This window comes from Enoplosus armatus, chromosome 4 (assembly GCF_043641665.1).
Source record: "Enoplosus armatus isolate fEnoArm2 chromosome 4, fEnoArm2.hap1, whole genome shotgun sequence".
Lineage (NCBI taxonomy): Eukaryota > Metazoa > Chordata > Actinopteri > Centrarchiformes > Enoplosidae > Enoplosus > Enoplosus armatus.
In genome coordinates, this window is record NC_092183.1 from 21,751,654 (window position 1) to 21,823,742 (window position 72,089).

At 42.0% G+C, this 72,089-nt stretch overlaps 1 protein-coding gene and 1 pseudogene across 1 annotated transcript; both read left to right on the plus strand.

The window, feature by feature from the left end:
- Positions 1-3,691: 3,691 nt before the first annotated feature.
- LOC139283832 (folylpolyglutamate synthase, mitochondrial-like) lies at positions 3,692-12,769 on the plus strand (annotated as a pseudogene).
- Positions 12,770-21,783: 9,014 nt separating this feature from the next.
- On the plus strand, positions 21,784-46,337 carry LOC139284328 (protein crumbs homolog 1-like). Its single transcript, XM_070904560.1, has 13 exons — positions 21,784-21,853; positions 27,310-28,005; positions 29,535-29,730; positions 31,128-31,267; positions 33,089-33,274; positions 33,354-33,467; positions 37,417-38,370; positions 39,148-39,689; positions 40,832-40,997; positions 42,513-43,374; positions 44,485-44,601; positions 44,779-44,905; positions 46,116-46,337. Exons 1-13 carry the CDS (start codon positions 21,784-21,786, stop codon positions 46,335-46,337), a joined length of 4,392 nt encoding a protein of 1,463 aa, XP_070760661.1.
- Positions 46,338-72,089: the final 25,752 nt, after the last annotated feature.

Genomic DNA, 72,089 nt, shown 5'->3' on the forward strand with positions numbered 1-72,089 from the left:
TGTTTAGGCGGTGCTTTAGATTTTCTGTAGCATCAAGAGACCCATAGCGGTATAGCTGGGACTTAATGTACGTCAGGTCAGCAAGCAGTCCCACAGGTCTGTCAGGTAGCCTTTGCATTTGTGTGTTCCTATCCTGCTTTCAGTGAGTCAGATGTGATGAAAACTGACATGTGCTGGCGTTTATCACGAGCAAGTCTAAAAGGAATTGACAGGGTCTGAATAAACTGGATGATGAAAAAAAAAAAGACTAATTTAACTAATCAACAACAACATAATGAAATGAAATCTGTCGGGTATACTTGCCCAGACAAACAACATACTGATATTTTTAGAGCCTTAGCAGTAAGTGAGGTCAGGTTATGGGGTCATTCAAATTAAAATATTTGCTCCATTGAGACCATGGGTCTGCTCATGTGATACATGATCTGATATACAGTATGTGATACAGACCCTTGTGTGGAAGTGGAAATTCTTATTGGATGATGGCACTATAGAGGGACAGGAGTCAGGAGAGACTAATTGAAAGAAGTTAAAGGCCCCATATTATGCTCATTTCAGCTCCATATTTTTATTCTGGGACTCCACTAGAGTAGCTTTGCATGATTCACAGTTCAATAAAATCCTTATTTATCTTCTGCTGGCCCTTTCTGCAGCCCCTCAGTTCCCCCTCTGTCTGAAACAAGCCGTTTTAGACAAACTGAACAACCTCCAAACACTTGAAGAGTAGTCCTGAGCAGAGCGCTCCAATAACTTAGACAGACTGAGCGGGTGGATGAGCGTCCCTGCACTTGGTGGGCATGCCGTGCCTGGAGCAGATGACCTGTTGGGGGCGTGGCTGAGAGCGGTGACTGTATAGTTGTGACATCACAACGTTAAAGAAGTCCTGACGGCTTGTTTAAAGGCACAGTTTCTGAATACAGGCTGTGTGCGTTTCTCTATGGACTGAGCGTTTTGATACTTTTACAGTAGTTATACAGCACCTAGACCTGCTTTATAATCAAACAAAATATAGACGTCTCACTTTCTACAATATGGGACCTTTAACTCGTTTGATGTTGTGTATACAACAGGAAACGTTGAAGTGCAACTTGCTCCTGGCGGTGTCCAGCCTGATATCAGACAGAATTGTCAATACTCCTTTTCCATCTTCAGTCTGACATTGCCTCCACAATTTCCATGGTGGAGGTTCGATTTTCCCTAACCAATCACTAACCAATGTTAGTCCTGCCTGTGGCGCTGATTGGCTAATCGTTAGTTCCCCTTTGTGCTCATTGGATCAATTGCTTTGACCACATGCCAGACCAGAAGCAGTCAACCTCCTGGAGTGGGCGGATTCAAAGGTCATCTCATCCAGAATGCAGCAGCCTGGCTTGGTCTTCAACCTACCCATGTTTTCCTGCACTACACCGATCCTCCACACCCTGCACTGGTTAACAGTGGCTGCTGGAATCCGATTCAAGACACTGGTACTTGCCTACCGTGCTGCGAATGGCTCAGGCCCATCCTACTTCCAGGACATGGTCAAACCATGATGCGAGGCCGTGACAAAATCTGATTGAATGAATTGAAAACTGTGAATGTCCGTAGTCAACTGATTGAGTTGGATGCCAGAAAAGGAGGAAAAAACACCAATATCAATAACTTGAGTAAGCATGAGGATAGTCTTCCAAATGTCATGGCAATCTGCCCAGTAGCTGTTCAGATATCTTACTCTGGACCAAACTCTTGGACTGATTTCTACACCAAAGTGTTTGTCAGTAACAGTAAATGCATGAACTTTACCAGAACAGCTGTGTTTGAATTGTAAGGTTAATTGCAAGCTGCAATCAGTGGTGGTTTGTGGTATACTGTACTGTGACATAGGCAGTGGCCAAGAGTGCCAATGCATTGGGAACACACGGAATAAGGTAAAGCAAGCGTTTGGTGGTTATGAAGGTCTTGAAATACATTTCATGATAGATTAGAAGTACAGTTTAGGCTCATTCAGAGCCTAACTCTCATTTGTTCAGGGCATCAAAACATCCATTACCTACAATAAAAGGCAACAAAAAGACTTTTCAGAGCAACAAATTGATTTGGCCCTCAAATTGCTTGAGGTGTTACAGTAAAACAATGAATGAAGTAACTACATCAATAAATCTGCCAACCATAAGTTAATCACCAATCTGTGTGTATGCACTGTAACTCTGGTTAAGTAGCTTTAGGTCTGAGTCCTTTTCTAGGACATGTTAACATTATACCCTTACACATTTACAACTGCTATGGATTTGGCTTTTCCAGGTAGTAGGAGTTACTACTTGAGCATTATTTAGCGAAACCATCCACTCCTAGTTGCCACGCATGTGCAGTTTAATGATCGAATAATCTATCTGTCTAGACCGGTAGATATACAGAGAGATAGATGTCGAAACATATGGAGAGAATGTTTGATGCAAAATTTCACCAGGCTCCAATTAGTCAAGGCTAAACTTGGGAAGAGTGCAGTTAAATATGACCATGTTCTCTGTTTTTGACATTGTACACTTACAAATCCCCTAAAGTTCTACTTTGCCTCAAATGTCACTAAGACTAATAATAAAACATGTTAAGTCTATTGATAGGCAGACACAGCTTCATGCGTGAGATAAGCGAAAATCTTCGCAGCTCTTTGACCATCAACTCCACATCTTACTCTCCCGTCTGGTGATGTTACAGGCCGTCAGTACTTTGAAAAACTGAAGTGTGTAGTTTCATTTTTGAGTGTACAGCACTCACAAATCAAAAAATAACATGATAAAAAAATGTGACAAAATATGATTTTTGAAAATGCTGAGGTGGCCAATGAGGCCAATTTGTTTGTTTTTAAAAAATTTTCATTGTTACATTATTCTAAGAATTAAGAACATGATGATCAAATATCACCATTTTTTTGATTAATCATGAAATGCTTAAACTAAAATCAAGCTGCTCTGTTCATGTAACATACAGCTCAGTTCAGGTGGGTGGCCACCTTCTCCTAAAATCTATACAGCTAAACAAACAGACAAAGGGACTTGAATATTATCATGTGTCCAGGCAGCTTAACCTCATCTTTTGACAACCGAGCTGATCCAAGACCACACCGGAGGCTCATCTCTGATGGATTGTGAAGTAGGAAGTCAGAGCACTTCACCTTGAAATCCAGGAAATCCATTTGACCAATTTATTGCTACCGATGAGGTTCACTTGCTCGGCTCATATCAGGAAGTATCTTGCATTCAGGGTCATTGCTTTAAACTGCTTCATTGTGATTTGTTTAAAGGAAAAGACTACATTGAAAAGTATCATCTTTTCTTTTTTTCTTTCTTTTTAGTTAATTAAAATTGAATGTGGAAACTAATTGACTTGTTAAGATAGATATTTTGACAGTGCTGGTCCACTGTCTCCATATATGTGTCTTTCCTCTGGCAGCATGTTTTTAATGAGGCTGTAAACGGGCAGAAATGTTGTGCAAACAGCCGCCTCGTGCTGAAGAAAAAAAAAAAAAAAAAGAAGGGACAGGAACCTGATCGCACTAGTTTGATACCTCTCACGCTCAGCTCGACTCAAAGCCACCAAGAGAGTTTATTAGTTGTGTTCATTTTATTGGCTTCTGCTGCATGTAAATTCACATTTCAGTAGTTTTTCGTGGAGGAGTGATTGGCTGTTTATTCACTGATAAGGCTTTACTACCATGGTGCTGGGTCAAACTGCCGCCGTGAGCAGGGCCAAAACTTTTCAAGTGAGTATTATTAAACATGTGAGGTTACCATGAGTATTTTAATGTACATTCATGCTTCATTAATGATGTAAATAAATAGGTTACTTTTTCTAACATGCTTTCATTTTTGCTGAATTGTAGCTCCTAAAAATGTCACCGTGTGTGTGTGTGTGTGTGTGTGTGTGTGTGTGTGTGTGTGTGTCTGTGCATGTTCTCAGGGAGCTGTGTGTGTCTTGAACAGCCTGCAGAACTATGCTGCAGTGTTGGAGCGGCTGCGTGGACGTCAGGAGAACCCAGGCCAGCAGCTCCACGCCATGCAGGGATTCCTCCATCGCACTGGCATTACTGTACGTACGAAACATTACAATTATTACAATTATTCAATCCAAGTGTGGCTGAATAATTCCCATTCTTCTGTTTGTGTTTGATGTGAGAGGAGCCCTGAGCAATTAGAGACAGACACAGGCACACCCATTCTGTTTTCTTTCATTAAGGTTTCCAATCTTACTAGTCGAGGTAAAACTCAGTGTGCAGAGAACAAAGACCCAAATAAAAAGATCATCTTCTGTCTTAATTAACCCATAACCCCGCCAAATGACATGAGTAGCTTACTTAAATAGCCACGGGTGATGGCCATAGCTTGAACCTTGCCTGACTTTCCAAGTAGTATGGCCAGATTGCATCTTTCCAGTTAGTTACATGAGTGCTATGCTTTATAAAAGTGGTGGAAGAAGTATTTGGATCCCTTAAGCAAAAGTACTAATACCATAATGTAAACATACTCCATTACAAGGAAAAGCCATGCAATCCTAATCTTACTTAAGTAAAAGTGCATAAATAAGTATTAACAGCAAAATGTGCAAAATTTGAGTATCAAAAGTGCTCACTGTTACCTTCTAAAGTGCTATACTATATTACTTGATTATTATTATTATTATTATTATTAATGCATTAACGTGCACATAGCATTTATATGTTAAAGCTGGTTGAGGTGGGGCTAATTTTAACTACTTGTTATAGTTTAATCTATAACAATGCATCATATTATATCAGTTCGGTTGATCTTGCGTTTTGTGTCAGATGGTATTCTGCAAAGCAGCTAATAACTGTAGTTGTATATAATTAAGCAACATTATGTTGCAAATAATGTAATGTAATGGAGTAAAAAGTACAATATCTCCCTGTGAAATGTCGTGAAATATAAAGTAATATAACATGAAGCACCTCAAAACTGCACTCAAAGTATGCACAGTGACTCATGTTAATTTTTCTGTTGCATTTCCCACTGGGCTGCAGTGTAAAAGAGACCCTCGGGTGTCCATCAGAATGCCTATGGTATCTGGTCCCAGGCAGAAAACACCATAAAGACTTACATTTGTAATGCTGTTTTATAGGACTACATCACTCACCTGCATTGATCTTAATGTATAGTTTACTGCCACCTCGGTAAGTTCCCTCATGGTTATTTGTGCATTTCTTCAGGTGGGTGAACTGGACAAACTCAACATCATCCATGTCACTGGGACCAAAGGAAAGGTATGAAAACAGCAAAAACCAGTATTTTACTGCACTCAAATTTGTCAATGAAACGCCGCTATGACTGATGAAATGCTACTTTCCTTTTTTTTTTCTTCCAGGGATCAACATGTGCTTTTACTGAAAGAATACTCAGGAGTCACGGCTTTCGGACTGGATTTTACAGGTACAACAAAAGAACTGAGTGGGGTTTTGTTTGATGCATTAACAAATGGAGAATGAAATGTTATAGGAACATTATAGTTGTATTGGAGCTTTCATTATAATGAAGAGGTTAGTGTTCGCACAGAGACACACAGATACCCTGCAGAAGCCATAAAATATTATACAAATACTGTATTATAGCGATAGCATACAAAATCTCATTGAACCGTGGTATGTTTTAAAAAGATTTGATTCTGCAGATAAAAACAACCGTTATGATTACATCATAATCCCCCCCCCACACACACAAACAGAATTTGGCATTCAAATGGTAATGTTCTTCAGTTTGTAGTCTGGACTTTGTCATACTGGTTTGCTCTCCAACTAATTAATGGTTAACCAACACTGCTGTTACAAGCCTGCCTCTCTGAGAGATAGTAAGAGTTTATCTCTAGTTTGTTTTGGGCAGGAACAGTAGTGTCCACAGTCTTTAAACTTCTTCAAAGACTCCACATGTGAGAGCTGTTGACTGTGGAAAAATTACACTTATGTAGAACTGAATCATGGCTCAAAGCAGAAAAAAAAGCCCAAATAGGTAGAGAATGTTATTGCTGTGTTCATAGGTGCACATACAATGCTGTACTTTTCTGTCATAGTAGCTGGTCGAGATGTTGCTGTAGCTGAAATTACAGGTATAGAACAATCAGGGTAACCATATCATGGTTGTTGGTGAAATGATGTGAAAACAATGCTGGCCAATAATAGCCCTGTTGTTGTTACTCAAAGGCTTGGGCCACTTGTAGTAGAAAATTGTAACAACGAAAAATGTACAATAATTAGAATATGATGGACGGCACATCAGTTTATGAAATAACAACACTTTTTCCAGCAATCTAAATGAATGACTTTATGAATGAATTTAAATTTTGTTCTGTTAAAGACAGAAGAGTAGCCCTTTTCCACAGCAGACATTTTGACATGTCCTAGCAGGAGGAGCACAGCTGTATTTAATAAGTAGTAGTCAACATGTTTAACTGTATTATCTTAATGCAAACAGAATAAATCGATGTACATTCATTGATTTGCAAATAAGTTAATTAAAGAACGTACCTGCCTGTGTTTAATCCATAGTGATTTTCATGTTTTAATTTCACTTTAATGAAACAACGCTTTTGGTGCTTAACCATTCCAAAATCCGGTGGATGAACTCAAGACTGTTTTTGGAGTTTCTGAGAAGTTCACTATGTTAGATTTTTAGGGCCTGGATGGTAACCCTAGATTTGTGAAACTCTTGCACGCAGTTTGGTTAGGCATCAAAACTGCTTGGTTAGGTTTAGGAAAAGATCATGGTTTGGGTTAAAATAATAAGTCAACGTTGGCTTAGGGTTGGGGTTAGGGTCACGAGAGTTTTGCGTATCTAGGGTTACCAACTAGATACAACCTTATTTTAGCAGTGAAAATAACCTCAGTCTTTCTGCCCTCAGCTCTCCACACTTGGTTCATGTCAGAGAAAGAATACGCATCAATGGATGGCCAATCAGCAAGCAGCTTTTCACTAAGTACTTTTGGGAAGCTTATGAGCGGTTAGAGGACACAAAGGTAGGCTCATGATTTCAGTCCATGTGACTTCAATGAAGGTTCAATGATCTGGTTTTAATGCCAAATAAAAACCTACTAAACATGAGCAAATGCATCAATTCTCATGACTCTCAGGTGTGTTGGTGCAGATACAACGGCGCTGCTGTCATTGATATTGTACTTCTGTAAATTGAGGGACTCGCCAGAGGTAGATTGATAAGAGAATGTTTAAAACTGAAAGAGCAGAGGAACGCCTGCACCAAATTTTATGGCATTTTCATGGTTGAGACACTTCGGTCTCAATTTCAGTGTGGTCCAACACACTCAACAAACCTTAAGCACAGGGTTGGCAGATGTGAAAATGCTCACAGGGAACGTTTTTTGTCACAGCCACGTGGGTCAGCCTGAAAGGTGTCATTTCGACAGTATTTGAAGTATTTAGACATTTTGGAATGAAGATCGGTCACATTCAAAAATAGCAAATATTCCTACCAGATCCAGAAACATTATTATTAGTGGCAGCCTTGTAGAAAAAAGTCAGTCAAGCCCTGTTGTTGATCAGGACTGCAGTAGACTTCACTCCTGACAAAGTCCATAAATCAAGCTTTTATTGTTTCTTGATTTACAACATGTAATCTGTAACAGTGTTATCCATTATGTGCCCTGCAAAAACATGATAGGTCAGGTATCTTATAGGCCACACTTAGCTGCCATATTTAGGATCTTTTAAATTAAGCTATTTTTGTACCTGTAGATCATTTTGCTATTTCAAGGTCAGTGAGGAGTCTTTTAAGGGGACATTTTCCAAAACAATTACATTTTAACTGATTTTTGACTTGAATTTACAGGATGTCCATGGAGGCACCATGCCCTTCTTTTTCCAGTTCCTGACTCTGCTGGTCTTCCACGTCTTCTTGAAGGAGCAGGTGAGCTGCACACACACACACACACACACACATGTAGACATAGGTCACTTCTGGGGACACATTGACTTACAGTAATTTCCTGGAGGCTTACCCTAACCGTAACCTTAACCTTAACCCAATTGGACAAACCCCCCCCCCCCCCCCCCCACCCCCCCCCACACACACACACACAATAAGCCTTAATCTGTTCTCAATAACATTTCTGTAAACTCAGGTGGATTTGGCAGTGATTGAAGTTGGGATTGGAGGGCAGTACGACTGCACAAACATAATCAGGTAATGTTTTCAGCAATGTGATGACTATGGCAAATATGGGTTAATCATCTGGCTTAATAAAAGCAAACGAAATGTTTTCTGTTCACGCTGCAGTAGCTGAACAGTATGTGTGGTCCACAGGAAGCCATGGGTGTGTGGGATCACATCTCTTGGTTTTGATCACTGCAGTTTGCTTGGAGACACCATTGAGGAGATCGCTTGGCAGAAGGCTGGGATATTCAAGGTCAAACAAAGCCCCAACACAAGTGTTACAAACAAATGAGACAAAATGACCACGCTATATGAGCTTTATTTACAGTAATCAGGTATTCTCGTTGAGATCAAGAGCTCTTTTGCAAGTGAGACCTGAGGCCTGGACTACGAAGCAGTATTTGAGGTTAGCGAGGTAACTTCAGGGTTAACCCTGGGTTTTCAGGGTTACTAAGGTGGTTCACTTCTTACCGGGGTACATCGCCATGGTAACTTATGCTGCAACTTAACCTGCTCCGGAGCAGGCTGTGTTCGAGATAACGGATCAACTTGTATAAAAGCACTACTGACCAATCAAATGTCTTGGAAAACGGCATCAAGATCCCGTGTCGTGAGAGGGTCTGGGGCAGAGAGCTTTCCCTGACGGAGATATAGATTCTGGTCAGAGGGAATGACTTATGTGTGCATTTCATTGTGCTTTTGTATACTGGTATCATCCTGTAGCAGAGACTGACTGAAGCACTAAAGCCTTGTACTTGTTGTAATTAAAACCCTAACCCTCTGAGTGCAGCAGAGGGAAAGAACAACAAACTAAAAGTGCATATACATACAAAAAACATAACCAGACTTAACAAAAGCACATAGATCAGAGCATCAGAGACAATAACATACATCACTAAATTGATTTGCAGCTAAAAGTAATTCTGTAATTCATTCTATTTATAAGGCGCAAATTAGTGTTTTATTACACAAAACAGGAAGGTGGCACTTTTCTTCCACAATTTTCATTCTCCTCAACAAGGCACTCTGGCCTGTTTGTAAATTTTTAAACCAATCACAATGGTCTTGGGCAAGGGGAGGAGAATTCCCCCTGAAATAATCAGCCAATGGCAGGCTTATCCCAACAGCCTACATCCGGTGACTCCAACTAGTGGTTCAGTGTTCTGATGACTGCCTCTGTCCTCAGCCAGGTGTCCCAGCATTCACCGTCAGACAGCAGCCCAGCACCCTGAGAGTCCTGCAGCGCAGAGCCGAAGAGATCAGGGTGAGGAGACTGTCAAGCCTTCAGCCTCTACTTAGCCCCAGCAAATCTAAACATGTGACTGAAACATGACAATAATGTTACACTTCTGTGACACGGATCCAAACAAAATGTTAAAAAAAATGATATGGATAAAAGGGACAATCAAAACCCACAGTGGATCTCTGTAGGCTAGGAAAGAACATTTCTGAAGGTATTCAAGTACAATACAATAAAATCCCAAAAAAATATGACCACTAAAGCCGTAATGACCTTTTGGCTGTTGTTGTTGTGTAGCTGTAGGCTGACACTGAGTGTGATTCTCATTTTCAAAGCTGAGATACTTCAGTTGTAACATCTCCAGCAGTCAGAAGGCAGCTCGGTCAGAAAAAAACATCTCCACTGTTTGAATCACGCTGTGGCCTTCAGCTGGAGGGAGGATTTGTTATTCTTATAGACTTTTCTGTGTAATAAAGGCCTCATTAATCTCTGTCCTCTGCAGTGTCCTCTGTGGGTCTGTCCTGAGCTGGATTGGTATGAAGCTGTGGTCGGCCCTGTGAGCCTCGGACTGGCGGGAAGACACCAGCGCTTGAATGCGTCACTTGCCCTTCAGCTCAGCTACAGCTGGCTGCAGCGCCACAAGGCAGAGGAGAGAGGGGGTAGGTGTGTTTCCTAAATGCACCGTGGAAAACGTTTTTGTCCAAATATGATTCGGAAACGTTTGCATCTTTCAAATGGAGAGCAAAGACTACAAAGTCATTAAAAATCTCTTACCATATCAAACAATATGAAAATACACAACCTGGACATACATAGCAATAGGATTTAGGATATTTAGTTGGTGCCCTTAAGCAAATCATTCTTTCTTTAATGGTACAATACTGAAAATGTAAATATCATGTTTGAAAGAACCGCACACCTGACACCTTCAATGTCAATTGGAACCAGCATAATACAAGGAGAGCAAAAACCACAAGTAGCGAAACATCAGGATGTTTACATTGAAATGAAGCAATGCGTCCACGCAAAAAGTTACACATATCAAAATAAGAGGTAACGCAGGAAAGAGCAAACATTAATGTTAAGTATCCTTGGAGTAAATGTGTGCAAATAAGTATAGAATATGATCAGAAATGACAAACAATCTATAAAAAAAGAAAAACAAGAATAAACAAATGCATCCTTGTCAAAATGGCACACATAAATCTCATATGCATTTGTTGCTATTGTCTTTGAGGGGAAATAGAAAGAACCCCACACCGAAAGTTAAAGAAGACGGTGAACTCCATGATCTAAACACGCCAAGAAGCTGCAACATTATAGAAGAGGTCGGAAGTTAAATACTACAATTTGGCGGCTTTTATTCTGAAGAAGGCAACATGTTGCTTCATAAGAATTATTAGTGAGTGCCAACACCCCACACCTCACTGCAATAGGTTAGGGTTTCCTCTCAGTTCTTCATACATTGCCTGAGTATTGTTAAAGATAAGGCGGGCTGTGATGAAACCTTAACAGATGTGGCTCCTTGCAGATGGCCTCAGATTAGCTGGAGCGGCCGACTGCAGACCGGGCTCCCAGGCAGTCACTTTCCAGCCCAGCACGGCCATGCTGAAAGGTGCGTTTCTAAAAACAAGTTCATCCTCTGCTAAAATATGCGGCTTTGACTGTTCTGACCCAGAAAACATTGACATGGCAGAGTGGATCAATCTAAGGGCTGTCTGTAGATGTCCACAGTGGTTTTGTAACTTAAATATCCCTCTGGTGTTATTTCCAAACTGTTTTCAAAGTTGTATGAGTAAGTTAATTCCCTTCTCCACGTCATCATAATCTATGAGATGCCTGCAGATATGTTATTTTATTCCAATTGTTTGTCTCCGTGTGCAACCTAATTGTTTCAGTTTGCATGCTCCACATTTCCTCCTCACAAAATGTAAAGCCCGCCTGAAAACCTACTTTTAAACGCGTGCAATAAGGGTGTCTTCTTCTCCCATCCTAATACCTCCAGGTCTACAGGAGACAGAGTGGTTAGGACGAAGCCAGACGCTCAGGCAAGGTTCTGTCACATATTACCTGGACGGAGCCCATACCTCCGCCAGCATGGAGGCCTGCGTCTGCTGGTTCAGACAGGAGACGCAGCAGAGAGACCGGACTCGGTATGAGAACACGGCAGTTGAAACTCAAATTGGACATACGTTAGGGTTTAAACTCCAATATATAGTTCAGACACTGACCCCAAAATCCAAACTCAGGGCTGAACAGGTTCTAAACAAGACAGTCTGCTTGTGTTATGACGAGGGCTGAAGTCCAACTATTTCTTCAGTGGAAAGTAGTTCCAATGAAAACTGCTCGTGGAGAGGTCCGCGGATACAAGTGGGACAGTGATTGTTGCTGTTAAACCCCACTTTGTGGAGGCGGAAATCTCAAAACCAAACATGTCTGTGCGGCTGACGCCAGTTTTTAGTCATTTTGGGACCCTTTAAAGAGAGAATGCATTAGATCTCCTTCTGTCTTACAGAGGCCCTGCAGTCAGAATCTTGCTCTTCAACACAACAGGAGAGAGGGACTCTGCTGCTTTACTCAGACTGCTGGTGGTGAGTGTGACACAAACTACAGTGCTCCTATGTAAGCAAACTAAAAAGCACCTCTGCGTGTCTATGTGCCATCAAACCACGTGACTCTGTGTGACTTGCAGCCCTGCCAGTTTGACTACGCGCTGTTCTGCCCCAACATTACCGAAACACCCGCAAGCAGTGCAGGTGAGACGAGACGACAACGCTGATGTATTGTCATTAAACTGTATTTTAATGTATTAATGTGTTGTGTATTATTAATGATGAATGTATTATTAAGAAAGTAAGTGATTTAGCTATCTAATACACAGTGACGTACGCTGAGGGATCTGGTGCACTTTGGTAGGATCAGTGTTTGAGCTGATGGATGCTGAGGGCGCCAGAGGTCCTGTCAGATGTAAAAGTAGTCCATCCATTTACAAAGAGGAAAGTCTTCTCACATGCTCTCTTGCCTTTTCCTGTGCCACTGTCCTCTGCAGATCACCACAGCACCGGTGTGTGCGCGCAGCACCCGCTGGCTCGGTGCAGAGAAAACCAGAGCAGCTGGCAGAGCCTGAATGCAGCAGAGGCAATGAGCCCCCGCCGTCGCCCTCTGGTGAGCAGCTCTGTGAGCTGCAGCCTGGTGTTCCCCTGCATCCTCAGCGCCCTCCGGTGGATCGGCCGGAGAGAGGAGCTGGAGTCGGCCCCTCCTCAGTCCACTGAGCTCCCCGACAGGCTCAGAGAGGGAGGTCACATCTCCGTGCTGGTGACTGGCAGTCTGTACCTGGTGGGAGGAGTGCTGAAACATCTGGAACCTTCACTCGACTCGTAGAGGATCAGAAATCATCATCACCACTGACCACTGTAATCAGTTTATAGGAACATGTTCTCTATGAGCTTATAGTGACTTTCTCCATGTAGCATCACTGCTGTACCTGCTGTATCTAATCTTTTCTGCTCAATAGTTATTTGAAGTGGCCTTACAACAATATTCCTATAATATTCCTATCTGGAAACATTATCTGTTATGCTCAACAGTCCGTATAGTAAATGTTAAGTATTTCATGTTTTATTTATCCTCTGTGGTATTACTGTAGCGTAATGTATCTTGATCTTTTATTGCATCCACATATTTTTTGTGGGCTTATACTAATGTACTGTTTCTACATTTACAGTGGCAGTACTTCCTACTTGATATTGTTGGAGAGTTTCATGGTGTCACTATGACATCGAGTAACAAATATTATTACTTTGACTATATAGCCAAACGTATACGGACCCACCCTTCTGGTTTCAGGCTGTCCACCAGATGTTGGAACCCTGGCTGCAGGGATTTGCTCCCATTCAGCCACGACAAGCATTAGCGAGGTCCAACAATGACGTTAAGTGATAAGGTCCGGCTCACAGTCGGGGTTCCAGTTCATCCCAGAGGCGGCTTTTGTGCACGGGGGCATTGTCTTGTTGAAGCAGGAATAGGACAAACACAATTTTCATTTGAATTTAAAGGGCTCACACCATGAAAAGCACAAGAGTACACAAAAGTATGCGTACATGGTGTGTCTACATACTTTTAGCCATATAGTGTGTAATCATACCAAATAATGTAAGATGAATATAACATAAGATGTAACAACAAAACACCTATTGGGACAACATTCCTTTCGGGGAAAAATGTACTGTGATGTGAAATTTTATACAGATATCTTGTACAGTGTGTCCCACATATGTTGACTTGATTGACAGCTCACGGTCCATAGGTGTCCCCTATGCAGACTTCTGAAGTTTCCAGCTTCGTCTTTCACTCTTTCTTTTCATCTGCTTAATATAAGATCACTCACTAAATACAGCATAATATCAGCCCATGAAATTACTGCTGCAATCTATGACATTATGCACAACATTCACGACAACATATGTATTTATCTTAGAGTGTTTAGGGGTCTCAATAGTGTGTTTATAGTGAATTTAATATTTTTCCTAATAGTATTCCTGTCACATCACTACTTTATCAGATTTAGCTCATTTTCTTTCATTTTAAACAGGATTCAAACAGGTTTATTTATGAGTTTACAAGCATTTCATTTATCTTTCATTTTGGGTTCTCCATTTGGAAAGAAAATGGTTGATGACAAAGACTTAAAATTGGAATTAAATTTTAAAAAGCAAAATTGCACTATGTTTGATTAGCTACAACCAACCAACCATATCTGGGCCTTTTTCGATAAGTGCAAAGTACAAGCGTGACAGTGAAAAATGGAAGCAGTGTGTACTTTTAATACGGTACAGATTTCTTTTGCGCCTTGACTGTTAAATTGTGTTCGGCGAACTTTTTTCATGGAAAATGGAAATCCAGAGTTTTTGCCAATAAAATGTTCTCTTGCTCTGTTTTTTTTCTAAATCAGGAACAACTTCATTCTCTTATTTGGGTTTATAGTAACATTTTATTAGTCTTTTATGGTTATTATTACCAAATTAAAAGTAATTCATAATTTGAAGTTGTTGAAGTTTTACCCAGGTTAGCTAGGGCCGCTGTGGATGTGGAAAATTAGGATTTTAACAGCCAGGATGGGATGATAAGAGTTTCCTGTAGTCATTACGTTTTATATGCAAATTAACAATTCATATATATATGAATATTTTTCCCTAAACATGAAATGTTCTCAGTTAAATGTGCAGGGCGAGACATGGTGAAAAAAAAGGGTTAATAACAATATAACGATTAGGAATTATTTGTTTAAGATACTTTGCTTCATGTTTGGTAGATGTATTAAGGTGACAGATCCAGAAGAACCATTTGTATGAAATTTGACTGACTATGTCTTTTTTTATATTTATGCTCTTTAATAATTTTAATTGTTCTGTACGTAAATGGACTCTTTCATTGTAATCAGAAATGACACTGAAGACATTGCACTGTTCTGATTAGTGCTCCGCATGACAAGTAAACTGACCTTCATGTGTAAAAGCTGAATGCTCCTTTAAATTGAGTTAAACCCTACTATTTCTAAATGTATGTGATTTCTCACTGTTATGTTGCGTATTAAACATATAGCATTCTCTTATAACAGGTATACAACAACTGCCACAAACTGCAGAGTCCTATAATACAGTGAACTTGCCGCACCAGAGCAATAAAAACATGTCTGTCTGGTCCGTCCTCTCTCCCCTGCTGCGAATTCCTTGTAGTAATGTCAGAGCTAAGCTGACAGACAGACACAATCTCAAAAGCTAAATGGAATGCAGTGTTTTACTATTATATTTGCCTTCAAATATTACAGGAGGAAGTTTGCTTTGATCCCTCTCAGCTTTGTTCCAATCCCTTTCATTACTTGAACATTTGAGCGGGCATACTTCAGACCGGGTTTGGGTGATGAAGGGTTAACGGAGGATGTTTTGGAAGGTCGTGGGGCCACTTGGGGGTGGGGGGGGAGCACTGCTGCGAGCCTCTGTCTTTCTGGCTTATTAGCCCCTCATCAAGATTACTGCAGACTGGAGGCCAGAGGACAGGACAACAGATTGAGGCCTGACAATCTCTTTATACCATACAGAGAAAATATCATTAGAGAAGAGGTCAGCTGTTTCTGGACGTTCTCATGTTGAACTGGGAGATTTAGCTGTACATCCCCCTAGTTTATTGGAAAGTATATAGTACAGTATGTTGCAGACTCCAGTCGTGCATGGATGACATCTTAATAGAAGCCAGGAGACAACAAAGACCCTCACACAGACAGGTAGTGAAGAAAGGCCCCAGTTGGCGTGTAAATCCCTTTATTGTGCTAATCAGGTATTAGCAACAGTCGGCGCAATTAGTGAAGTCACAACAGAGTTTTGGCAAGCCACTGTCAGGCAACAACATTTCTCCCTCAAATGAGAAACCTCAGGGATTCCGTCATGTATCTAGTGCTGATGCTCTTTAAGATGCTTGAGCAGGTCAGAATCCTCTTACTGGGACTCTCCACTATCCACACTAATTCCGACGTGGAGGGGGTGAACTACAGTGTTGTATTTTTCACAGCCTCTTATCATGACTTCAGCTGTCAGACTGCTTATAGTGAAACTCGTTTTCATTTAACCTGTATTTGCACAGGGAGGCTTTGGCGAGTTACATGCCCCTTTCAAGCAACCTTCACAATGTTACCTGCTGTCACAGCTGTGCACTACCAAGTACGTTTAGAAGGAAAACAGGTGCCTGATGTAGAAATAAGCCACATAAATTCAGTTCTTTGCTCACTTCAGTACCCCCTTTTTAATTGCAGGAAGGAATTGTGAAACTTTAATAGATGTTATGCTGATTTGGACAACTACTGCTCACATTTCCATTGAGTTTTGTACAGATGTTCATGGTCCCCAGAGTAAGTCCTAATGACTTCCGTGAACCTCTGACCTTTCCTCATCAAACTTAATATAAAGAAACATGGACTGCAGCACATTTAATGGAGCACATTCATGCTCTTCAAAAGATGGACCCTTTCCATTGTTGGAGTCTAGTGCCACAGGACAAAAAGTTAAGTCTGTAAATAAGATATTATTCTTCAAGGGTCAGCAATTAGATTCAACCATGGACCATGAATCATGGGTCTAAGACTTGATAAAGCTCCTCCAGAGCCACAGAGGACATTGTAAAACTGTGTTCCCAGGCTGAGTAGTACTAACCATGACTAGTAAATGAATGTTCATGTGTAGAATCGGTGGCGTGGCTCTTTAATCTCAAGACTTTTGTCTACTACCACCCTCTTTTAACCTGGTGGCTTTAAGAATGGCAAAACGGATTTGTCAGTGTGTTTGTTGTTTAGTTTGTATCACTTTAGCACTGTCAGATGTAATGAATGCTGCAACCTCTAGGGGCTGGTATCAGGCCTTTATAGAGTTTAAGTCTTAGTGCTACAATATCACCGGTGAGCACGCATGCACCTCAATTTTTCATACCAGTTTTGGGCTCTGCAACTTTTTGAAGTGCATCAAAAGAAACGTTTACATTTAGTTGAATACAAAGCTGAGCAGTTGTGGACATGTGACCATGGATGTGAGTGACAGTGGATTGGTTGTTAAATTGTTGAGTTTGAATGCCTCCCCATCTGAGCTCCAGCAGCATTCTTTGTTGGCAGAGTTTTAAAAAAAGAGGGAGTGAGGGGGTGAAGGTAAGGGTCACAAGGCAATTGGAGCTCTTTTGAGATGCCATTGTTGCGGAGGGCCAGACAGGAATGGATGTGAAGATGTGCAGGGGAGGGAAATGTGTGTTTGTGTGTGTGGGGGGAGAGATATAGACAGAAAGCGAGAAAGAGGGAGTGAGGATGAGATAGAGTACCCACTGCTACCCATCTCCAGTCTGGAACTTTATAAGGAACCCCATAAATTATAAATGGCCCTGTCCCTCCTCTCTCAGGGGAAGATGGGAAATGTTAGCTGGGATGCCTCTTGAAGAAAACACAGAATGAGAGGCATCATACTTTCTTTAAAAATCAATGTTACCTTTTGAACAACTAACCTTTCATTCCAGGTGCTTCAATCCTGCATGTGTCTGACATTGCTTCAAAAGCTTTGTTGAGTGTTATTCTGACTGTAGCGGCTGTGGTCCGGAGTGTTAATAGATGCTCCTCAGTGGGCAATGATTGACTGTTATAAACCTCTATTACCATTCAATAGCAGAATTAGCATTGGCTGCCCATTAGCACACAGCTGCCGCTCTTCCCACAGCTTGTAAAATACCACCAACAGTGTTCCGTCTTTAACTGCTCTGTGCAAGTGGACACTGGACGTTTGCAGACACAAGAGCAAGTGCGTTGTTCACCTCTGAGACACAAATTTTAACAGAATGGATTAATTAATTTTTTTAAATATGTATACGTATATGTCTTACAAAAAACGCATATCTGTGCACTAATCCCTGTGGGGGGTTATTTTAGTCAAGTTTAGGTTGAAGTTTTGCTCGGGTTTGTCCTTATTTCAAAGGGTCAGGTCACAAATTCTAAACAAATTACAATAAAAAAAGGTTTTCAGATATTTAAAAAGATAAGGCTGGTATTATTCTATGTTTTTCTTATTTCAACAAATCACATGAAAAGACCAAAGCCAACAATGTGCTAGTCTGTCTCTCACTACTTTCTGACTTCCCTGCTCTGTCTGTGGCTCTCAGCCCCAGGCTGCATTACCATACAGTGCAGGTGTAAAGGAGGTGCGAGTGTGGGCATCCTGTTAGTAGATCTAATTTTCCGGGCGTGAAGTTTATAACTGCTTGTGACTGTATTGTGCATTGTAAGCCTGTTTTTTTAGTATCCAGCAGATCCCTCAGAGCACTGCTCCGTATGGTACCATAAACTGCAAATACTGTGGGACAGATTGACTCGTTAATCCGGACAGTATTCGTTCATACAGATGATGACCCCCTGTCATGGTTTGTCTGCGCCCTGGATGAAGCTGGATTTATCTGTCCAACTGCTCTGAAACAAATACAACAAGGCTGGAACAGTCATCTAAGTGGTGGTCAAGTCATGAGAACACGCACACCTAAATTCATCTTCACGTCACCTGTAGATCATTAGATTACACTAATTTAAACCGTGTTGTACATGAACAAGATGTATTCCTCTTCAGTGGCAGTGAACACAACACGAGCCTGCTGATAACAGCTGTATTCAGAGCATTGAGATATTTAGGGCTGACAAACAGTAACGTTAACCGAACCGAAGTAGAGCCGCTAGCCCAGCTAACACAGGTACCCACACAGCAGCTAGGTTTCCATCCAAATGTAACTAAAATCTATTTAGTAGGGGCCTTATTACAACCACTTAATTAAATGCACAGTTGCAAGATAAAAATTCTAATTTATTGCTTCAGAGAAAACTTCATTTGATGAGTTGTGTTGACATAATAATGTTGGTAATTACATCAACTTAATATTGTGTGTAATTTAAACTCAAACTTCTGTGTTAATTGATTTAAAACAAAGTTCAAGTTGTAGTAACTTCATGAAATTGGCTTGATAACATCATTTTTCAGAAGAGAATTTCAAGTCCCCAACCCACTTAACTACGACTACGACTACAACTACATTGTAGTTGTAGTCATATTTAGCATGACTAACGCTAGTCATATTTAGCATTGTAATTTGGCCATCCTACCCTTTAGGTTAGCATAGCTTAGCTTAGCATAGGTTGTTTCAAAACTTGTCATAATTATGGTAATTAGTACATAACAATTAAAAATTTAGTTTAAATAATGTGGAAAAACTTGTTGGAACAACTTAATTTTAAAAACGTGTGCTTAGGCTACCAATTATTAAGTAAGTGTTAATTAATAATACCTCTGCTTGTCAATGAAAAGCTAATTCCCCTAACTCAATGTAGTCCATTGGTTGAACATGATTGATGCAAACTGTTGCGTTTTTTTGTTTGTTGTTGAGCCAAAGCATTTATTTTTAGAGTGTACACTTATTCCAGTGTCATGTAAGACTGATGAATGGTGGGAGCCACAAATCAAAGTGAGATCAAATGAAGTGATTAGTCTTTCAAATTCAGCGCAGTATATATCGAATAAATGTGTACCTCACTTTTCCAGGACAGAAAGACGGACCTACAGACAACAGAGAGGCTGTCAGCGTTGTCAGGCCGGCTCTTTGTGTGGCCGACCCGGCTGAGACTCCGTGTCAGCCCGCCGTCTATTTTCTCCATTGTGTGGCCGCTTTAATGAAAGCAGCAGCCAGTCACTGAGGAATGTGGAGCTGTGACTCACAACTTTACACATTTGCATGCTGCTTGTCGAAGGCGCTGAAGTGAGGAGGCCTGTCTCTCCTCGACGCCTCCCCTCCCTCCCCGAGTGTTTAATTAAACTTTTTTGTTGTTGTGAACGCAGCAGGTTGGAGTTAAGCCTGACGCTGGGCTCAGGCCCTGGGGTTGCAGTTGGGGGTTGGGGGTGGGGGTGGGAGTGGAAGCGGGGGTGAGCAAGGCATTCGTCGAGCTGCCACAGAGGCCTCTGCCAAGATAGGTGCTGGATAAGCTCCCTCCACCTCTGCTCCCAAAAGTGGGGGTGGAAGTTGAGGGGACTGGGGAGCAGCAATCCATTCATCCAAAGCCTACACCCATAATAATCCTGAGCTGGACTCCAGGCTTGGCTCAAAACAAACTTGTCAGTGGGTGACAGTAATGAGTTTATGTTTTATACTGGAGCTGCAAATTTCATTCTTCACATAAATGTAATGAAACCTTTAAGTTGACAACAAGATTTATTAGGTCGTATAAAAGTTCATATTATTTCCAGTCTGTTTTGTCACTGATTAAAGGGATGGTTCACCCAAAGAAGAAAAGCATTAGTGTTCACAGAACAGACCAACCCCCCCCAAAAAAATATATTTTAGGAGACAGGGTGGATCCTAGACACACAAAACCATCATATCTTAAAGCGGCCGTTCAAGGTGCAAAAATCTTAAAAAGTACATTTAGAAATGTTATCATTGTCTTGGAGGGTTGGACACCACCTTAATTAATAATTTTTTTTTATTTAAATTTTTTTTTTTTTTAGCTTTTGTCAAAAGGTTATGGTGAAAGTGAAGTTCTAAGTTAAAACAGCAGTTCATGGTTTAAAAAAACATTATATTAAATAAGGTTAGGTGGTAAGTGATAAACACATCATTCACACACACACATCACTATCATTACCAATTCAAAAAAATGTTATTAGGAGTGGATGACCTTAATTAAAATATATCTATGGCTGTAGAGTGTTAAGATTTAAGTCATTTATATAAATCTATTGAAATACAGATGGAGTCACACAGTCAGACAAAATAGCATTTTTTTTCCTATAGACCATGGCACAGGTAGTAAAGAAGCTACAGGACCATTAATTAAGTAACAAAGAAAGAGTGCGTATTGACTGTGAGATGCGCCTCTGACATTTTTGGCCTGAAGGAAGTCTAAGTCTTGTAAATGTCAGTCAATCTGATTTGTATTTCATTCATAATTTGGTGACCTATAGCTGATAATTTAGCACATTCACCAAATAACATCTCAAATGTTATTTCTCCATTTGAAATCGACCCTAAAACACGAATGTTTGGACTTTTTTTGTGGAAATATTGTGCACTTATTCCTTCAGCAGCCATCTAGAGTATCAATTCTTGTGGCAAAATGCCTAGAACTGAAACAATTAGTTGCTTAAGCGGTTAGATGATTGATAATAAACGTTTTGACAATTATCGCTCATTATTTGAAAATTTCAAGCATTAATTAAAAGTATTAAGACATCGCCAATTTTAGTGTTTTCTGACATTTTACAGAGCAAGCTATTCATCTGGTAATCAGAAAAATAATTAGCAGTTTGATCCATAATGAAAAGCTGTACATGTCCATGTGTGAGATGTTGAATCCCAGCACCACTGTGACTGACTGGAGTCACTCTGGATTGAATGTGCGTGAACTGAGAAATTCCTGAAAAACATGTAAATATGGAAATAATGGCAGTGAACAGGGAGTCCAGTTCTAAACTGGTTCAGAGGGAGAGACAGCGACAGATAAGTGAACCGGCGGTCCAATCCAGCACTCCAGCTCATGTTTTCCTCCCCTCACTCTCTGCTGGGGTGATTACTCTGCTTTACTCCTGCCCAGCTTGGTCCCCAGAGAGACTCACACACACACACACACACACACACCACACACTCACTCCAAAACAAACGCTCACACACACTCAGAGTCCCAGAGTCCGGCAGTGGTCAGGCATGGAGGTGCTGGTGTTCACTCTCAGCAGCTAACTTGGAGCAGCCTGGATGGAGCGCTGCAGTGTGTTGGATGGGGAACCTGCGGACTGACAGCATCATTACTAAACTGACTGGGAACCTCGGCAGCCTGTTTCACAATGGAGTTTGGAAGAGTTTGGTCCAGATATCAGAGGACGGTGCTGATCACCATGATGATGTTCAAACTGGGTAAGGCTTCAACATGTGCAGTTTACTAGTGCTGTAGAAATACAACACACATTACCTTAATATGTGCATTTATTCCACACATCAGAACTTTAAGGCAGCAAAAACAAACAACCTCACAATTCCATCCACAACTGTGGCTGTGACCCTTGCTTACGTGTGAGAAGTGTGTGTGCGCAGCCCTGCGTGTTTACTGTATGCATGACCATTTAGGTGTGTTTAGAGCAACTTACAGGACCGTCCCGTAGAAGTAAATGATGAGTTTGGTGGCCCTTTATCTTACAAATGAACAATGAAATACATATTCTACCTGTAATTAGTACCAAGTTCTCTCAAGGGAACATCCTGGGAAATTATGGACCTATAAAGTATAGAGTCGCCTGTAAGTTTTTCCTATCTCACATTTGAGTTTTTTTCCTCGCTTATTTATTCAACATTGAATCAATCTTTTAACAGTGGCTTAAGCATCATCTATGGTTTTGTAATCATGGCAGTGTCAGGAACCAAGTGATGTAATCAATGAAACATTTATTTGGATGGTGATTGCTAAAGATTTCTGTGTTAGTCCGTTCTCCAGACATGCCACTACACTAAATTTGACTTCAGTCTTCACAACTCCCTGATTCATAACAGATAATGAACTAATTCAACAGGATCTAAGTAGCTGGTTTCCTCATGACTCCCTCATGTGTGATGAATCTGCAGTCCTGGGGTGTGTCTGAGTGTGTGTGTGTGTGTGTGTGGGTGTGTGTTGAGGGGGGGGGGTTGTCTTGGTCGACCCCAGAACCTTATGAAACCCTGTTGACCCATTTTTCCCGCGACCTTCATTTGTGTGAAGCGTCTGAAGCTCGTTTAAACGGTTGCGGCCCGGCAGCGAGGGATTGGCTGGGTGGCGGCATTGTTAAAGATCACCATGGTAACGAGCTAAGCGTCCGGCTGCGCTGCTGCACAGCTTTTTTTTTGTCTCAGCTTTGAATGGAGGGAGCGAGGGGTATTAAGGAGCATGGCAAGAGACCTGGCACTCTGAGCTCTTAAGGATTTAAAGAAAAAGACAGCAGCGGAGAAAAAACGGGGAGCAGGCACATGAAGTGATGATGAAGATGAGGATGACAGGGACTGGAAGATGCAGGGTTTGCCTAGGTAGACGACTATATCCAAGACTTCCTTTTAAAGAAAAGCACACAAAAGAACATCCTTCGCATTTACCAACCAATTTACTGAGAGGAAACAGCCTGAAATACAGACTGTTAGCTTTAATGAAATCAAGCCAGAACAACAGCAATTATAGGAAAGAGGGAAAAAAAACATCACAAGAACCATCCTCTGCTGGCCTGCCATCTCCAGATGATACACACAGAGGTGACAAGTGCATCCTAAGCTTTCAGTTTAAAAGTGCGACTTAGCGACAGAGACGGTGACCTAGAAAGATGAAAAATATGGGGGTAAAAGAGTCCACTAAAGCTAAACCTAGTACTTCTGTATACCCCTCTGTAAGGAAGAAAGTTTCAAAACCCTCAGAAATGACTCATTCATTCCAGAAATACTCACATTGATTTGTAGTTCATTGTAACTATAATGACCTAGTCCTAGGATTCTAATCTGTCAAATAAAAGTTTAAAAAGCCTTTATCCCCCCCCCCCCCCAAACGAAACAAAAACTATTTGAATGTGTTAGAAATGACACAGCCTTTGCAGCAGCACATGCGGGAGACATAAAGGTGTGCGTCTCTGACTCAGTGTGTAACTGTGACTGATTCAGAGAGCATCTTTTTTGTTTTTCGTTTTTTTTTTTTATAAAGCAAAGCAGCCACCTGCTGTGGAGCCTTTGGAGCACAAAGCTGAACCCAGGCAGAGCTGCCAGTCTCTTGTGGTGATTCACTAAAATTCCTCTGAGCTCAACTTGTGCGTTAGTCGGGGTCTTCCCTCTCTCCGTGAGTCATAGCATTGCTGCTTCCTCTGCCCTGCAGCAAGACTCTCCGTTGACTTTGTGTTTGCCGTTGTCGTGACTCGGGGTAAACACTTTCTCTTGCTCTCCCCTCTGCCTTTTGCAGAGGCCCTTAAAAACTCTAAAAAAGGCTAAATTGTTTTAGCAAACTTATATTCTTTCAGCGTAACATATTCTCACTGTCATTAACTATATTACTTCCACACAGATTTTTTTTTTTTAAAAAGGCTCAGTAATTTCCTAAAACAGCTGGTCACTGTAGTTTTTATCAAGCGTTACTGAAACGGTGTGTGTGGGATTGAGGCAAAATAAACTACAGCGTGTCCATAATAATAATCCATATAAAGTAAAGATACATTTTGAGGTCTATTTGCGAGCCTGATTAGACTTCATCAAAGAGGGACGAAGCGGCATGATTACATGTGAATCGACTCCCTGCTTCTCATCAGAGGGAGTACTGATTTGATGTTAAACTAATCCCCCTCTGAAGAGAGGTGAGGTCTCTGGAGAGCATCTGTGGTTTGATCCCGACATCCTTCTACCTGCTAACAGTCGGCTGCTCTGCTCAGTGTTATTGTTGGGAGGAGATGATGGTACCAGTCGCTGCTAGGGGTCAACCCTGTCTGGCCATAACCATGATCTATGAAGAGCTCAGTAATGTGTGAGTGTGTGTGTGGGGGGAGGGGGGGTGTAGGTAGGAGGAGCTGTTATCATCTCCCTGGAATGTGTGAGGGGGTGATTGGGTTTGAATGAAGGGGTGAAGAGTGAGGAGACCCTCACTGTCTCTGTCAACCCTCCTCTACAGGATTCACAAGATTACAGGTAGTGCAGGTTAAAGTGCAAGGTTCTGACTGAGTTCAGCTTTACAGGATAGTCCTGGTTTCGGGGAGGTTTTGGAAAGTTACAGACCCCCCCCTAATCCGACGTTGGATAGCTATTCAACCATCCGACAAGCAGTTCTGACTCAGTATACTGGCCCCTTAACACAGTACTCACAGAGCTGCTAGCATGACTGTAGACCCTTCGTCTTGTTTGGTTAGGGTGACCATATTTTTAAACCCCCAAACTGGAACCCTCAAGTGTACTTAAGTGTGGATAGTGTTTAGCTCTGACCATATTTGTTTTTTTCAGCTGGTACTGGCATAAGTGCCATGTGAAATTGATCTAGTGATGTGCAGTAGAGCAGTAAGTGTTGGGGGTGGGGGGGGGGTTTACTGTTTTGGATCTGAAAGTAAAATTGAATGGCTAGATTGTTCGTGTAGTTCTGAGAAGTCAGGGCGTTGCGAATGTGAAAGTGCAGTGCTGTGGTGAGTCCAAGGGGGAAGGTTGCCAAGGATCTTATAAGCTCTTTTGTGTAGTCTTGCTATTGGTTCAATGGTTTCCTTCAAACCAAAGAGAGCTGTTTCTCAATTAAAGTAATCATAAAACGTAAACTGTGACTGTTGAAGGAGGAGACAAACTAATCGTGGGATCGAGATAGTAGGTGGAATACCAAAAAGTAACTTAAAAGCCTTTTTAGAATTAGCAATTCAGCATTTAAAGACAGAATTGGGAAACACTGATTGGCTAGTCAAATCAACTTTCATCAGTTGAATGCAAATTGAATTAATTCATTAATTTCTATTTTCTCTTGTTAAATTTATAAATTGATCTTAATTGAACTGAAAAAGTCTATAATTATTCCAGCAGCACACTTGAGACTCTACAGCTTGGGAGCTACACTTTGCCAACCTGCAAAGTACTTCTTTACAAAACACATCAAACAAGAGTTCAGACATTTTTCAAAGTCTGAACTCTTCAGGAAACATTTCCAGCCACCATAAATTCACTGACTCAAGTCTGTTTGCTCGTCATTGCACCTCATTCTAACAGTGTAAACATCAGCTTAGGTTGTAAAAAATATCCTGGGACTTGTTACCAGCATTCAAATTAAGAAAGAGGAAGCACAGAAAACTCAGCTCCTCTCAGGATTTATCAAGGCGGTGGGAGGAGAAGTGAGAGACTGATGTGAGGAGGAAGGCTCGGTGTTAAGAGCAGATAAAGGAAGTGAGAGCAGATGCATGTGAGAGGAACTGGGGGGTGTTAAAGTGGATGCAGTGGGAAAGATATGAAAGCACTGTTATTGGGATGTTGGAGTTGATGACTTGTTAGCAGAGGAGCACATTTTATCCAAAGTACCCTACAGTACCATGATTCCATTCCAAGACGGATTAATAAAATACTTCTTAATTGTTCTTCTGTCTTCATTTGTATTAGGTTGTTGTTTTGTGCTCATTGTCCACTTGCTCTCAATCAAGACGTGTCTTAAGTGACTGAATCTTTGAAAATTAAGGGAAGTCGAAAATGCTTTCATCCTGTAATTGCCACTCATGGCCACAGACACCGGCCTTTACTAAAAGTGACATAGTCTTGCATTAAATCTGTTCATTTCCGAAAAACAAACAAGACTATAAGACTTCATCACACCTCATTTTACCTGACTAACAACATACTGATGGGCATTTGCAGTGGTGAGGCTAAACTTAAAACCACATAATGGCACCACACTGCAGGCTATTGAAACTCCAAATTCAAGAAGGCTTTTCCTCTGTGGAGCGTGAAAGTTCATAGAGTTTCCAGGAGGGTTCATCCTCTGGAGAGCATGAATGTGTTCAGTAAATTCTATATTTCTTGTGTACAAGTGGATGGTGGTGATAACAGAATGGTCAGAAGGTTGGGGACAAGGCAACCCTGCAGTTCATGCAGGTTTTGCATGAGTTTGATTCCAGTATGTATTGTCACTATTGTCCTACACATTACACCCTGACGTCCAAAACTGTGTACGAACAGTAGTGAGTGAAACTTTCATTGACAACACTGACAGCTGCTAGCTTGGTCGTAATAAGTTTACTTTTAACACCATCTGCTGTCACCTTAAGTCCTGAGGAAAGAGGGGCTTGTAACTCTTCATCACTATATTGGTTTCTAAGCAAGTAGCCCACCGTATAAGACAGAGGATAATACAGCTAAAGCTTATGGGGGAAGGACAGTGTACTGTGTATGTATAGAAGTGGTCATTCACAGTACCTTTATGTTCGGCTTTTGGTAAACATTCTAAGTATGCACCATTACCTTTATTCTTGGGGACATCTCAGATCAACAGAACGAAGGATCTGTGAGTTTATGTGTATTTTTGGCGATTAGCGCTCATGCTACTTTGTGTTTTAGTAGCACATTCCAAGGTCAGTTAAAAGCTGTACTGTGATGTCTTTTGATGGCACTCTTGTTTTTGTCTGTTCAGCCATGGTTGCTCATTCTAACTTCACAGCTCCTCCATAATCCCCCCAAAAAACTAGAAATGTAGCCAGATCCAAGTCCCAGAGTTTTGTCGGTAATAAGTAACCAGACACTGAATTAACAGTGTAACAATATAACTGCTAAATGTTCATCAGCTAGTCTCTAACTTTGTCTGTCTGTAGGGCAGGATGTGTACTTGCCTATTGCATCTTTAATTGCAATTTTGTCTTCCATTCCAGGTCTGCTGTGCACAGCAGCAGCAGACAAGTGTTTATCGTCTCCCTGCAACAATGGCGCCACATGTATTGACCACATGGGTGACTATGTGTGCCTGTGCCCCAAAGGACCCGTGTGGTACATGGGCAACAACTGCGATGAGCTGTATGACTCCTGTTTAATGGCACCTTGCACCAACTGTACTAGCAAGCTTGGGACTGACGAGTTCACCTGCCACTGCCCGGATGGCTTTGCAGGGCTCAACTGCACCCAGGATGTGGATGAATGTCAGAGCAACCCCTGCAAAGGCATCCAGTCCCATTGCGTCAATGGAGTCAATGGCTATTCCTGCCACTGCCCCCTCGGATTGGGAGGGGAGGACTGCCAGGATAATGTGACTACTTGTTCAGAGGAAACATGCCAGAATGGTGGCACCTGTATGGACATCCCTGACACTGGGCACCTGTGCCAGTGTGCCGCAGGGTACCAGGGGAGGAACTGTGAGGAGAACATTGATGAATGCCTGTCTGAGCCCTGTCAGAATGGCGCCATCTGTAAAGACGGAGTTAACGCCTACCAGTGTTTCTGTGTGCCTGGATTTCAAGGCTACCACTGTGACTTGGACATCAACGAGTGTGCCTCACGACCCTGTCAGAACAACGGCACATGTGTGGACGAGGTGGATCACTACAGGTGTGAGTGCGCTCCAGGCTTCAAAGGTAAGACGCTGTGTATAGTGAGTCAGGGTTATGACTGGCTGAGTTTTTTTTAAATGAGAAATTTACGTTATTGGATCAAAGATTCTTGGCTAATGAGCAGACGTTGGATATGAATACGTTTGACCATTTTCAGTTTCAAGTATTCTTTGATTCCCAGAGTTTTATACATTTGAGGAAAACAGAAATTCAATTACGCACCCTCCATATAAGCATAAAGCTGGATTTTCATAAAGCTGCTTATTCCTAAATATATGTATGTATTTTTAAAAATGACTAATTGTAACTGACACACAGCAAACCTGGGATAGGATAGAAGTCCAGAATAGGAGTTCTGGTTGGCTTGGCCATATCAGTCCAATATCTGTAGGAATTAGGCCAATATTGGATGCAACACCAATACCAACGTTCAGTGCCAATAAAGGAAGCAGTGTGGCCGTTATGTGGTGAAGCAGAAAGTAAGAGTGTGGAGGTCAGGGTGGTGGTAGTGTGTAGCACATCTGACTTTCATGTAGGATACCAGCGATTGTGTCCTGTCACAGGCCTGATTTTATGCTTTCCTTTTTATGAACTGTAACACAATCTTTGTTGCGTTCCAGCTGCCTAACCACAACCATACCTTAGCCCATACTTTACTTGCCATAACCATGATCTTTACATAATCTTAACCCTGCTGTGCTTCAGTCGTTCCAAACCTTTTTTGACTTGCAACCCAAGAAAACCAAGCTAAGTCTGCTTCGGACCCCTCACAGTTTGCATATGCCTGCAGGTTTCAACCGGTTCAACCAAAGACTGATTGTTTTTTTATTGGAAACATTTTAAGAAACCTGAATAAGTAAAAGCGTACACAAGAAAAGATGCCAAAATTAGAAATAAAAATCATAATATATATTAGAAACATTTTTCTTCTGCCTTCCTATTCTGTTAAACATCTCTCGACCCCTCATGTTAATCTTGCAACCCCTTTGGCGGATTGGCGGATCACAACCCCCAGGAGTAATAACTCTGATCTGAACACACAGACATGATACATCATTCATCACAAATACATCATGATGACACAAGAATCATCATGTTTTTAAGTTTTCTGGAATATCAGAGTAATCCACTGATAGTTGTCTGTGCATCCACGGGTACCTTGCAAACAGAAAAAAGCTTACTTTTAATGATTGATATGTAATTAATATGATATGATCATTTGATTGATATGATCATATCATTTTAGGAGTATAATTTAAAAAAAATCACTACATCTGTGAATGAAATTCTACATGTCTGAGCATATAGATTAGTACAGTCAGTACAGATAGTAAATTGCTTTATTTACTGTCTTTTTATACCATTAACCATTTGAAAAGAGGTTGCATGGCTCTGTTTAAATAGCATTAGTCTGTGTCGCTGTTGTCCGTCGGCAGCAGAGCTCTTGGCAGCTCCAGTGTTATTGTGTTGTGGCTGTACGTGTGCTAAGATAATTAGGTGTGTTGCCTACCTTACGCCTTGGCCCCCTGCCATCCCTGCTCTGTCCCCTGCAGGGATTAACTGCGAGGTGGAGATCGACGAGTGCGAGGTGCTTCCCTGCCAGAACGGCGCCACCTGCCGAGACCACGTCGCCTCATACTCGTGTGAGTGCATGGCTGGCTTCCAGGGCCAAGACTGCGAGGTCAACATTGATGAATGTGCCAGCATGCCCTGTCTAAATGAGGGCGAGTGCATAGACGGGGTCAACAGGTAGGATTATACTGACTGCACATGCCCACACATACAATTTTAGTGGTTTGGGTTTTTGAAATACAATGCAACCTCATGGCTAAACAGTTACACACTGTAGTACTGTAGTATAAACAAGGTCTGGCAGTTCATATTGATATGAAACTGAACTTGCTTGCTAAGAATTAATATGCAGTTCATGCAAAATGTTTTGAATCCAGTGCCATGTTTTCTGTTGCTGTACTGTATGGGGGGTAACGACATTATAAAGGATAGTTCTATCGTTGGTTTGACTCCAGACTCATGGGAAAATGTACTGGAGGAAAGAAACAGGGGAGTTCAGACCCTGCCTTTCGGAAGGTTTAGTAGTCTAAAATGTATGTTGAGTGACCGGTTAACTGGTACTGAGTTGCTCTACAAAACAGTTTACAACGTCTTTTGTGCACAGCTGTGAAACTTATGGATAACATTTGATATTACCTTGATCTTAAGGGGGAACATCAATGGTCAGCCTTTTATTTATGAATCAATCAACTGTACCTGATCAAATGTCCAATTCTAATCAAGGTTAGGCCGATGGTTACGTTGAGTTAGACTGGTGGTTGCAAGAGATGATTCTCTTATCATATGCATAACCAAAATACATAGTGCAAATTTCTATGTGACTTTCTATTGTCCGTCTTTGTCTGTGTTTATATGTGCCTCTCATGTTGAGCCTGGTAAGGCCGATGTGTCATCCAGCAGTGTGTTGTGTCCTGAGGCTGCACGGCAGACATTAAAGTTGACCGGGGATAAGAATTAATCCACTTACTGTCAGCTATTGTGATGACTCACTGGACGGCTGGAGGCGGTGAGAATACGTGGAATACACCGATTGGAACCGCAGGGAGTGAGGGAGATGTTTAGGGACAAGTCAACGGATGTAAAATGGTCCACAAGACAGTGGATCACAGTGCAGGTTTGGGCAGGAAGTTGAAGTTGACCCCCCTGAGGACACCCATTTATATAACTGAGTGATCATTTTACTGTAAGTGCCCTTCAAAAGGTCAAGTAGGCCTGCGATGATGAGCAAATCACAAGTGCAGATTCTGCGTTTATTGTGTGCATCAGCTGAAATAATACTGATTCTATTTGTTTTGTGGCCCATGAAATTTCTGTGGAGATTTTATGATATCTTTCAACCTTTTCAACATTCTTTTTGTCTTCATTTTTCCTTCCTCCATTAGAAAATCGAGCTGTTGATTTAAAAAAAATCTGAATTCAGAATGTGTCTTTGTGCAATTTCCCCATCTGTTTATCTTTCTAACCAGTGATTTTTCAAAGACGAATGGCACAAAAAAGATCTAACTATCCACCTCATCTTGTCGACAGTTACAGCATAAGACATAAGACGTATTCGTGCCTCTGCTCTTTTCTAGCTACGAGTGTGACTGTGAGGGGACGGGCTTTGCAGGCGACCACTGTGAAGAGGACATTCCGGAATGTGCGTCTGACCCCTGCCAGCACGGATCCACTTGTTTGGAGGGGATCAACCAGTACGACTGCCTCTGCTGGCCAGGTACACCATCACTCTGAGCACCGCCTCATAAACCAACTCTCCAGCATGATTGCAGCACTCTGCTCAGTATAGGTTGTTGTAATTTGTTGTATAGCCATTACACTCGACATAATCACAGTGTAAACAGTTCTTTGATATTCAGATTGCAACAGTCAACAAGGGCTCTGCTTGATCACTAAACTGAAATCTGAAAAGAAAATGTATGTTGAGGGGGGGAAGGCTAGCTAGAACTTTCACACATGTGAAGCGTCCTCATGCTGGAGGTTTTCCCACACATAAATCAAACTGAACAAAAGGAGCTGGATGATCTGACCCTTTGAGTTTAGGAAGACAAGAGGGGGCTGAAGAGCAGGGGCTGTGCACCATTGCACCATTCACTATTTATGGCAGAGCTCTATAAAAAAAAAAAAAAAAACAGCAGCATGGCACTCTTTAAGTCCTTCAGGGCTGTGATGAATTATGAAAAGTGATGCATGAGCACATTGCGACAGAGAGAGAGAGAGAGAGAGGTGCAGACGTCGGCAGTCTTCGTGTGATTTTTGCTGTCATAATTGTGTTTGTGAAAGTTGGGTGTGTGCGTGTCCTGAAGGCACCTTGTGCAGATTTCACAGACTTAAAGGATATGTTCAGATTTTTTCAAATATGTCTTGTCTCTTATATCTCCAATATAAGAGCTATTAGTCACTGTAATTATTCCCTCTGTTCATGCTGCCTATAAGCAATGGTGATTGAGCCCTTGTGCAGCCACAGTTCTTTAATATTGCCAACTGTTATCAATGGAAGGTTGCTAAAGCCTGCTATGAGAAGTAGCTGGATTACATTGCACTCAAATTTGTATATCATGATAAACTTGACTCTAACTAGCTTTAACAGTATATATTATTTCTCATCTATGGATCTAAATCTACCTGAAGTTTCAAAAACGTGTTATGAAAGCTGTTGTAGAGACTGTGGACACTGGAATAAACTGGTTCTATGTGAATTTTGTAGAAAAAAACCAAAGGTCTGCCCACAAATGTAGCTAGGTTTGTCACTATAGGCTCCTTTTTGGTAAAAGTCGCTAAAGGGGTCTCCACCGAATCTAGTGAGGAAATTGTCACGTTGGTGCAAAAAATGCTTTCAACTGAAGCTAATAGAGGGCTTCAGCAGTCGGACATAGTCAATTAAAGTGAATAAAATGTGAATGTTCAGCTCGCTTTATTCAGACAAATTTGACAGCTGAACTGTTTATATAGGCTTGAAAGAAATCCAACCTTATCAGAATCAGAAATACTTTATTGATCCCCGGGGGAAAATTGTACAGTACCGGTGCTCCCATTCAAGATTAGAAAGTATGTACAAAATATAAAAATATACACATTTACAGTATCTAAGTGAAAATATAAGTAAAAAATATATACAATAACAATGTATATGCATGTGTGTATACTGTATATATATATATATATATATATATATATATATATTGCACTGTTGTGTATGACATATATGTATTGCACTGGCACATTTAAAGAATAAAGAATAAATAGTATATAATAATAATAATAATAATAATAGTATATGAACAGGTGAAGTAGGTCCAGGTTTCCAGTCTGTTTCTTCTGAGTTAGTGACACTCAGAGGGAGGAGTTGAACTATTTGATGGCCACAGGCAGGAATGATTTCCTGTGGCGCTCTGTTGTATATTTGGGAGGAATGAGTCTCCCACTGAAGCTGCTCTTGTGTCTGACCAGTATGTCATGGAGAGGATGTGAAACATTGTCCAAGATGCCCCGCAGCTTTAACTCCTTTTATCCTTTAACCATGTGTTTGTGTTTTCAGGTTATGAGGGAGAGAACTGCCAGGTGGATGTAGACGAGTGCGAGCAGCGTCCCTGTGAGAACGGTGGCGAGTGTTTCCAGCGCTCAGATATCCTGAACCACGCTGCGCTGCCTGAACTCAGCAAGGCCAATTTCAGCTATGAAGAGGCAGCTGGCTTCATCTGCCACTGTCTGCCAGGATTCGCTGGTAAGTGCATTGCCCCATTAACTCATCATGAAGCGAAGAGGACGTAGATATGGATCTCATCAACTTGTTCCGTCCGCAGGAGACAACTGCTCGGTGAATGTGGACGAGTGTGTGTCTGCTCCGTGTCAGAGCGGAGGAAGCTGTCAGGATCTGGTCAACTCTTATCAATGTGTGTGTCCAGACGGCTTCACAGGTAGGAGAAACCTCGTGTCTGCTCTTCTGCTCTTATCTCCTAACAAAACTGTGCTGCTCTTCTTCCAGAGGCACCCCACGTGGCTGTGTCATGTCCCTGGTACTGTTCATTCAACAGCTGTGAGGCTGAACAACTGAAGACATGACTATCCCGGACTGTTGTTAAAGGGAAACAGTGGAAAGTGTACCTCGGTATATTGATGAAACTGAACTTTGACTTGAATACTGAGGCAATATGTTAGAAAGGGGAGCAAAATGGTAACTGTGTCCCAACACCATACTACATACCAATTCCAAGCAGGTTTTGGGCCTGTTGTTGTGTTGCACAATGGAAAAGTGACAAAGTATACTCAAAATAGTCTGTTAGCACGCTAAAGAGAGTTGATGTACTATTCTCTTCTGATGAAGTGCATGAAGGAAATGGAGGAGCTTCTCTCAGCTGGTGGTGGCGAGACAACTACAAAAAGATCTATGACATCAAAGTTTAAGTATTAAGATGGCTGGTTAAAAAAAAAAGCAGTCCACCTTGTCAGATGTTTTTTTTTTTTTACTGTAATTTATCATAAAAGCAATGTCCATTTTGGTGAACCCTCTTTACATCCTCTCCTCTGGTAAGAGATGCATCATACAGAACATTTCCTGAGGGTTTTTGTTAACGCTAGCAGAGCTGATCATTCCACTGGTTACTTCCCCAATAAACATTTGCGACATTTCTCTATTTTGTTATGATTGTAAACTGACCGACATTGGACTGCAGGTCAAAATGTTACCTTGGGCTTCAGGATATTATGATGGGCATTTTTCACATTTTTAAAAAAAAACATTGTATAGACCGAACCATCAATCCATTAATCAGATAAAATAATAATAAAAACAACCGTTAGTTGCACAATAAAAACACTAAATTCAAATACCAGTATTAGAAACTGCTTTTCCTTCCTTACACAGCCTAATACTGTATCTTATTTTATTTTTTGGACATTTATTTGAACTTCTCTTTATTGTTGTATTCTAATGTGTTATTGGACTAGATTTGATTAGATTAAACGTCATGTGTCACAAGCCAACTCTCTTTTACATTGATAACAAGTTATTAGGTAATAGTAATCATTGTATTTGCACTTTAACATTGCATATTTTATTGTTTTTGCACTGTTTTGCCTCACTGCAAAAAGAAGTTCCCTGCGGGGGACAAGATAGATCTGAACTGAACTGAAGGTCTGCAGCAGGAGCCAGTGTAGACAGATAACCTTAGCGCCAGGTCTCAGAGTCTCCTTGGCCAAACAATAAAGGCTTAATCTTCCTCCTGCTGATCATTCCTCGTGGCCAGCCAAGGTATTAATTCCTCATTAAAGGAGATTTGTCACTGCATCACTCAAAACAGGAGGAACCGCACCAAAAGCTGACCTTGAAAACAACACAATCTGGATTTAGAAGTGAGGAATCTGGGCCAAAAGCTCTCATCAACAAAATGCGCAGCTAATTTGGCTAACGGCATTATGGCCACGCGATGTGGAGGCCGCGGCAGAGCCGAGGATAGGAGAGGATGAGAGGGCATATGGTATGGACGAGCGTGGCGGAAAACAACAAAGCCAATAAAAGGTGCCATATGTCAGGCAGTCCACCTTGGGCATTAAAATGGGGGTCTCCTTAGAAATTTGTCAAGGGGAGGGGAGATTACAGCAAAGCTGCTTAGGGACCTAATTAAAGCCTGATGAAAAAGAGATCATACCAAACATTGTGAGCAAAACAAGGGCTCGATCTGCACTTCATTATGATAGCATGATACACCGTGAACGTATCGCTCTTGTGCAACAGCGAGCAAAGATAAAGGAGAACTCCACATGGCTCAAAAATATGATCCTATTAACTTTGTATGACACTTGTAAGCGAGGTTGTTACTTTCCACGTGCACGAGGTGGTCGTCGCTGTAACTGGCCGTTAAGCCAGCCATGATTTCAAAGCTTGATTCGGTCAATTAGAGATCAGGCGACAAAACAATCTGCATTGTTCTCATTCTGTAAATCCTGGCTTTTAACTCTTTTTTTTTTATGCCAAAGTCGAAACCCCATAATTGATTAATTTCCTGGTTCTTTCAGAATTTTATTTGGAAATGTTGGTGGTCAAAAAAAACCTTTGAAACAACGTTTATATCACCGAGTGCTGTGAGTGTTGCCATTACTGAAGAAGTGAATAATCACTGTTATTTGGATTTAACAGAACATATAATTCAGGCGTAACATTTTAATGAACTATTATCCCACCTTTTCCCACCCACCCCTGGCGAGTGTACAACAAAACACAGAAATACATAATTTTTACACTAATTGTGGATTTAAAAAAATGTAGACAATTTCTAAAGTCAGAAATCTGACAGCATGGTGGGAAACGATGAAGTAAGAACAGGAATTCTGGGAACAGAAGACTTGTCACGTCACTATCCCTGTATAGAAAGATTTTGGTCGCAAGGTTAATGATTAAGCTTAATTCTGAGATACTTTTTTATCTCATAATTGACAATAAAATTCAAACATTATAATGTTTAACTTAAACTAAGGTCAACCAAGTTTGAAGGCTGAATTTTGTTCTTTTCCCTCATAACTTCAGGATTAATGTCAGAACTCAAATAAACATTTTTTTCACTGCCACTAATGTTCTTTCTTAGTCACTGCTAGTAATACCAGCGCATACTGTAACATACTGGTGCTGAATCAGTTCAGGTTCAAGTCTTCCCGTAGGCAATAATTCTAATGTGGTATAATCAGACACAGTGGTGGATGAGACTGACTATCTGACATGCAAATGTTAATCAAATCGGTCCAGCTGTGCTCAGGCCTGGCCCACCTGAAGCCCAGAACCGGCAGCACCCCCTGCGGCTTCATTCTAGCAGCTCCTGCCGCTAGTGGGCATCCACAGGCCAGCGCACGGAACAGGGAGGGGACTGCAGCACTGCATTCCTCTTGTCAAACACTGACAGGAGCCAGCTGGAGGCTGGAGGCTTACCACTCTGCCAGGGCTGGGCTGCAGACAGGAGAGGAGCAGGGGCGTGTGAGGGAGGGATTCAGGGAGGGATGGAGGAGAGGGAGGAGGAGAAAAGGTGGGCAGGGCTGCCTGGTAATCATTCCTGCCTGTCTGCCTGGTACAGAGTGGAGGAGTGGAGGCACTTCTGCTTTGTAAGCTAGAGAGAGAGAGAGAGGACCTGGTGGTGTTACTTCTGCCGTCCAGCAGTGTGAGGAGTGTGTTGGCTGTTGAATCTGTGGATCATGGGGGGAAGCAGGTTGACGCTGCTGCTGCTGTGCTGCTGTGGGCCCTGGTGGCTGACAGGTACAGTATGGTACAGCACTTTAATGCTACACTAACAAAGATGAAAGTTGCGTGCCTGCATATGAGGGTGGAGTCTTTGGCACAGGAGAGGACGGACAGCTTTAGGGTTCCTTGGGTGTAGAGTATTTTAAAGGACTATGTTAATGCAAGTTGACTGCTGCTGTCAGGGCTTAATGTTGACTGTGGGCTGATGAGGCAGCTCTGACTACTGAAACCAGGCAGGTAGACTGTGTGTGTGTGGCACAAGTTTGTCTAACGAACATATAGTGCAATATTTCAATTTGATTGTGTTGTGGGAATCTGTGCAAATCTAATTCACCTCTAATTGTGCAATTATTGGCTATTTCCTATATTCACTTCCTCATCTGCAAATGACACTGTCGCCTCATCCAAACCTGCCTGTTCATCTGTATGCGTGCATGCTTAGCTCTGTATCTAATTAAGTAATCTACTGTAGTTTGACATTTCCAGGCTCTCAGTGCAGTCCCCTTGTTGTTTGATTAATTAACCAGATCTATGTGATTGAATTATTAGATTCAATTTGATTCCATCATGAGTTTGGCTGCTGAGGAAGCAGTGTTGTTAAAGCAAGTTAGAGTACTAAATGCGGGTGCCTCTTCATGCAGGTGTACACTGTGAGGTGGACATCAACGAGTGTGACAGCAATCCTTGCCAGAATGGCGCCACGTGCGAAGACGCCTCCAACTCTTATAGGTGTCACTGCCCCATGCCAGAGCCTGGCCAGGAGCCCTGGGGCGGGCGAGACTGTGACGTCCGTCTGGTCGGCTGCCAGCAGCATCAGTGTCAACACGAAGCAGGGTGCGTCCCTGTGCTGACCGACGATGGAGAGCACAGCTACACCTGCCTGTGTCCGCCTGGCTGGACCGGCGAACTCTGCAACACCTCCACCACCTTCTCCTTCAACGCCGAGGGCTACGTCCACATGCAGCTGCCTGTTTCCAAAAACAGGACCAAACGAGAGACTAAAGACCACAACCAAGGGCTCCACATGCAGCTCCGATTCAAGAGCACTCTGCCCGACATGGTGCTGTACTACCGGGGCACCGTGGAGCGCTTCATCTCCCTGGAGCTTGTCGGGGGCTCCCTTCAGGCCAGGGTGAAGTCAGGGAAAGTACTGCAGGTCATTTACTCCGGCCCAGTCAATAACGGGGAATGGCACCAGGTCACCATGACCATGGATGAGAGGCTGGTTCTGGTCGTAAAAGGACCCAGCTGTGAGGAAGACTGCTTGGTGAAGAATGAGGGCTACAACCATCTGATCTTCCTCCAGCGCAGCTCCTTTCAACAGCTTTACATTGGAGGGGCACCGCAGGAATACTTAGCCCGTACGTCCAGCAGAAGGGGGTTCATTGGCTGCATGGAAGACCTTCAAATTGACCATAAGCTGCTTCTGCCTCAGGACCTCATCAGAGAGGAGAACCAGGGCTTGGAAATGGGATGTGGCAAAAAAGACTGGTGTCTGGATGACCCGTGTATGCAACGTGGGCAGTGTGTGGACATGTGGGTTCGTGCCAGCTGTCAGTGTCACCGGCCCTACTATGGAGAAAGCTGTGAGAAAGGTGAGAGTACTTACACTATAACTTATAGGTTTGTGCTCTTCTTTTACAGCAAAAACACTACTTACGGTTGGCTAGTGATCAGGAGCTTTTCAAAGTGGGGGTCTCCAAGACTATATGCAGGAAGAACTGTTGTAATTCTTCTGCAGGTGGGGTGTCTTTCTTAAGACAACCACACATTTTTGTATCCCACTCAAAGCGAAAGCTCAAAGCTGGTTTTTGGTGACTGTATGAAAATTCAAACCAATCAAAGTCTGAGCTTCACCACCAGCTTTTTGGTGCAAAAATAAAAAACAAAACTATATGTACCACAGGTTAATGTAATTTTAAGAATGCCTGGTAGTCTTATAAGTGTTTATCTTTGTGTACTCTTGAAAGGTCATATCAAGCAATTCCCAAACCAGCTCACGACTACAAATGACTCCCATTGAAAATAATGCATGATGTGTGTCAAAGGATCCCTCCAGCAATTTAGTTTTGTACTTCAACAGCAAGGCAAAAGTGCTTTACATAAGACATGAAAAGTAGAGTACTTCTAGGACTTTTATTCCCTCCTGTATGGGTCAAACTCCAAAACCACTGGATCCTACACTTCCCATAAGTTTTATAGTTCAAAACCAAGCCGAGACGCACAAGTGATCTTGAAAATGCTCCTTCAGAGCCACGCAACACATGCTGTGCCTCTTAAAGGAAACCAAAATAAAGTATTGCTGATGTAGCATGTAGCATGTGTGTTGGCGTAAGATACTGACAACTTTGTGCTTCTCACCCCCACCCCAGAATATCCAACCTGGACCTTCGGCCATGAGAACACCACTAGCTATGCTGCCTTCAACATCTCGGAAACCCATGGAGACAACTTCACCATCTCCTTTCTAATGCGCTCCCTCAAACACAATGGCCTGCTCTTGCAGCTCCGTCGAGATGGAAAGCCCTACCTGACAATCTATCTGAAGGAGGGCACCGTCGCGATCTACAGCCCTCACACCACATTGTTGTCCGAGGCCAAGTTTGTCACAGATGGCAACAGTAATTTGGTGACTGTAAAGGTACACTATGGCCATGTGGTCTTCCCCAAAGCAGGGAATCATCGCGCCTTAGGGAATGTGAGTGTAGAGGCAGGGGATGTGGCGTACGTTGGAGGGCTCCCCGCAGGCAAGAGCATGAGCGCCTGGGGTGGAAACTTCAAGGGCTGCCTGCAGGACATTCGGCTGGACCACAAGCATCTGACCACTGAGGATCATCCAGAGGGTGTGGAAGTTTACCAGGCAAGCACAGAGGAGAACATGCTGCCAGGATGCCAAAGTGATGACACATGCAAGGTGAAAGAGAAATATATAGTGTGCTGCATGACCACCACTTTAACTACAGAATAGACTAAAGTTACAATCATGGGAAATGTAGAGAAACTCTGAAATTATATTAGGTTTTGTAATGTGACTAAAATGTCTGTAGTGAGTACAATTAGGAATCTTTAAATCTGACTATTTTCACACCACAACAAAATTGCATTTCAGTTTAAGTTCCCATGGTAATCCAATAACATTTAGGTCAGGGTCTGTTGAACCCAGAAAGCCAGAAAACTACACCTATTTCCACTACAGCTACTGTTCAGCTGTCACTACAACCACCTCTGCTATTTCTACTATTTCTGCTGCTATTCTCTACTGCACATTTTCTACTACAAACACTATAACTACTATTACTGCTACTGTAAAACTAAAAGAGAGGAAGTTAATGCATGTTAATGTAGAAACTAATTTTATTATCAAACTATAATATGTGGCTACATGTTACACCTCCAGCCACAGCTGAACTCTTTTAAATAACACACTATATAACACATTGTTAGCATTACTGTAAAAGGGCAGCTTGAGCTAATGGTAGTTTGGTCCTTAGTCTTTTCTGCCATGAACAATGCCAAGAACATGAAGTAAATTGTGTTAAAAAAGCAGAAGGTTTGAGCTGTTGGTGGCGTCAGAGGATCACCAAAGTCATTGGAGTTTGTTCTCTGGAGAGAAATTGAATAACAGCACATCCAATAGTTTTTGAGAAATTTCAGTTCGGACCAAAGTGGTGGGCTGAAACACTGACCAACCGACACTGCCATCTCCAGAGCCATATAGCATATGCATTATGTAATTAAGCAGACTGCATGACATCCAACATATCAGAGACTGACAAAACTGCCTGGCAACTCAGTTTCAATGAGAAGCTCCAGATAAACACACACTAATATGATTTGCCGGTGTTTGGCTCCGTGTTAGCACCTTGCAGCGCTGTTGTGATAGCTGGGCTGCACTGTTTTGCCTCAGCCCTATTAACATTGATCCAGTCGTGAATCCCCTTGATCTGCGAGTTACCGCCGAATCCTCTTTGCGGCTTTTTACCTCCGCGGTCGCATCAGGTGAGAGATTTTACAAGTGATCATCTAATCCATCCATCTGTGTTTGTCTTTGCACAGGATGAGCCTTGTTTCAATGGCGGACAGTGTCAGGTCACCTGGAATGACTTCAAGTGCGACTGTTCCATGAACTACGCGGGGCGGCTGTGCGAGACGCGCTTGTGGTGCGTCGACAACCCTTGTTTTGACGCAGTGCGCTGTGTGGACCTACAGGACGGTTATGAGTGTGAGTAATCCTTTGGCAGGTCAGGTCAGGTCAAGTGTATTTGTTTGGTTCTTAATTTCTTAATTAGACTTATGGTCTCGAAAAGTTTCTGAATAGCCATTTAACATCAGATGGATAAGGACAACCTGCCAACCCCAGGCCCTCACTGACATCAGAGGGAAAACTCTGTAACTTAGTACAAGAGAGGGAGGAAACTCCATGACCTCCAGAGTCTGACTGCAAGATGTGCTGAGAAGAAAGATAATCCTACAACATACAGAAATACAGAAACAAAAAAAAAGATGTAGTTTATGGTAGATGCTTTTTTTCAATAGCAGAAATGAAATGGAAACAGGAACGTGAGAAATGTGATACTGACAACACAAAGCATAAAAGAGAGGCTACCAATCATCTTTACCTAATCTAATTGCATCAAGGTATCACAATTAAAGGGGCTCCCCACTGATTTTATTATTACCCTATTCCAGTGATCATGATGAGTTTACTTACCTTTTGATTTTCATGTGTGACTGCAGTGGGATTTGAACTCCTGACTGTGTTAGCAGTAGATTCAGATCCCTTAGTATTTTCAAATGAATACTCAACGATTTAGTACAGCACTCCCATAAACTTTGGGGGAAACAAAAAGAATGGACAAAATCAGTACAACAGATCAAAAGCAAAATGTCCTGACATTCACTCCCTGGTATAGGCTACAAGCTCCTGGAATCCTCCAATCCCCATAATGCAACTTGACAGTTCTTTCATTACACCTGTGCCTGGTGAACGGCCATGTCTTTCAAGCTCCACAGCCCCCCAGTTTGTGCTGCCTGCTTTCATGACATCATCAGAGTTATTTTGACAGACTTGATAAAGTGGTATTAACCATGTTGACGAAACTGACGTTCATGTACAGAATAGAAGGAGTGCACCTTAAAATGTGATACCTTAATGTAATTACTACAAACAAAAGAGGTGTTTTCAAGACGACTGGTAGCCTCGATCTCATTTGTTGTGTTTTCAGTGTCCAAAAGACAGGAAAATTAAAAACTGCTGGTGGTTAATGACATTTGTTCCACTGGGTGTGGCAATCCAGATGCGGGTGTATTATGAATATTCTGCTGACATTGTTTATCCATGACTAATGTATTACCAGCTAGTGACAGCCAACTAGCAAACAAATCTTTTTTTTGTACACTATTTGGAGAACCTCTGGATAGCTACAACAAGTTTTTTTAGTTTGGTTTGATGGATTTCGGAAAGCATCAGAGCTCTACTGTACAAGTCCATCAGCAATAATTAAACCTATTTGAACCTTACACCAAAGAGAACGTCAGAGACATTCTTTTTCAAGGGGAAAGTGTTGCTTCCAGGGACAGCAGATCAGTTCATGGTTATCAATGCATCGATCATGTAACACCTAAAAATGACTCTTCACATACTAAGTCTTGAATCGTGACGTCACTTGTGCACAATTCTTGGTTACTTGGTTAGTAACTTTTCCAAAACATCTTACATGATCCTCTCCTCCCGCAGGTTTAACTGAAGCCACTTTTCAGGACAATGCTCTCCAGTATGTTGCCAACAGCTCCCTGCTGAGCCCTGTAACCAACATCACCATGGAGATACGGACGAGGGACACAAACGGGATCTTCTTGCGGGCCGCCAGCAGGGCCGAGGTCTTCTGCCTGGGTCTGCTCAACTCCTCCCTGCTGGTCAAACTGGACAGCGGGGCGAGTGCGGAGCTGCTGGCCTTCACAAGTGACAGGGTCATTGCTGACGGAGCGTGGCATCAAATCCAGCTCGTCATGGTCGACCCCACGCAGTTAGCATCCCGCTGGCGCCTCATTGTGGATGGGCAGAGAGTTGGCGGCAGCTTCGGCGTCGGTGGCAACCTCAATTTCCTCAATGACACCAACATCTGGTTGGCTGAGAAGTACACTGGGTGTTTAGGGGAGGTGAGAGTGGGTGGAGTCTACCTGCCGCTCATAAATGTACCTGACGCCCCTCAGATGAGCCGCTTCTCCAGACTGGGTGGGCACGAGCCAATCATAGGATGCCGAGGTGACCCGATTTGCGATTCCCAGCCCTGCCTCAACCAGGGTGTATGCCAGGACCAGTTTAACGAGTTTAACTGCAGCTGCAGCGCAGGATGGGAGGGGGAACTGTGTGAGGTGGAGATAGATGAGTGTTCCTCAGGTCCCTGTGCCTATGGTACATGTAAAGACCTTCTGGCAGACTACCAGTGTGACTGCGACCCTGGATACGCAGGGAAAGACTGTCGGGACGAGGTGGATAACTGTCTGGAGTTCAGCTGTGTGAACGGAGGAACCTGTGTGGAGACGGTGGGAGCTCACACATGTTCGTGTCCTCCTGGCTACATCGGCAAGCGCTGCCAGTGAGTACAGACCTTTCTCTTTCTTTACACTCCATTTTAGGATTTTAGGTGTTGCTCATATTCATGAGAATTGCCAGGAGTGACCTGATTGGGCTGCAGTGTAATGACATCATTGTAGGAGTTGGAGTTGGTTTAACATTGAATGATAAGGGTAACAAAATAGCTTTCTTTCAGCTTTTAGGAATCTAATAACATGTCTGTTCAAATGTTGAACTGTAGGTAGTGTGTGTGTGTTGTGTGTGTGTAATTAAAGCTGGGAGGGGTGGCGACATGGTGGTGCAGTGGTTAGCACTGTTGCACAGAGTTGCCTAAGCTTGCAAGCACCTTGCATGGCAGCTCGGCCATCGGTGTGTGAATGAGACCAAGTTGTAAAAGGCTGAAAGAGCGCTATAGAAGTGAGGTCCATTTACCATTTACCAGCTACAGTAAACATGCCATCTGGTTGTTCTGTCACCTGGCTGCTGGTGCCCTGTTAAACTCCTGTGGTGCATTGAATTTGCAACAAAAAAACAAAAAACTCAAGTTCAGTAGCTTGAGCCGGGATGTTGTGGTGGAGTCGGGTCTTTGTAAAGGTCTTTGTTTCAGGTTGCGTAGTTAGCGTCTTATTTCATCAATTTTATTTTTCTGCAACTGAACATTAGCCAGAAGTAGGCAGGGTAGTGGGTATCAGAAGATGTTGTGTGTGTTGTGATCGTCTCAAGGTCCACTGCACTTCATCCAATCCCTGTGCTTCGTTTTCCAGCGTTGATGAGTGTATTTCTGTCATAGGTAATACATGCTTCCATAGATAATACATGCTACAGCAATAAAGGCGGAAAAGGGACAAATTAAAACAAAAATATAGCAACGTTTGAAGAAGCTTAAAAATAAAATATAAATAAAACTAGCATTTTGGCAATGACATGAGGTTGTGATTGGTGGGACCTTGGAAAGGGAGCACTTGATTTGATTTAACACAATCCACTATTAATGCAATTAAAGTGTCCAACCACACCCACTCAAGTTTAGATCATTGTAAAAATTGTTCTTTTTGGGTGGAGGCCACATAATTGTGCAAAAACTGCAAAATGACACATTCGAGTGTAATAAGTGTGTTTCCGTGTCCAATAGGTGGCGTTTCCCTCCAGTGGCGTGCGATGCGAACACGGAGTGTCTTAATGGAGGGGTTTGTATAGGAGGTGACTCGGGAGGCAACTGCACCTGCAAGCCGGGATACACCGGTGCCAGGTGAGAGCAGCACACTGCACATTCCTCACCACACACCTGCTACTCATGAGAAAGTGTCTCTGAACAACATCCAAGTGTAAAGGTCAGGAGTGTGTGTGTGTGTGTGTGTGTGTGTGTGTGTGTGAGCTACTCCTCTGTCAGTCGGCATTGTGTTAAAACCCCGCTGATGTGTTTCAGGTGTGAGACAGAAATAGACGAGTGTGAGTCCAGCCCCTGTCTCAACGGTGCCACCTGCCTGGACCGACTCAACCACTTCCAGTGTGTATGTGCGCCGGGCTTCAGTGGCACACTGTGTGAGGGCAACGTAAGTGACGGACAGGTCTTTTCACTGACTCTGGCTCATCTGCACATGTGCTCCATTAGAACCTGGATCTGAGTGATGGTTGTGTTACACATATGTTATATAAGTATGTTAGTGTATAGGGAACTAGAGAGTCAGCCCATGAAGGGAAACAGTAAATATGTAAAACGTATTCAAACAAAACTTTCACGTGCAAGACACAGTGTAATATGAAAATAAAATGCTGACATTTACAGCAGAATGTTTAGATGAAGAAAGTTAGTATTTACATTAACTTTCTATCTGCACTTTTTCCACTTCTTAAATATGACGTATTCATTTTATAAGATGTTTTCCAACAGCAATAGACAATCAAATAAACTGCACCCTTTATAACAGGTCTATAAATTGCAACTAATGGCTTTATCAATGTTAATAAATGCACCGATGAGTTATGAGTCTTTGGTGCTGTCGTGTCGAGTAAAAATACCTTTGGCTGGTGTTTATCCTGATTGTCAATCAGATAAATGGGTCCTAACTTATGGAACTCTTTTTCCCACTTGGTTAAAATCTCATCATCCCTAAAATTCTGCAGTGTGTAATAAAAAATATAAATGTTTTATAAATGTATTTTTATGTCAGAACAAAGATAGAAGTAATCACTAAGTCCTGACCTCACTAATGCTCTGAATGAGACATAAACATCTAATGTTTCCAAATGTTCTGTGTTAATTGTATGTCATTTGTTTGATTTTTACTTTGATAAAACTCGACCCCTCAAAGACGACTCTTCCTCTGTCTTTTTAGCTCTTAAGTTCATCGAGGGACCTCTCCAATTCGACTGTTAGTCTCTGACCTTTTTGAAACGTTAAGCGTCTGGGCTAGAATCAATTTAATAACATATTAAAATGGGGAAATGACAGACTTGATGGCTTGTTGTAAAACTCTGCGTTAAAGACTGAAGTTCAGTTGTTAATATGTTGTTAATAAATGGCTTGTTGTCCAGATTCTCTGCAAGGCAAATGTCATGCTGCAGGAGAATAAACACTAGTCAGGAGGATTTCCCCAACATAGCAAACTGGTTGCTTTTAATTTATCTATAAAACATGAATAAAATGATTTATTAACCAATCATTAATAAACCCATTAGTTACAACACTTCCTAATGGGTGCCATATTTAAAAGGCATGGTCACATACATGTATACATGACATTCTTTCCGATCCTCCTGCAGAAAGGGGAGCATAAGGAGCGAGTCCCCTGGCTGGCGGTGACCATCCCCCTGATCACGCTGTGTGTGTTACTGGCCATCCTGGTGGTGTTTTTCCTCATCATGACGGCGCGGAAGAAACGCCAGTCAGAGGGCACGTACAGCCCCAGCTCACAGGAGGTGGCCGGTGCCAGGCTGGAGATGGGCAGTGTCCTCAAAGTGCCCCCAGAGGAGAGGCTGATCTGAGGCACTGCAGCCCCGCCTCACAGCCTTGCCGCCAGTGGATGTGTCTTTGTACAGGGGCCGGAGAGAACATATGCACTGCGGTGTCACACTGCTGGGCCCTCCTGCCCTGCAAAGAAGTGATAGTGAAGGAGGATAACTCAAAGACTGATCCTCCACCGGTAGGAGTGGGGGTGGGGTGGGGGGGGGGACTACTGAGGTTGAAGCCTTGGAGATGGACAGATAAAGACCAGAGGCTGAGAGCAACAGTCTCCTGATTACTCAGGCTGTCCTGTTGGTCAAAGGATGCTCTGACCCTGGATGTTGCCTTGAAGAGTTGAGTCTTGTTGACTTAAATCACATGGGACCAAAATCATGTGAGGACCACATGCACTGAAGAAAAGCCCAAAAATGTGTGGACATTAAGAAACGTGTTCACAGCTGAGAATCCCTGAACCTGAAATTCTCTGATGCACTACATGCGGTCAGGTAAGGGCAAGTAATTCATCATTTACGCTTCAGCAAAGCAAAACATTCAAAACGTTCCTCTGCGGATCCCACAGCTGATTCTGTTTTGCATGACAGGGGAAGGAGGAACGTGTAGAGGGAGAAAAATACATTCAAAACAAATTCTGTCAAATTAGAGTTTAATTTGAATGAGTATAAATTGCATATTATTATCAGAGGAGCCCTCTCCTCACCAAGATACTCCTTGTAGTATTATTATATTACATGTTTTACATTACATGGCTTCATCTTGTGAGAGGTCCCTTGGTAATGCTAATCCTGCATGACTGCAACTCTAATAACCAGGTTTTGCCACCTGATTTCCTCTCTTTCTTTCCTCTCCACAGCAAATTTGTGATTTTAACTTTTCTGTCTGCCTTAAAAAGGATGGTGTCTGTGATTCGAATCTCGTGTTCTCCTTTGCTGAATCAGAAATTTTGGATTATATATATATATATATATATATATATATATTAAATAATTCAGTCCCATGGGAAAAGATCATTCTTAAGTTGAAGGCAGGTTTTCATTCACTCAAGACACTGAGTGGTTACTCCTTGTCTAAGCTGCTGCAGTCCTTTTTGTGAATATAAAGACGCAAACCGTTCATGCAATGGAACACGTCTCCAGAACCCCCCACTGAATGTGCGGATGGACATTACTGCAGCCGCTGCAGGAGTCAAAGACTGTTGTGTTAATAATTGCTGTATTATATTGTCAATGTGCACTGTATGGCTCAACAGGCTAGCCTCTCTGCCCATTCTTTGTTACTGTGTTAAGTATGCTGTGAGTCTTTGTGTTGTGTATAATTTGCTGCAAAAGTTCAAGTCACTGTATTTTCTTTGTCGTGTTATTTTCAAGGGGAACAGTATTTAATTTTGTAGGAATCTTATTGCTGTGGTCTCAGGTGGTCACATCAGTATTTGTGGACTTTAAACAGGAAGAAAAAAGGGAGACTTTGCAACAAATGTCTACTTGAATTGTAGATAATTTAAAAGGTAAATTCTACAGTTTTTGGAAATCTACTTCTTTCCAAGGGTAAGATGAGAAGATGAAAATTCAAAATATGGAGCTGGAAATGGTTAGCCTAGCTTAGCATAAAGACTGGAAGCAGGGGCAAACCGCTAGCCTGGCCCCGTCCAAAGTGTCAAAATACGCCTACTAGCAACTCTAATCTTGACTGTTCAAGAAATGTAAAAAGATTAGTTATTGTAGGGGGGAGTTACATGCTGGAACTATTTCTTGGTAAACAACAGCTGGGTGCAGTGGCTGTGCACAGTGCATAGTGAGGTTGCCAGGTTTGGTACAATCATTACAGTACAGACACCTGAACTAAAAGCTGTCTTCGCAGATTGTTTCTGGTAACTCACGCTGTAGCCGATGACACTGCGTATAAACACTGGGCGGATCAATAAAGGGTTTCTCACCATGAAATAGTTCCAGCACATAACGCCCCCTAAAACCACAAGTTGTCATTTTTACATTTCTGTTTTTGTATAGAATAAACAAACAAGATCAAATGTATCAATTAAACTTTACAGATGTTTTAGGGATATTTTTTTTTACTTTGGACAGAGCCAGGGTAGCTAGCTGTTGCTCCCTGCCTCCAGTGTTTATGCTAAGCTAGGCTAACCATGTCCTGCTCCCTTCTTAACACATAGACGTGAGACGAGATATCCATCCTCTCATCAGACTCTCAGAAAGAAAGCAAATGAGTGTATTTCCTCAAATGTTGAACTGTTTCTGTAAGTTATCATATGAATAAAACATTGTATAATACAGTCACCATTTATTTTCCATACTATAATCTTATGGAGCTGCTCCAGCTTTGGGATAATGCTTTACAAATACTGATCAGACTGATCGAGACCCTACAAGTAACTTAAGAATTCTTCTTTTGAGTTAAAAGTTCTTAAAGCCGAGAATTAGCCCTTAAACTGTGTTGCCACTGTACTGACGTTTGTACTCCAGGAAGTCCCACCGCTCACTTGCCTTTCACTCTGTGGCCACCGGTGCAGCTAACTTTATTGAACCACTTAACCAGGATGCTTTTACAGGTTACAAAACGTGCTGATTGTGATATAAATTCAGACCGACGCGTCTGTACCAGCTTCATGTTTATTTATGGTAACAGAACAGAACAGTTTGTGAAAGGGAAGTGACATGCAAGTCACAGCTGAATATGAATTAGAAAGACACTGGTCATTACTGTTGAATGTAGTCTTCAATGTCATTTTAAAGGAGTAATAAGTAGGATTTTGATCATGATCTGTGGACTTTATTATATCTGACCTTGTACAACCGACTCAATATTGCTCACATGTGGCACAGATTAGACAAACTATGTGGCCAAAAGTATGTGGACTATACTTATATATCTGAAGCCCTCCAGGTTCAAGTCTCTACACAAGAGGTCTTCATGGATCAGTGGACAACTTACCCAAATCCCAAGAGCATGGATACATTTTTTAAAAAGAGAGACCCAGTCCTCAAATATTTTCTCCTGCTCTAATTATGATTAGAGCTGATAGTACCCTCTGATTGATTCCGACCCACTTGAATATTAGACATATCGACACTGACCCGAGACCAGGGGCAGCAAAATGAGACCCTTCCTCACCCGAGTACAACTTGATTCCTCAAAGCTGAGTGGACCCCCCGCGTTCATTTATTATATGTGTATTGTTTGCACCTATTGCAGATAGCAACATGGCTGTAGGTTAGGCTCACGTGTTATGTGTTATGTTTATAAGTGATCATAGTAAAAAAAATGGATATACAGTACATTCAAACCTGACCTGGTTTAATAAAGGTCAGAAATCACTTAATGCTCCTTTAAAAAAACAACAAAAAAAACGACTGCAGGGAATGTACAGGTATGTGCATGATGAGATGAGAGTATGTGCCTTCATGTTCTCCTGCATCCATGAAACACAAGAATCCTGAGGTCTCTTCTTATGTCACTCGTTCAGACATATTAAAGCCTTTGTGTGGACTGTATACTTCAAAAGATTCCAAGAGGAGGTCACTGACAGAAACCTCACTGTGAGAAGTGCTCAAATGTTCAAATGTTGTTAAAAGCATTACGGTACTGTGTTACATATACAGGGCAGATAAGCTCACCCAGCTCTGCACGCACTGGTAGTGATTTTACACTGGAGTTGATTTTACTAAAGCTGTACCATGTACAGCACCGAGATCAGTACATGACGAGTTCTATTCCAAAATATTATACATTCACACGTAATCATTCCCTGGAGTTGCTTAAAGACGGGATTCAGTTTGCGAGTGATACTAACAGGACTTGTACTGTGGTTCACCCACTAGCACCAACGTCAAAATGTCTTGCTGTTTCTGCCAGTGATTTCTATGTAGTTCCCCCTTGTTTTCTAAAAGTGAATGTCTCATTTTGGAATGAAACTCTGTACTCAGACCACTTAGTCTCAGTCTATATGAGGAGGATTTTATGATTTGTCTGTAAAGCAAGATGTATGCTTTCAATCCAGGTGGATAGTCACGCTGTAATTTTGTGTATATAGTGAGAACTGCTGCTTTAATTGGAATCAAAGTTGGCGGGTATGTGTCTTCAACAGTGTTCGAGGAAAAATAAAACACAAAGGAAATGAATAACCTGTGTGGATGTTTTCATTTGGTAAAACAAAAACATGCTACCATGCCCAGCATTAACGCTTGTTGGTGACTTTGGTTCCCCAAAGATTGCCAAGAAGAAGTCTGGTTTTATCGCTTTCTGAAATACCTTCGAATGCCTAAAGCCAAAGACGTCATAACACAGAACAAAAAGAAAATAAATGAGAGTAAACCATCACCTAAAGTGCAAGATAAGAAAAAGAGATGAATGATTGCACGACACTGTTTAGGGTTTTGCTGAACATATTTGTTCAAAATGAAATGATATTGCTTCACCAATAGAAAGTACAGACCAAAACAAATAAACCAACAATTGATTAGTTGAACTGTTGAACTCCCTCCACATTCCCACCTACTTTCAAAAGAAAACATCTTCTTTTCCACTTTGCACTGCTCACCCTCCCCACCACACAGCTACCCCCCCTCCCCTTTGAAGCTGTAATGGTGCATTCCTTTGTGTCTCTGAACGACTCCCATCCAGGCTTCTGACTGCTGGCTTGGTCAGTGCTTCTCCTCCCTAATGATGGCAAGTGAAGCAGGACAAGCATCCTCCTCCTCCTCCTCCTCCTCCTCCATGATCCCACAGTTTGAGGGAGGAGGAGCCAGGAATGCTGGCGTGAAACCCCTCCGATCATCCTGCTACTCCAAACAAGTCAGAAAAGGCTGAGGAAACACATACAGTCAGCTTTTCAGCCAGAATGGAGGTGCTCTGCTTCCATTATAATATGTGAAATTGGAAAATTATGACTTCTACTTCATCATGAAAAGATCACACCTTGGACATTGTTTGTTGGAAAGACGCATTGCTGAATTGTTTTAAATGTAACATTTCAATGCTGTGAGCACCACAAATGAAGTCCCACTGACTGCATTGTGTTGAGGTGGAGGACAGAAATCTCTGACAGATATGTGAAATGTGGACAAACAAAACATCTCTACATGGCTAGATACCACTGGAGGTAAGTAAAAAAGGGCTAGGGCTAAAATCATGCTTCTTCTGTAATTAGGGGGACCCTTTGAACCGAGCTGTGTCACAGAGCTTTTCAACCTCTCTCTGGCCAGCGTGCAGACTCACAGTCGTACCTTTGTTCCAAAGTTTGACCTCAGTGGGTCTGCAACGGAGAACAGCGCTCCATCCTCACTATCTGAGATGCAGGAAGTGATTGGTAATCGTGACATCAAAAAGTGTCTCCTAATCAAACGGCAATTAAGCGAGCACTCCGTCCAGAGAGAGAGACCCCATTTACACCTGCTGTAGAGTGCTGCAGGATGAGTCCTAGAACCCGGAAATTAGTTCAGTCTTCTGGAATTAAAATACGTCAGTGGATACCCCACTTGTGAATTTTGAAGCTTTCACTTGTCTTAGAAAAGGTGGTTGCTAACAAGTGGCTAAATGAGACTACAGAGGTTGTCGCGGACATTAATGTCTTCACGCCGAACACGGAAAGTCATCTACTCACTAGTCCTGCCTTTACAGCCTCGTTGTGTTTATACTCTGTATCTATCTGTCTATATATCTATATCTATCTATATTCTCTCAGAAGTGAAGCTTAGTGGTGGTGACGTTGAAGTAATGCGACCGTGGTGTAGTTCGTTTATAGCCTAACATTAGCTTTTTACTTCTGCTGATTCCCGATAAATCCTATTCAATTATGGCCCACAGCGTACAGTGTAACCTTTTGTTGGTGTAACAGTACTGGCATAGTACATACCGATACATACATGAACAAGGGAGCATGATGAGAAGTTAGAGAATAGGTAGGTAGTCCCCAACAAATACACTAATAGCCTCCTGTTTGAGTAAACTACAGTAACCAGCTTTTCTTCTCAGACTCAAGCTGTACATTTGTTATCTGTTAAAGATTTACGCCTTCAGTCGGACTGAAAGGGTTTGAGGGTTTGAGTGCCACAGACAGGGCAGGAAAGAGAGACGGACTAACACGTTGCTGACAATAATAAAAACATAAAATAACATATTTTTAAGTTGCCTCTTTAGATTTTAGACAAAGCTTTTGGTTCTGATGGACCTGCCTTAGTGGCTTACCCCCACACAACCTGTTCTATTTTACTATCTTGCTGAAATCTTTTGATTCACATACTCTTGTAGTAGGAGTAGTTTTTTATTATGGTGTTTTTACTGTCATTTTCTACCTTGCTAAATATGGCAATGTCCAACTCTTTGGGCCACCCAACACTTTGGGGCAGAGCAAAATACCTCACCAGCCACTGCCCATATTCCTATGAAATTTGGTGTATATTCATGCTCCCCAGAGAACTCCAAATATCCCTGGTGGCCCCCTAACTTTCCCTTTGCACCATTACCAGACAAAAAAAATCAATATCTAACAGGTATATTATCATGAAATTTAATGAGCACATTCTTGCTCCTCAGAGGATGAACCCTTTCCATTTTAGACCCCACAGCCTTTCTTCTTGCGCCTCCTTTAGGGCAGACTTTACTTCCTTTACACAAGGAAGCACAATTCAGTATATTGTGAGGTGTGTTGTAACTTGCTGTAGAGCTCACTAGTAAGGCTTCAGACTATTGGTCTTGATTATTATTAATGTGTACCATGTATTTTTATCCCTTAATCATCTTCATATTGCCTCTCTTTGACTGTGAATGCAGGGTGTAACCCCGGTTTGAAATCATTGTTAGATCAACTTACAATTTGCTGTCACCGCTCTAAAATGTCAAGCATGGCCCACGTGTCTTTCAGACACGGTGACATATATTGACATTTTGCTATACAAATAAACTTCATTATAGTCTCTCCCTCCCTGGCCCTCAGAGTAGGGTGCCCCCCCTACCACCCACCCTCGTGCACCTCCTCCTCCTCCACCCATCTGCCCCTCGCTCTCCCTGACTGGCTGGCTGGCTGGCAAGTGACAGGACTGACAGACGAGGCCTGTTCCTGGGTTAGTATCATGTCGGTGGGGAGCGAAGCCTCCCGGCGGTGTCAGCCATCATGGTGCCAGCTCCAGGTCTAATGAGGGAGACTGCCGCCTCGGCATTCCCTCCCCGGTGTCAGGAATCGGCCGACAAATCAGCAGTGCATCACGGGCCCGGCACAAATGATATGTTGACAAATGCAGATATTTCACTTTTAATTGACACTAAGAGACGGAGATGATCCGGCTGCCAGGGCTTCTGAGGAGACAAGGACAAGACAAGATGGGGGAGAGATATGGAGAGGGAGAGAGAGAGCGAGCAGAGAGAGGGGGGTAAAACAGCGTTAGAGAAAAGAAGATAATGGAATAGGCCTTGGAAGATGTTTAATATTTGCGCAGGGTGTCATTTTTTCTGTGTGTTATGGTTGAGGGGTAGAAGAAAGGAGGGGGTTGAGATTAGAGGTGTGTGTTTCTGAGACTTGTCAGCGCTGACAGCCGCTGTATTATACGGCAGCCTCACAGCCGACTGACTCTTCTAAACCCTGACAACATTGCCTATTCATTTAGCCAGGTGGGCTTTCTCTGTAAAGTCCCCTCAACTCTGCCTGACAAAGGCTGGATTAGGGAACACTTGATACTCCACTATGTGTTTTGCTCTTATTGTCTGCCTGCTAATTAATTTTTTGGGGCTATAAAGGCCTTTCTTTAATAAGTCACACCACTATTCATAAATTACAATATACATATAAAACAATTTTTATATAGATTATTATTATGATGAAGTTTTTATATTGTGTCATGGCACCACCAGTTAGTATAACCAGATCCAGTATGCATTTGTTCACATTTTACACAGGAACACTGGTTTACATGATTTCCATAGTCAGATTTTCAGACCTTTATGTGCAAAACTAGATTCATAGATTACTAGTGAAGCATACCAGATAACCAGAGAAGTCAAAGTCAACCTCGCATTCCTTTGAGAAAGATTTCAATTTTGTCGTGCCATTCCACACTTTTAAGTGACTGCAGTATGTACTTTCCACTTCTCCCAAATCACACAGCTTGCACACTCTTTGAGATAAAAACTCAAACAACAGTTTGACAGATTCTTTGGCTTTATGTTTTTGTTTAATATGCATGTGTGTCCTTAATCTTGGTTTTGGCTGGATGTTTTCTGACCATTCTCTTCAAAAGCTTGCTTATGATGGGGTTAACATGGCAACATACAGTAAGCTATTCCTATAGATAGTATAGTCAAAGATAATTGTGTAATTTACTCTAAAGAACACCTTCTTATTTGATCTATCCTATCACAGTCCAAATAGCCTGAATTGCCAACGTGGGAGTGAATCAGTGAACCCTCAGAAAACATTGTGCAACTCTGTTCTACTGCAGGATTTTTAAGATTTTAGATTCATGTCCCCCGCAGGATGAAACCTAATGACTTCGCACAGGCAGAAAGGCTGAGCTAGAGATGATCGAAGGTGGAGGCCTCTTAAAAGTTGATGTCATGATTACATGTTACTCAACATGTAGCTTTGACTTGTTGAAAGGACTGGATAAGGCTCAATTTCATAGCCCTTGATGTGCGTTATTTAAACCTGTTGACAAGGCTCTTCTCTCTTGTGCACAAGAGAATTACATGCCCAAAATAAAAAAAGGTAACTGTTCCTGAAGAATTTTGATTACTCTTTGGATTCTGAATTAGTCTAAGTAATACTAAACCAAATTCAGTTACTGTTTTGTATGCAGTCTTGTAGCAAAATACACAACTGTCTTTTAAAATGGTTTTACCCAGATTTGTGTGAGTATCGTGAGGCTTTCAAATAATGCACGGTTTGTCAAGGTTCAGTGACAATTCAACCACCCCAAATAAGGTAATAATCCCCACTCCTGGCTCATATTCAGGCACTCACCATGAAGTTGGGGGTCTCACAAGACAAAAAGCGAAGCAGCAGAGCCTGCTCGTATGGGTCAAAGTTACGAAACACCGGATCCAACAGCACTGTATCTCCTCATTAGACCCTTCCCTGTGGTGGCCTTAAGAGCTCATCACATTTGTGATGGCCACGCTTGTTGTTGCCACGGTTTGTGACTCATTATGATCACAATAACAAGGTATTAGTTGTCTGTTTGGGGATTCTTTAAGGTTGTTGCTAGTTAGTAAATACAAAACTAAATGTCACTGCTTTACGAACAGACAATCATATTTCTGGTGTATTAATGACTGTATGATTATTACGCAGGCTACAGGTTGTCTGTCAACACTGGTGAACCGGATAGGTTAATATCTGTCACAAACACTAAATCTCCTCAGAAATCATTCAAATGTCTGATAGAATCTATCAGAATCAGAAATTGGACTTGTTTTTGGTTTTTGTTTTCTATTTTATTTGATTACCCACTCCAATATGAAAAGAGGAATATAGGAATAGCAAAAAAAAGAAAAAAAGAATACACAAAAACAACTTTAATAACTTGTCGAGTCACAAACCATGGCAACCACAAGCGTGTCCCAGCCGTGTTCATCACTTTTTTAGTGTCCTGTTTACTTACAGCGTGTTTCTGCATTTGCTTTCTGCTGTGCATGTGCTAAATTGGCTTGCATTTTGTCTATGTGCATGTGTTTTCTGAAGTTGCAGTGTGTTAGAGCTCTCAGGGCCACCGTTCTTCCTTCCTGGCAAACACCCACATCTTTGTAACGCCGTTGACATTGTGGGGGGATTCCACTTTTATGGGTTGTATAGGTACAATTGAGTATCTAACTGACTCCACTAACCACTGAAATTGATATGAAATAAATAGATTTTGGATTTAGTTTTGTCACGCGTGAATTTCCATATCTAATACTGTTTTACAGGATCAATCTGAGGTCATCCCCTTTAAACTGAGTGTCAAGAAGTAACTTAAAAATGTGACTTACTCTTGTCTTGAAAAAGGGTAATGTTTCATGGGTCACATCTTCTGTCTCCGTCCCTTCTCCTCTGATTGTCTCCTGTGTTGCAGTTCCCCGTCACAGCCGCCAGAGGGCAGACACAAGCTGCAGCTTCGACCGAGCGCTGACAAGCAGAAGGGGAACATCCAAGTTTCAACGTGTTTATTTCACATCCTTGGGCTTTGCTCATCAGATCAGTTTAAATAACTAACCCTCCCAGCTTCCACATCTCTCTCATGAATAAAGCTGTGGCCCTTAGTGGTGCCTGCACTGTCTCTTGGCAACGCTAGACTGCTCTCTGAAGCATAATACACAGTCACTCACACAGACACACACATGAAAACCCACAAACACACACACACACGGTATGGGTAATAGTTGCGGGTCACAACAGAAACATCATTAGATATCCAGCTGTCAGCCACTTTCTTGGATTCTAAATTGGACGAGTGGGGGAGAGTGATACAGCACAGCCGAATAATGACTCAATTGCATATTGTCTGATCTGTTGAAAAAAAAAACCTGGTGTCTTCTCACCTTTAAGTGTCTGCTGGAAGTGAAGGCAGACAGACTTAAAGTACCTCAGGAATCAAGTCGAGTCTGGGCTGAATCGCTTGACTCTGAGGGAGGAGGGGGGGGGGGGCCCGCTTTCTCACGGAAGTAAGAGTTTAAGAGAGGAGTAAGTTTCACACGAAGGCAAGAGAGAGTATTTACTCTTCTGATGAATTTGTGGTTAATTGTGAGTGTTGGTGTGTATGACTATGTGGGGGGAATGTTAATGTGTACCCCTGGGTAAGGCTGATAGAGAGGGAGACATCCCTCATTAAAGTAATTAGACCTGCAGGAGAGGATCCCCCGGCCCAGGAATAGATATGCACACCACATCCACATGCACACACACACACACACACACACACACACACAAAACTGTGAAGACCTCTCACACCCAGACATGCATGCATGCATGCACACAAAACGCACCAATGCATGCATGCATGCACACACTAAACTACAACTTCAAACTCATGTACCCCACACAACCTGATCCAGGTCTAATTTTAGAAGTGTAGCTGTGCCTCAGGCCCTCACACATTAATCCTGCAATATGACTTAAAACAATACAGCCGCATTTTTTTGGGAAAAGAATAACAAATATTCCATACATTGTAGGAATACTGTCTGTAAAGGATAATTCCAGTTTATTGCAACTTAATTCTTATTTGGGTCGGACTTGTCTGACTGCATGTGTTTCTGGCCCCGTAGCCATTTTCCCAAATCTCAGTAATCAATTAAAAAAAAATAGAAACAAGATGCAGGTTTTTAATAAATTGTCAATGAGGTGGCATGTATTGTTGTAGAATGGTCTAAGTCACAGTCTTAGTTTTTAGGAAGATCATTATGACATTATGATGTTGTGACGGAAAATGCACAGGTGTAAATAATGAAATGGTTGAATTCCATTTAGCTGCTTGAGTTTCATCGTCCTGCTGCATGCTGGTTCACTGTCCCACTGTCATGCGGTGGAGAAAAGTATTAGTATTAGTAGCAAGTACTAACTAAGTATTTACTCAATGACTGTACTTAAGTAAAATTTTGAGATACTTCCATGAGTATTTTTGAGTATTTCCATTTCTACTCCACTACGTGTCAAAACCGTTACTCACTCCATTTGGCCGACAGATATTGTTACTAGTTATTTTACAGATTAAGATTTTACATCAACATCAACATTTCCCCTCTAAACTTCTCTGATGATTTCATTTAAACTGTTTAAGGCCCAAAGAGACAAAATGATACATTGTTTTGCAAATTTGTTTTAGAAAAGTCTCAAATATGAATGCAAATGTGTGTGTAGCAAAACTGTATATGAAGTAGTTAAAACCAGCCCAACCTCCACCAGCAACAATAAAATGGTGCTTACACATTAATCCTTAGTCTTAACAATATGATAATATTATATATGGTATATATGAGTGCATTAGTGGGTTTATAACCTCAGTCCATGGAAAGTTGATCATTTTTGTTGCAAGCCCTTGCAAGATCTTGCAAAATGACATGAACTTGCACATACACTTACATAAGCCAGGAATATTTTATTATTTTTGTATTCAAATCAATGATCAATAACCCAGTCCAAGTGTATTTCTTTGTAGGAATGTTAATGTTAAGTTACAAAGAGAGAAATTAGTTTTAAAAGTCGGTTCTCTCTGTATTGACTAAAGGCAACATACAGTAAACTGTATGTAACAGTCTCAGCCGGGCTAAAGTCTCTACAGTCAAGTCTGATTTAAATGACAAATCACAGTTGAAGCTTCCCTTGAGTCTGCTGGACAGTGCACACCCAGCAGGAGGGTCAACAGTTTTGGGTGGAGGGGGTGCAGGGGGGGCTAGATTTGTCAGACTTTGTTCACAGCTGTATAATGGGGATGGGGAGGTGAACATGAAAGCCTAGTGCTGTTTGTCTGTACTTGAAACAGAGGGAATCTGGGGAGGAGGAGAACAACAGAGCTAATTAGTCAAGAGGAGCTAACAGAGCCCAGCCAAATGGCTCAGCGCCAGTCCAGAGGGGGGTGGGCAGTGGTGAGGGCATGGACATCAGGGTTACACTCATTTATTGGTTTGCAGGAGCTGAACTTTTATTAAATATCACATATTGTGCAGCTAATCATCAACCGCACTGCAGTTTACATGGCTACATGTATGAATGTGCTTCATTATTGTCACTATTATTATTATTATTATTATTATTATTATTATCATCCAGTGGTAAAGAAAGAACATCAGTCAAAATATGTGCTTGAGATCTGAATTGGAAAAGTAGGCGGATGACAGATTATTAATTACTACAAACAATACATAGATAAATATATAGTACAACCTGCTGTAGTGGTTTTATTAAAGGTCCCATATTGTAGAATTTTTTTATTTTATTATAAAGCAGGTCTAGGTGCTGTATAAATACTGTGAAAGTATCAAAATGCTCAGTCCACTGAGAAATGCACACAGCCTGTATTCAGAAACTGTGCCTTTAAACAAGCCGTCTTTAACGTTGTGATGTCACAGCAATACAGTCACGGTACTCCTCAGGTCATCTGCTTCAGGCTTCAGCATGCCCACCAAGTACAGGGACGCTCATCCACCCGGTCCGTCTAAGTTATTGGAGCGCTCTGCTCAGGGCTACTCTTCAAGTGTTTGGATGTTGTTCAGTTTGTCTAAAACAGCTTGTTTCAGACAGAGGGGGGAACTGAGGGGCTGCAGAAAGGGCCAGCAGAAGATAAATAAGGACTTTATTGAACTGTGAATCATGCAAAGCCACTCAAGTGGAGTCCCAGAAAAAAAATATAGAGCTGAAATGAACATAATATGGGACCTTTAAGGGTCCACATAGAAAATTTACATAAACCCAGAGGTCCACAAAATTGTAATTATATTTCAAAAACTACCTGTTCCCCCAGCCTTGGATTATATAATTTAACTAAAACTGCACATATCCAACAAGACAGCATGGTTGGTGGGAGAAATGGCTGAAGTTTGCCCAACCTTCTGTACAAGAAATTACTTTTATATACTGATAATTTGCAACAGCAAAATGTTTTGTGAGAAATGTAATGCTGCCCTATTGTCGGCCTATAGAATCTGTTCATAGTGACTAAAGCATGATCAAACCTTTTTATGGTTCTGTTTGGGTATTCACAGCACTTTGTTCAGGTAAGAGGGAAAGACCTTGGTCTTGGTTAAACACTAAAAAAGTCAACAGGGTCTTGGAGCACGAGATGCAAAGTGTTTTCTTTATTCACATTTAACCTTGCCCAAAGTTCTTTCTACATGTGTGGTCCATGTCCTATTTGGTTAAAGATAAGGAAAGATCCTGTTCATTGTAAAAAGCAACCAATGTTGACTGTTGGTAGGAGACAAATTGTGAACTGTACACCCAACCTCCACCCTCCAATAACAATGCTATGCTACCACCTTCCACCTTTGCTTCTTTGAGACAATGGTCACTTGTCAGGAAAACAGAAACAGAAGTGATCTTGTGCAAAATGACATGTGTTCAAGGTAATTTCATAGCTTGTCAACTTAAAAGGTGTCACTGTTTTCCTTTCAGAACTCTGAATTTAAATTTATATAAGCACAAACTCAGATGAACCGTTGGACAGAGTGTCTACCTCAGAACCATTCAGGCTGTGCAGATGAGTAAACTCAACCCAGTTCATTCGATAAAGTGCTTATGTGGCCAATAAACACTTGAAACTCTGACCATTCGCACACCTGGCCAAACACAAAGTGTGGGACGGAAGTAGGTACAGACAGAGTTCAAAACACCAGGAAGAGGCATGAGCTTTCTAGAAAGCCTCATTTGAGACATTTATAAATGTATATTTTTTTGTGTATTTAGGTTTCCTCATGTTTTCCATAAGATCAACATTCGATGCTGTGCGGACGCAAACTACTGCTTGACCACTGTGTTCTTTTGTAAAGGTGTATTTTAGTAGTATATTTTTGCACATAGGCAAGTGCATGTGGACAGTAGCTACCCTCCCACTCCCACTACCACACACCCCAGAAAAACAGGGCTCCCCCTGAAAGCCACATTGTAACTCGAACACTGGGTACAGATGCGGATGTAGGACTTCTAAATCCACCGATCGGAAAAGGTGTTTCCAACTCTGTCAGTTGTTGCAAACAGCACTTATTTTGAGACATGCAGCAGCCTGCAGACAGTTAGAGAGAGAGAGAGGAGGAAGGAAGCCAGCGTAAGAAAGTAAGAAGTGAGAAATGAAAGCTTGTTTAATTAAGCTGAAGCTGAAAGAGCCCCCGCAGACCAGCCTGTCAGATGAGCCCGGCTTTCTGTTACGTGTAGCTGTTATTCACCCTGGGAACATTTGCTTATGTACTGCTCTTCATCTACACACTGTCTCACACTCTTCCAGTTACAATATATGGCGGCTGCCCAGCTCCGCAGTCTACTGACGGACACTAGTAGCAAAGTTGGCAACTAGCTGGCGAGGAAAGTGGACCATCTAGCTAAAGAGCCAGAGACTTTTCCCAGGAGTTGGTTAAGACCAAAACAGAGCTAAAAGGAGAGCGAATAATGGCCATAAATTTATCAGGTGGAAACAAACATGCCTCCAAATGAAAGCTCTGTCTGCTGCGTGCATAATCCAAAATGAGTCAATATAGACAGTGTGCTCTGCAGATCATTCCGAGTATAAAGAGGCAGTGGTCGTGTCCCAATTCCACACTACATACTAATTCTATACAGCATACTACATACTGTTTTGGCTGTTAGTATACAAAAAATCTACTTAACTGCTTTATACTAACAGTAAATTACATCGGACGCCCGTCAAACTGCGACTTTGGAATATCTCTTTACAAGTTCAACTTTACAAATAGGAAGCAAAGCGTCGGTGATTACTTGTTTTTGTTTTCCAGGCTCTTTCTGGTATTGTTTCACCAGCATCCACAACTTGTTTTCATTTTAAGCCGCTGTGAGCAGCATGGACGTTTTAAGAAGCCAGTGCAGGCTTCCCCCCGCTTTGTTTTTTGGGCCCGTGGAGCATGCTCACGAGCCTGTTAAGAGCATGTGCATCCGAGACTTCTGAGGGGCTGAGCCTGTTTGTGCAAAATCTAATGGCAATCCATCCAATAGCTGTGGAGAGCTTTTATTAAAAACCCCAAATATCGACCTCATGTCGTGAAATTTCAGTCCAAAGTGGACCAGTGCCATTTAGTTTCACTGTCTCAAATACTTGAATAGCATTAGATTTAAATTAAATTTTAGATGGCCGCTAATAAATGGCTAATATTACACCCTTGTGAGGAATTATGACTTGTTTACATTTGTTTCATTTGTAATATTAAAGACAACACATTTTTCAATACTTTCATCCCAATTTGGAACAACTTGTCACTGCTAACTCCCCCTGCTGGCATGGGTAGGGTGTAGACAGTCACGTGTTCCCTCTGATAGCCTACATATTGAGTTGCCAGCCACCTACCGGTGGGGAGCCTCACCAGCGTGGTGTAACACATGGAAAGTGTCGTGCTGTGCCCCTGGTCCCACGGGTGCCCTGATCAACCGTAAGAGCTGCAATGACAAGGACATGATCCCTCACAGGCAAACATTTAATGAAGCACCTGGCCAAGCCAGTGGCACCAATCCTGGAAATGAAACCCAAGTATCTGTGGTGGTTGGCGAGTGCTTCGCTTTATGTTGATTTTATATGCAAACAGACAAACACAGAGCATCAGTGCTGTTTTGTTTGAGAAGGAGATTCTTGTCAGTGTACACTGGCTACCTTTCATTAAATTGGTATAGGGTAAAAACTGTTTTGCGCAGTGTCGTGATAATTTGGGCTGCTTTTTCTACCATTTCGTAATGTCACCAACCATTTCCACCAACAAAAAGTTAGGCTATATTCCAATGAATCGGCCCCTCCTTACGATTGAGATTGACAGGGCTCTGAGTTCAGTTGGCTCAGCTCGGCAACTGATAACTGAAAAAAACTAATCAGTCATTCCAGTTCATTACAACTGAGTTTAAATTATTTTCCCTATTCTAATTATTATTCTGTCAGCTCTGTGATGAAAAACGTATTTCTTATGTCTTCTACAAGCTTCTACCTGTTCATATAATTGAAAACTGTAATAAATGTAATGGAGTTCTTTTTAAAATCTTTTATTATTGTAACTGTGGTTTTGAGTTTGCCTAATTATACTGATAAAACAGAATACCAGAGGCATATATATATATATATATATATATATATAGTATATAAAACCCCTCCAAAAATGAACATTAAAAATTGGGTGTGGGTGGGTTCTAGGCTCTGATGAAGCTACTTTGTGACAGTCTGTAACGCTGATCCTGATTTTAGAGGAAACAGAGGATGCAAACAACAACTTTAGTGGTATAACGGAGAAAATGAATATGCCTGATTAACTAGTGCTCCATGACAGTAATAAACATGACTGAGTAAAAGCATTGAGGAATATATTATATTTTTTCACCCAGCACGGCGCTAAAAAATCCTAATGTCAGAAGTGCTGCCTGATCCTCACCTGCTGTGGCAGATAAAGGAGTGGGCTCGGTGCATATGAAAAGATTCATACATATTGAAACCACAGCAGGTCTGATCCAGCCCTCATTCATAATCCATATTCCTTAAGAGCCTCAAGAACAAAATACCTCTTAGTGCTCAGCTTTGGCATTCATTACGATACATTCTCCTACTGTTGCTTGGTTTGGACCTGACTGAATGTAGAATGGGGTTCGAGAGAATAAAGCTGTGTGGCCCCAATATAATGTGATTATACATGCAAGGCAGAATGCCATAAGGCTTTTTTTTTTCAGTGGGCAGATAGATATGGTCAGAAGACAAAGGAGAAAGATTGTGAATAGAGGCACCACTGTTACGTTATCTGGCTATGCTGCAACATGCACAGTATAGCTGAGGTTGCTGAAGGGGGGGAGTTGCTTTCCCACCTACCGTTAGATTCAACCTGAGCAATAGTGCAAGTAATTCACATTTCTGTCTATGACTGATGCATTCCACACATCAGCCAGTTCATGGAAGCTTTTGCTTTTGATCCCAATGTCTGGTGGTTCTTTTAGTGACCCCCTGTGTTTCCCCAAAAGTCCTTTAATAACACAAAAAGTGGCAGTTTGAGAGGGATTCTAACTTGAACCCTGTTCACCACTGACCTTTCAAAAGGCGTCCAATCAGATTACGAAAAAACCCTGAGACTACAAGGTGTCCTTGTTTCTGGGGATATAATATTAGTCCGATACAAAAACAAGCGCATGTATTGTTAAGTTATACGATGACATGTCAGCATTGGGCTCAGCTACTGGCACTGACGGCAGTGGAACACTGACCAGCCACAGCCACATGCTGCATATGTAAATAGACAACTGTAGACTACCATCAGCTTATTTTGGAGGTATAGAGTCCAGCCTAGTAACCAAACAAGGATATATGCTGCTTTAAACATGGCTTTCCATGTAGTTTGTGTATATCTGTCTGGATCTGGTCTGGCATCTTGAAATAAGGCATGGAGATGGCTAAATTAAAGATTAAAGATTTAATCCTGAAACACTTGTTTATTTGTGTCCCACAAGCACTCTCCTCCTTCTCTCTCTCTCTCTGTCTCTCTCTTCACTCAGGTTTATCTGTGCTGTATCTTTGCTATATATATATATATATATATATATATATCCTCATCTTCCCCACCAGTACCTTCCACCCCCACATGATGCAAAATGCCAATACACAATGGCATCCCTAGAGACAAAGACGGACCACCAAGAAGCCATCTATGTATGGCCAGTTATCCACAGGAAATAAAAAATCACCCTAAAACAAAGTGGACCTACAATTAACATATAACAACTGTGTTCAATAAAAGTCCAGCCAAGTCAGTTTTATTTATACAGCTCAATAACAGAGATCACAAATTTGCCTCAAGGGGCTTTACGATTTGTACAGCATACAACACCCTCTATCCTTGGACCCTTGACTTGAGGAAAGAAAAAAAAAAAAAACATTAACAAGGAAAAAATGGAAGAAACCTCTGGAAGAAAAAGAGAGGAGGGATCCCTTTCCCAGGACGGACAGACATGCAAAAAGATGTCGAGTGTAGAGAATAGACCAACAAAATTACAGTATGGATAATCATGATGACGAGTGGAAGAATGGATCCGGGAGGACGTTGAGCATCTTCAGGTGTCCCCAAACAGAACTGAGACCACATGACCTCCTCTCTACCATGGCGACCTGGAAGAGGCAGAGCTCAAACACACCATTCACACAGGTGGGAGAAAGGAACAAACAAACACAGAGGGAGAGAGAGACAAGGACAAGATGCACACAGGGGAGAGAGAGAGAGAGAGAGAGAGAGAGAGAAGAGGACAGGGCGAATCTCCTGGAGGACAAATATCCAGATCTAAACAGCTGGAATGAGGCACCGGCAGCCAAGGGAGTGAGGTCCCAGGACGGCCGATGTCCCAGCACTGAGAAACCTGAGTGAAGAGAGAGAGAGAGAGAGAGAGAGAGGGAGGAGAGTGCTTGTGAGACACAAATAAACAAGTGTTTCAGGATTAAATTGTCTTTAATTTAGCCATCTCCATGCCTTATTTCAAGATACCAGACAGATATACACAAATTACATGGAAAGCCATGTTTAGAGCGGCATATATCCTAGTTTGGCTACTAGGCTGGACTCTAGACCTACAAAATAAGCTGATGGTAGTCTACAGTTGTCCATTTCCGTATGCAGCATATACGCTGCTCATTTAGAGTTGCCTTTGTATCCACCTTGATGGATTTATGTTCAATATGCACTCTGCTTTACCCTCTGGTTTGCTCTCCACCGGCTAGTCGATGGTGTTAGGAGTCACGCGGTATGGTGTTATCACATTTCTCAATCCCTTTCCATCCCAGACTGGTCTTCTGGGTTTGCTGTAGAAGCTGAAAGGCTCTGAGATGTACATTGCAGTACACTACGGACCGCCAGCAGAGACTGGACGTGAATAGAAACAAAGTCTTTCTGGATGTCTTCAACTCACACAGATGGGAGTGTTGCTGCAGAAAGGGGAAACCCCTGACACTTATCATCGGGTACGCTCAAGAGCTTCATTGAAAATAGTCCTCTCAGGCACAAACTCAGATGTGGTTGAGCAGCTGGAGTCTGGTTTTTAGCGAGCAGTGAGGCTCTGCAATGTTGGTCAGCCCACGACTGTAATATATCAACATCCATTTTATGGTTTTGTACAGACATTCGTGGTTTCCAGAGGATGAATTCTACTGACTTTGGTGACTGACCCCTGCTTTTAATATAGCGCCACAGTGAGGTCAACATACTTTGGTTTATGTCCAAATACCTGCAAAGCTAAAGACATTCCCATCTGCCTCAGCTTTGTGTTTAGTGCGAATTAACAAATGTTAGCACGCTGACATGACAAACCAAACTAATGTACGATGAGATTTTGTTCAGTTAGCAATTTATTTATTTTGGAGATAACCTTCTCAGGTTTAATGAGATATTTGCATAATTTAATTAATAATAATTATATATATATATATATATATATATATATATATATATATATATATCTCGAAAGTCGTTTTAATTTACTAACTACAAAATGTATAGTTAACGCTAAGAGTAACCAGTGTTCCACTACGATGGTGAACATGGTAAACATTATACCTGCTAAACATCGACATGTTAGCATTGCCATTGGGAGCATATTAGCGTGCTGACACTCGCATTTAGTGCAGCCTCACAGAGCTGCGAGCATGGCTGTGGACTCGAAGGAAAGTATCAGTTTAATATATCAGCTAAAATTTCCAGTCTGTATCTTCTCCTCCGACTCTTTCTTTTTCTTCTGTCAGGGTGGGGAGTGACAACCATCCCCAACAGCTAAATGCAGTTGTATGTACAGTATGTGAACTGTGTATATGAGACTATATATGTGTGTGCGTGTGTGTGTGTGTGTGTGTGCACATTTCTTTGTGTGAATGATGGAGAGCTGATTAACAGAGTGGTAAGCAGCAGGAAAAAAAAAAGAAAGAAGCACATCCTGAAAAACACACCACATGCAAATGCGTTTGTCACTCTGACAGTATGTCTCAATTAAGGCCCCGAAAAGCCGAGCAGAGACGGTCTGAGCTGCCAGCTTCACTGACCCCCACCCCCAAATGCACACATACACACATTGCGTCCACACACTTCCTTACAGCGTAGCGGAGAAGAACTGGAAAGAACAAAGACGAAAGAGAGAAAACTGAAGGGAAGGGGAAAGAGGAAGCCTTCAGCGGTGTGACAGCGGGGGAAATTCTTGAGAGGAGTCTGTACGGTAAATTGACAACCGGAGAACCGCGGCGAGGCGGGATGGTAATGATAAGACCGGCTGGAGCACACACACCACTGATGCCAGCGCTAGCCGTAATGACAACAATAATGGCAAACAATAAACACTCAGATCCGACATCCCACTGCAGCCCCCCCCCCCCCCCCCCCCCAACGTACACACGCGGCTGGCGGCTACTGTGGCACAACTCTCTAACTGGAGCGTGGTTTATCCTGCAGAAAACACACACACACACACACACACTCACACACACACACATAGAAAACACACCAGAGACAGTGAAACACACACACACACACACACACACACACACACAGAACACACACATAATGTACATGTATATATATATATATATAGGCAAACTGTGGACGCCAAACACAACAAGTGCATAAGTACAACTAGAATTGGACACATAACGTTGATTGCAGTGGCAAACAGCTGAACATATATAACAACTCTGCACACACACACACACACACACAATTTCCTGCTCACAAGCACACACTTGTATACACATATATGCACACACTTAGTGTCTGCATTTTCAGCGTGTGCAGCTGTGCACAACTCACACGTTAAAATGCACACCTCACACACAGACACAGATCCATGTTAATAGTGTAGTGTGGCTGCATGCGCGTGGACAGACTCGCACGCTCTCTCTCTCTCTCTCTCTCTCTCTCTCTCCGGCGCCACTGCAGCAGGGAGGTGATGGCGAGGAGAGGCTGACGATGGCTGATGTGGCGGCGGCTGGCTGGGTAGTCGTTTAATTAATCTCCAGACAGACAGCGGCATCAGAGAGGGGGAGAGAGAGAGAGAGAGGGAAAAGAGAAGGAGGGAGAGAGAGTGCACGAGCAAAATAAAGATAGAGACACAAGCAACGACAGCCACGCAGAGGCGGTGTCTGTCTTTCTGTCAGCCCTCAGGACACATCAGAAGACTCACACGCACTGCAGGAGTCTCCGACAATGTGCGACACGCTGAATCTCAGAGGCCCGTCTCTGGCTCGGTGGAACAGTCCCAAGTCTTGGTTTATAGAATACGGAGGAACGGAGGGATGGGTTGAAGTTTGAAGAGTGGCTGGGGGGGGGGGGGTGTTCGTGGAGGCTTTCACGAGGAGGCGAGTAGGAGAGACTCTATGATCTTTCCAGTATCACGGTTAATTGTCACATCTACCTCAGTAACAGGAAACTATGTCATATTAAATACTCATTAATTACATCTGTGCACAAAATTCTCTGTCAACACAGTGAAGCTCTCATTTATTCTTTGTACTGAACAACAAAAAGAAATGACTGAAAAATAATCATGTAACATAAACTCTGAGTAATATTTATATACATACACTCATTTTACACAACACATATTCAGTAGTTAAGATCACCATTAGGTTTATGTTCCAGACTGCTGAATACAAACAATAGTTCAAAACACAAAAATGTGTGTCTGTGAGCGCCCGCCTCATTGTATTTATTCATTGTTTTAAAAACTGGACCCGGTCTGAATCAAACAACCAATCAGGTTCACGTAACATGTAACAAGCCAATCACAGCGACTATGTACAAACAAGGGGTTCTAGGTGTCTTGGTTCCTCCCATGGACTGTATATAAAGATGGACGAGGACAGTCCTGAAAGTGAAGCCCCCCCCCCCACCCCCCGTAGCTGGCTGCAGTATAGGTAATAAGCCCCGCCCCCTCCATGTTAGTGGATGGGACATGGGCCAAACCAAAAAATCAAAGTACACGTAAAATATGTTTTTTTCCCAAAGATCCAAAGATGGTTTCTGCCATTTTAGGTAGTTCTTATTGCGCGGATGTTTGTTCAAGTTTCAAGTTTGGTTTTAATTAGTTATTTGATGCTATAAAAAACGGGGTGAGATGTCAAGATGGCAGCGGCCCTACCCGAGATATTTATTTTATATTTATATTACCAGTGGGAGGAAGTGGAGACGCGTTCCTCCCTTCCTTTGACAGAGCTCAGCACTGTTATTTCTTACCAGACGTAACTAGTCGTGTAAAGGGCCGGGCGCTTACAGAAACACCTTTGTTTTTAAAGGAGCCCTTCAATTAAATATTGTTAGTGACATGCAATGGTCAAAATTAGTTATTTCAACCAAAAAATTGTCTACTGCAGCTTTAAACGTAGAAATGCATGTTTTCTGTCTGTTTTGGCCTTCCATCCATCCTAAGCTTTGTTCATACCCAACTGTACAGCAATCACTCATTTCAAACAATATTTTTGACGCAAGGCGTTCGTCGTCAACCTGTATCGTGTTGGTTTTGTCAGATAACATCATTTGATTTGAGTCTCTGACCACAGTCAAATCCCTGTTTTATACTTGTTCAGTTGTCGGACAAAAGATACAGAAGAATATGTGAATTAGGGCAACTAAATCCTGAGTTTGACTCACAAAAGGTAATACAAATAATATCTGGACAGCTCAAAATGATTTAGACCCTTTTCTTCTTATACTTTCATCGCTTAAGATCACAGTTAAATGAGTTTGGCCTCATGTTAGCAGTTATGTGCTATACTGCACACCCTGTAGCTGCCTATCGATAAACTCTTTCAATAAACTCTTTCAATAAACTCTGTAAATGTAATAGTGACATACTATTAAATGATACTTGAAATGAAGCTAAAGATCAGTGATGTATTCCCCTAAATTTGAGTCCCCCCCCATCAGTAGTTTGTTCAAATGCCTAAAAATGACAACAGAATGACTTCTAGCAGCCTTGTGAGCAGAGGTAGCTTGATGTTTTTATAGAGCCACAAAAGGTCATAGAGACAGTGCTCATCCCATTTCCCTACCAACACTCAACGTTGGGTTCTTTTAACCATGACCACGATCCGTCTCCGACCTTAAACAAGTCAGTTTTGTGCCTCAACCCACCCCAGCCTTAACTACAGCTGTGGGATCTGATTGTAACAGTGATTTGTGTTGATCAGGATGGACACCACCACAAAACAAAAAGTGTCATTTAGCTTTGAGGACTTGTTGCTAAATTCAAATCAGCTAGCGCAGGGTTCTCGCTTGTAATGAATGACTGCAATAAATGTGAGCTATAAACAAAATGTCCCGTTCCGTTGTTTGTTTCTCAGGAATTTTTGTATCACATTGAACAGATTTTTCCAGAGGTCTAAATTTGATTAAAAAGAACATTCAGCACAAAACATTGTTAGAAATAAACATAAATAATTTAAATAAAGGCTTTATTTTGGCTTGAATTGACTTTATATACTTGGATTGAGTCTGCCACCAGCTGACGCTTTGTTGTCCTCTGCTATTGAATAGTGTAGTGTTTTCAGGACATTTTTCATTCCAATTACAGGAAATTTCAAAATGAAATAGATGTTTTTTGTTAGGAAGTATATTATATTTTTTATTATATTCATTAAAGCAGTCAAACAAAGAATTAGTTTGTTCTTGAAGCCTCAGCAGCAGCATTTAGACCACCGTGGGACTACAAAATTCCCCCCAAACTTTCAAACAATTAGAATCCGTTGAGTTTAAGGGCTTCTCATACACAGCCAGGGCAGTATTGTAATACTGCAGTATATAGTTAATGTATCAAACTGCATTACATCCATAATATCAGACTGGATGAGATCTGTTTTTAATATTGGTCTACTTTAAATTGCATGTGACCTGTTTGTGATTGCACTGTGCAGTGTGTGTGTGTGTGTGTGTGTGTGTGTGTGTGTGGATGGATGATTATGCTACATGTATGGGCCTGCACATGAGTGAGGCTGAGCTTACCTGTATATGGTGGGTGTGTCTGTGGTCCCTTGGCATGGAGGGCCAGGTAACGGGGCTAATTGGGTGTAAAGGGAGGGTGTGTGTGTGTGTGTGTGTGTGTGTGTGTGTGTGTGTGTGTGCGCGTTGAGACTCCACAGCATCAGCTGCACCTGATCTGGCTGCCTGATTAAGCTGTGTAATCTCCTGCACGAAACAACAGCTGACCAGCTCCCTTGGGTGGTGGCCACACACACACACACACACACACACACACACACACACACCTGTGCTGGTGGCCATGACAGCAGGCACCTTACGTTCCCAGAGGACGGGTACTCTCTATCACACACCTGGTATCTACACCTCCCCTGTCTCAGAGGTGAAGTCTCACAACAGAAAAACAGTTGAACAAACCGGCAGTGTGTTTCTTTTTTTCCCCATAAAGGTTTTGGAATCACAGCTGTGGTTGTGGGGGAAGTGAAAACTGATCCTTAAATTGTTCTGGAGATATTTGATCTGGACTGGGTTCATTTTCTGGCAGCATCAAGTAATCTTTGCATTAACCCTCATAATTAAGTCTCTGCAGCAATGATGGAGTAGTAAACAACCTGAAACCGCCTGTATACACTATGTACACATGTATGTTTAAGTATGTAAATAATAATCACATAGAGGTATTTCCTCCTGTTGGAACAGGACCTACTAGCTCTTGCCTGCTCAACTAAAACATCTTGTAAAAACCCTTTTAGTAGTTCTGCAGGAAGAACAGCTGCATCCAGTGGTGGCGAGTAATTGAATACATTGACTCAAATGCTGTACTCAAGTACAATTAAATTAAACATATTACAGTCCTGTCATACCAAATATGATGCATTGTTACAATTTTTATTAATTCATTTTATGTTACATGTTTTCTGTTGGACTATTTTTCACTTAAACACAACGTTCCTTGAATCTGGTGTGTTTTGTAGATGCATTAAACCCCCCCCGAATCAAATCAACAGCTTTCTACTATCTGTGCACAGTGGGGATTTTAGCGCGCTTATTATTATTTCGAACATCAATTCTGGAAGCTGTTTATGCACGACGGGCTGGTGGAATTGTTTGCTACATGCTACAGCTTGCTATTTGGCAACTTTTGCGAGCAGCTGTAGATTTAGTGACTTTCATTT

Excerpts from the sequence above, each read along its gene's own strand:
- LOC139284328 (XM_070904560.1), top strand. The coding sequence starts at position 21,784 with ATGGAGTTTGGAAGAGTTTGGTCCAGATATCAGAGGACGGTGCTGATC. Across the intron at positions 28,006-29,534 it reads GTGCGCTCCAGGCTTCAAAG|GGATTAACTGCGAGGTGGAG; the intron begins GTAAGACGCTGT and ends TGTCCCCTGCAG. Across the intron at positions 29,731-31,127 it reads TGCATAGACGGGGTCAACAG|CTACGAGTGTGACTGTGAGG; the intron begins GTAGGATTATAC and ends GCTCTTTTCTAG.